Source organism: Amborella trichopoda, chromosome 10 (genome assembly GCF_054954075.1).
Source record: "Amborella trichopoda isolate Santa Cruz 75 chromosome 10, AtrichopodaSantaCruz75HAP2 v2.0, whole genome shotgun sequence".
In the NCBI taxonomy this organism is placed as follows: domain Eukaryota; kingdom Viridiplantae; phylum Streptophyta; class Magnoliopsida; order Amborellales; family Amborellaceae; genus Amborella; species Amborella trichopoda.
Genome location: NC_142345.1, coordinates 28,977,440 through 29,049,528, shown reverse-complemented (window position 1 = coordinate 29,049,528; position 72,089 = coordinate 28,977,440). Strand labels below are relative to the sequence as shown.

At 36.8% G+C, this 72,089-nt stretch overlaps 1 protein-coding gene and 1 long non-coding RNA gene across 3 annotated transcripts; both read right to left on the bottom strand.

Moving 5' to 3' along the window:
* Positions 1-21,595: 21,595 nt before the first annotated feature.
* On the bottom strand, positions 21,596-55,974 carry IBR5 (indole-3-butyric acid response 5). Of its 2 annotated transcripts, XM_020664620.2 has the most exons (5): positions 55,732-55,974; positions 47,249-47,348; positions 34,240-34,297; positions 34,037-34,143; positions 21,596-22,392 (listed from the first exon to the last, which is right to left on the bottom strand). In XM_020664620.2, the coding sequence occupies exons 1-5, from the start codon at positions 55,966-55,968 to the stop codon at positions 22,085-22,087; spliced, it is 810 nt and encodes a 269-aa protein (XP_020520279.1). In that variant the 5' UTR covers positions 55,969-55,974; the 3' UTR covers positions 21,596-22,084. The 2 variants fall into 2 exon arrangements, with proteins under 2 accessions (XP_020520279.1, XP_088705826.1); XM_088849700.1 differs by lacking the exon at positions 34,037-34,143 and having other exon boundaries at positions 22,304-22,392.
* Positions 51,321-53,144, bottom strand: LOC148780125 (uncharacterized). The gene is made up of 2 exons (XR_016042766.1): positions 52,292-53,144; positions 51,321-51,838 (listed from the first exon to the last, which is right to left on the bottom strand). It is a non-coding gene; the product is annotated as an uncharacterized LOC148780125 (long non-coding RNA).
* Positions 55,975-72,089: the final 16,115 nt, after the last annotated feature.

Here is a 72,089-nt window from a genome sequence, read left to right as displayed (position 1 = left end):
TTTCCTTCCAAATTTATTGTTATTTTTGGACTTTTGCATGGTCCACCAAAGGTGGTCGGATAGAGTAGATAGTTTCCGGCCAGTACATGAAGGGTAGCCGAGTTCCATGCCTTTGTAAAGGTACCGCAGTCGTCAGATGTTCCATCGGCCTTCATTCCAAACTATGTAACATCGATGTCGGCGCTACCGAGTGTGAAGAGGAGGGAGAGAATGATCAGCAAGACGTACTTCATCTCCACTAGAGGGGAGAGGAAGATCAAAATAGTGGAGAGGAAAATCAACAGGTTTTTAGTGGGATGAAGGAGATAAAAGGGTGTTAAAGGAGGAACAGAAAACCAGTGGCTATGTAGAAAATGTTGAGGTGAGGTATGATATTTATAAGATTGTGGATGTATAATTCATAAGCTAATCAATAAACTATTTGTTAGTAAATTAAAATTTATTGAAATAGCATACAAGAGATTTAGAAAATGATGCAGTTTCTAGAGGGCCTAGGCTTTACGCGCCCAAGCCTCACTTTGAATCATCGTCTAAAAAGTATTTTGGTCGTTGAAAACCTCCATGATGATTTTAAAATCCATTTCTAATACCAATTATGAAATTTGAATTTAAAAAAAATCTAAATAATATATTATTATATATATTATTTTTAAGGCTTGAAATCCTAATTTTTTTTACATCCACCATGGTCTAAGCCGAGATGATCAATTTGAAGTTTTCCGACTCCAAACTACAATTTTCTATGCGTTTTAAGGTGAGGCTTTACTTATTTAAATTATTTTCCTTAAAAAAAAATAAAGCCTTAAGTCACTAACCCATAACTAAGAAAGAGTAAAAAATCAAGTTATTTAATACCGTTTTTAAAATATAGTTGGAATCCGAATTGTTTATAAACGAATTTTCAAAACATATTTAAACAATTTATTTAAGAAACAAAACGTTTTTAAAAGTAAATAAAATTAATTAATGAGGTTAAAATAGAATCCGAAAATTAAGGGGCCTAGGCAGTTAGTGCTTGGCCGTTGGAGCCTCCCCTTGAACGTGTAAGGGAAGGTTGTGATGTTTTTTCTCTCTCATGCATGCAAGCCGTTTTTTCGTACTCTATTTCTTTATCCTTTTACTTCTATTCTTTTTTATGAAAAAAAAAAGAAACTTTCTTTTTTTACTTCTGTTCTATTGAGTTTCTTCCACCATTCTTAGAATATCCGTTACCACGTCACCATCTCCCTCTAACGTGCATGAGTCTCTCTACGTGACCATCTCTCTTTTGGATGAGTCTATCTCTTTGAAAAGGCTCCTGGGTGGCAAATGTCAGGGTCGGGTCCGGTCAGGTCAGGTTCGGTTCCAGAATATTAGGGGACACAGACTCGAAATATGGGTCCAGTCTAGTTCCATAATATATTTGGACCTAGATGTAGATGTGGGCCCGAAAATATATTGCTGGATTTGGATCCGACAAAAAAATCAAAATATTTATATATTCAAATGTATTTCATAAATTTGTTAAATATACACATGTATTATTTAAATATTATAATTAAAAATATGTAGTTATATTTATTTAAATATTATTTAAATTCACATATTAAATATCAGTGATTTAAAAAATAGATCGGTGACTGGGATCGGGCACCCAAAAAATTGGTCCGGATCGGTGAATCGGCGGTCCGGATCGCCATTTCACTATGCAAAAAAGCAGTGAAGAAGCCAAAAACGGGTTCGGATTAGTGAATCAATGGTCTGGATCGCCGTTTTACTGTTGAGAATCATTGTTTTATTGTGCGGAACCGCCGGTTCCCTTCTAAACTCAGCCGTTTTCTTAGGCGCTTATGTGCCGACCTAACCTTTCTTAAATTCTTAGAACAACCCACAGGGTCCACTCTTTTTACCCATACCCGTACCCTAGTTGGTTCAACCCGTAGGGTCTGGGTCCATTGCTACCTCTCCTTCATTTCAGTCGCATTAGTATCTCTCCTTGCATTTAGCCGCCCACCCGTGTTTAGTCCTTTCTATCTATATCTGATTAAAGTGATAAAACTGCAAATCAGAAAACAAGATAAAGTGATAAACTTCACTTATGTCTAAGGATATAATATGAACTCTATGACATAAGTGATAAAACCCACCAACTAAACAATAGGGTTATTGGATATAATGATAAGCTTCTCTGTCGCTTAGATGTGTGCATGGAGACCATGCATTTAAGGAACGGCATGAATGGCATCCATCGTCCACCACCTCCGAGTTTATGATACACAGTTCAATCTACACCAAAGGTTTTGAAAATAGATGGTAGGAAAAAAAAAAAATATATTTCTCCATCTTTATAAAAGATAAATGACAACCCTAACCAACCAATTTAAGCATCCAACATATAGTACCAACATCTAAGGACAAAAAAAATAAATTATTTTGTTCTCTCACTATTCTCTTTCGATGCAAAACCATGTTCGTAAAATTGGCTGGGCAAGGTACCGACTCCGGTTACAGCTAGTTTTGCAGTATTACTCAATAGATGTCCGTCTCCAAAAAAAACCGATAGCAAAATTGGCCGGTTCGATGTCGAACCAGCGGTATTTTTTCAAAACTGGCTGGTTTTTAGCTAATCGGACTGGTTTGTCGATATAATGGCGTTTTAGAACAAATAATGCTAATTTATAGATAACAACGTTATTTTGAAATATAGACCGTTATATGTAGCAGGAAAATTGTGAATCAATTTTCACCTTTTTTTATTCGGTTTGTGGTCATTTTGTGGTTTTGTTTTTGTGTTTTAATGGTTTAAATCACTATATAATGAATATAAAACAAGTTTGGGTTTAAACATTGAAAAAAAAAGAGTTTATTGGATTGAAATGGCAGAATTTCTAGGTTTTCAAAAATTTCCATCATTCTTTCAATATTCTCCTCAATACCTAATGGTTCTATGTAATGAGTATAAAACAAGTAATTTGGATTTAAACATTGAAAACGAAAGAGTTTCTTGGATTGAAATGGTGGACTTTTTAGGTTTTTGAAAATTTTCGTCATTCCTTCAATAAGCCCCTCAATACCTAATGGTATAAATATGTTAATTCTTGGAAGAAAATATTACATGACCAAAATATTTTCAAAAACTATTTTAAGATATTTTCATGTACAGACTATAGTATTTGAATATTAATTTATAAAAATTTGTTTCAATTTTTTCTGTAAGATAAATATATGTAAAAAGATATTATACACTTAAATCTAAGTATTTCTATTTTTAAAATTTTTTTTGGAGTTTTTAACACTTTTTTTTTTCAAAAAAATCTACTTGATTGGTTAGTCCGTTTAACCACCCCTGTTAGTTCGGTTCCGGTTCAAACCGCTCTTAGCCCCATCTCCGATTAACCATTCTGGTTCGATTTTGTGAATAATATGCACCACACAATGGTACATATTAGAAGAGAAGAAAATGGATAGTTACCGTTTATGTGGAATAACAAAAAAAATTTTGAGCGTGATTATGATTCACTGAAAACTTTGAGCATAACTCTTCTTAGTGAGGTACACTTAAAAATATATAACAAAAAAAAAAATTAATAATAATAATTGACCAAAATACCCTCAAAACATTCAATTGTATCTTGGTTGATTTAGTTTTTTTGGGAAGGTCCCAATCTTTGACTTATTTTTTAAATAAAAAAATAATCGACGTTGATTTACCAAAAAATTCAAACAAGATACAGTTGAATGTTTTAAAGGTACTTTGGTTTGTTTATTTTTTCAAATTGCTACATTTAGTTTCATGAGGTGTCTCTAAGTGTCATACACGTTGAAATATTAATGTTCAATTCAATACGAGTAAAAGTACCATTAAATTAAATAAACTTAAAACATTTCATATGCTCACAATCATCTATTATCTTTCTTTCTAATCTAAACAGATGGAAGGTACTTGTCCAAATTTGGACCCACACTTCTCTGATTGAAAGGTGCTTATGCAAGTTTGAAGCTCCACTTGCCCATTTTCCTCTTGAATCAAACAGTATGTCTCCCACTGTTCTCTTGAAATCCACAATTCTCTCTCTTGAAATATGGGCAAATGTTATTTTTCTATATTTTCCCCTATCTTTCCATTCAATCAAACTCTAATGCTCTTATTGGTCTCCAAAAAGCCACAATTCTCTCCCATAAAATTGGGCTAATGCATATGGACTCTCAAATTGTTAAGCCGAGAAAGAAGGCTCAAAATCATGGGTCTCAAAATTCAATGATTTATATCCATTAAAGAAAGATTTTTCCTTAAGTATAAATTTTAGTATTTTTATTTATTTTAGGGCTCTGTTGTTAGGAAGCTGAAATCTTTAATTATTTGTTCATTATTCAAAGACTTTTGTTTGCATTTTTACATTGCTTCGAATATCAGTTAGAACGTCACCCCATGAGGTTGTCATTCGAAGATAACCGTTTTTGGTCGTTGCATTCAAACCTTATCATCCTAAAATTCCTAACAATCTCTCTCTCTCTCCCCTAAAATTCCTAACAATCTACTCTCTCTCTCCTAAAATTCCTAACAATCTAGTATCTCTCTCTTTCTCTCTCATATTGCCATTCCAATTAACATTGTATCTCACAGCTTCAAAAAAAAGAAGAAGATAATATCAGAATATTAACAAACTACCTCTCTGATGCATTCCAATTGTCATTCTAATCTAAATGATAATTATCTTTTTTTTGGTAAATAAATGATCATTATCTTCGATTTTATCTTTTATTTTACCACTATAGCTTCTAATGCCAATAATAATTTCGATCACATCCTGGAAAAATTAACATATTGTGATATGTTAAGGCCTCAAGATATTATGGCAAAAAAAAAAGATTATCTAGATAATGACAAGTATTTAATAATTGCAATTTTAAAATGAACATATCTCTTGCCTAAAAATAGCTTTAAAATTTTGAAACTCATCTCACATTAGGCATTCATGCACACCCCATGTCAAACCCTCTCAATGACCAAAAATACATTTACACATCTTTCTAATGACCAAAAATGCATTAATTATAAACAAGCTCTTTATAAAATAAAAGTACAAAAGTGTTCAAATTTGTTGAGTACAATAATAAATTACTATGTTAGCACCCTAACATAACTTATATTTAAACCGATAATGATAATTGTCACTGTGCTTCTAAGTATGATAATTATCATTGTGCTTCTAAGTTCTAACTAACTACGCTTCTAGCTCTCTCTATCTCTCTAAGTTCTACTAAGCTTCTGTCTCTACAATTTCACTTTATTGTCTCTCTCTATCTTTCTCTCTCTCTCTCTAATTTCACCGAGTCAGAAGCTATGGGTAGGGGTGGCACCCAGTATTTTAAAATGAGGGATGCGACCAAATGCGTTGAGGGCCGATGTAGCGATGCGGTCCGGATGAGGGTGTATTGTTAGCGATGCCGTCAACAAATATAAAAATAATTTCTAAAAACTAGGTTAATACATAGAAAAAAAAATGGAGGTGATATATGTGATAGTAAGTATTTAGATTATTTATTAATTACAAAAGTATTTTCTATCAACGATTAGATGACCGTTGGATGTCCCATATGCATTAATGGGTAGCTGATCGTTGACTATCCCACACGAGCTGGGCTCACAAAAAGAGATCGAGCCTCTCGTGCATTAAGGACTAGATGATCGTTGGCTATCCCACACAAGCTGGGCTCACAAAAAGAGATCGAGCCTCTCGCTCGAACGCTTGCTCGAGCGAGGGGTGCCTCTCGCTCCAATATTATCTAGATCATCCATTTTTAATTTTTTCAAATGTTTATACATTTGCCCTATTTGCTCCATTTTTTAGCTTTAAATTTGCATAATTAAATGTAGAAACAGATTTTTAGGGCTTTTGTAGGTCTTTTGGTACCAGGGCATTTGTAGGGGTTTTGGTACCATAACTGCATCTTCCTTAAGTTTTCCTTATGTAAAATGTACCCTTATTTAAATGGACTTTTGACTTAGAGATATTCGAGGGTTTTGGGGAAAATATATAACCAACATTGAAGTTTTAGTTTTTGGACTTTTAATGTGCTTTTATTTTACTGTTTGTTAGATGGTGAAATGTTCATAGATTTCATTGTTTAGTTATCTTTTTAAGGAAATTCACTCTCTACCTCTAGTCCATCTCTCTTTCCCCTCCATTCTAAAATCTAAATATATTAAGGTTTCCTTTGATTTAAAAGGTTTGAATTTACTAAAAATTTCCAAATTACAATTTAATTACTTGTAGATTGAAAAATTCTTATTCATTTTGCGGGGTGTTTGATTATTTTGAAGTGATATGCAATTGAGTAATCTTCAGATTAAACAACATATTTGATGGTGCTACTGATGAAGCTTTAACCCTAGATCATCCTAATGTTTTTACCAAATCCACGTTCAATTTCTTAGCAAACTAGTAATGTGGGAGACCTAGGTTCTAGAGAGAGAGATTTTGGGTTAGGTTGAGGGAGTGATATCTGGGTAACATGTGGGGGTGGTTTTATAGAGAGAGAGAGAGTGTGTAGTAGTAGTGTTACGGTTTGTGAGAGCAGCAAGGGTGAAGGGTGGCTTGAAGAGAGAAATGTAGCAGAGTTCTTCTCTTTCTTCTTCAACCTAAACTTCTAATGGATTGTGTCCGTACACAGGAGTTGTAGCTCGAAAGGTCGTGTCCTGTATCACTTCCTCAAGATCTATACCTTGAGCGGAAACAGTGAAACAAGTTATACTTCCTCGTAAATGTAGGAAAGGGGCTGGGTCGTGGCTGTAGCATCCCCGTACTCAATTATCATATCGATGTTTTCTTCTCCTTTCTCTCTCCTCTGCCATGGATGGCAGAATTCCATCATTGTTCATGTTTTCTTCCCCTGTCTTTCTCCCTTGTCATGGATGGTGAAACCCCATCGCTGTCCAATTTTATTCTTCTTTCTCTCTCCTCTGTTATGGACGACAGAACCCCATCGCCACCTCCAATTAACACCTTCAAAATGTAAACTCAAAGAGATTTGTTGCTCCTATACATAAGCTTCACCTCCGATTAACACCCTCAAATTGTAAACTCAAAGAGATCTGCTTCGCCTATATAGACCTGCATATTGTAGAAATGTGGGCTTGACAATAAATATATATTTTTAAATATTATTTGACCCTAATTTTTAGATAATATATAATCTTTAAGGTGGAGATTATGAATATGAAAAAAAAAAATTGAAACCTAAAAATAATAATTCCATTAAGAAAACATTCGTACAATTGTTTTTAAATGGACCACCTATTTATATCTATTTTTAAAATGATGCTTTATACCTGTGGATTGTATGTTGTAGAAATGCGATCCGGCCCGCATCAAACAATTTTCCTTAACTCACAACCAAGGGGTGGATACCTGGCATTCAATGAGAATAGGATCGTATGAGAGTGTACAGAACGGAGATCATCCGAGGAAGTGTATTGAATATGGAGGGTATCGTTGGATCCACATGAATATCTCTCTCTATTACTTGGATATATAATTTTGAATTACATAATAAGATATTTTCTAACTCAAAATTTCTACTATCTACTTCCCTAAATAAGAGACTAATACATTAAAAAGCAATCATAAGAGGGACATGCATAACGGTTTGTTTTAGGTAAATTATCATAAATATATTTTAATTTTCATCTATTTAGAAAAAAAACCTTTAACTTTCATAAACCTCGCCCACACCCTTTTTTTTCAATTTTAATCTTTTTTTTTACCAAAATAACCTTCACGGTAGTTGTATTATTATAAAACACAATTACGGTACTTAAAATACTATAAAAACTAAAATGTTATACGGTATTTTAAGTACGGTAAAAACTAACTCGTCTTATACGGCATTTTAAGTACCGTAAAAACGAACCCATATAATACGGCATTTTAAACTGTACCATAAAAACTAACCATGTAATACGGCATTTTAAATACAGTAAAAAGTAACCCATATTATACGGTATTTGAAATGTTGTAAACCCTTTTCTACTATTTATATTTATCTCTTTCATTCTGTCTATATTTATCGCTTTCATCTCTCTATTTCGTTTTATGTTTATCTCTTCTAATTAGTTTTATGTTTATCTCTTCTTTCTCTCTCCAAAGAGATTTGTAAAACAACTTCTGCGTACCTTACCATCCCCTATAAAAACTCCCTTCAACCCTCCCCAATGAAAATTAGACGGAGTTAGATTTGCATCGTGTTGGAATTAGAAGTAAGTAGAGAGAAAGAGATTTAATGAGATAAAAGATTTAGAGAGAGAAATAAGAGAAAATATTAAAAAGAATTAGAGAGAGAAAGAAGAGATAAACATAAAAAATAATAATTAGAGAAATGAAAGAGATAAATATCAATATGAGAAAAGGGTTTATGGCATTTTGGGTGTCGTATAACATGAGTTAGTTTTTACGGTACTTAAAATGCCGTATAACATGAGTTAGTTTTTACGGTACTTAAAATGCCTCATAACATGGATTACTTTTTACGGTAATTAACGTACCATAATTGGCTTCACGGTAATACGACTACCATGAAAGTTATTTTGATAAAAAAAACACTCAAAATTGAAAAAAAAAAAAAAAAAAGGTGTGGGCAAGGTTTATGAAAGTTGAGGGCTTTTGTTTCAAATTAGACAGAAATTAAAGTATATTTGTGATAATTTTCCTTTATTTTAAATTCAACCCTAGAATGATTACTAAAGAATAGTCACAAATTTCTATTATATTTTTAATTTTAGAATAATTGGCATAAAAGAGATAGACATGTCCACGTGAATCTCTCTCTTCCTATTTCTATTGGACTAAAATTGATTGTTCAATTTAACTGAATATGGATATGGTGGAAATCCTCTCTCCTAGATCATTACGTGCAGAATCTCTCTGTATCCAAAAGTTCACAGAGGTAACACACTTTATTGAGAAAGGGGCTATGGTCTTGGTGGTAGCACCCCATGTCCTAATCATCACATTTTGGCTTCCATTCCCATTGACACCACCTCACTAACACCTTCAAAAAACTAACTTCGAAATTATTTGAAAAACCGAGTAGGGGCCTATCTTCCCCACTGAATTACCCAAAAAAAAAAACAACACAAACTCTCTCTTTCTCATCTACCGTCCAATCTCTCAAAGATTACTGCTCGTCATCTTTAAGCACTTGAAATTCATAGATTTCTGACAAAAAATAAGTTCCCTAATTATCCCCCATAGCTGTGGCCTTTTCGCTTCAAATTGGTACTGTGATTATCCTCTAATGTTATATGCTCTTTTTACTTCATATTGGCATCAAACTTCGTCAAACAAAGTGGTTTCTTCACCCCAAAAAAAGATCCCATGGCCAGTTTTAGTTGTATCGACTATCTCAACCTCTCTTAGTATTTGTTGATTGGGGTAATCCCCTCTCAGCTTCAAAATCCGAGGCTTACAGCATTGGATCCCTCTTCTAAAAAATTAACCAGGAGGGTCTCCTTTATTCATTTTTCTTTTTGAACATTGAATAAAACTTCGTTGAGAGAATGAAATAGTACAGTTATAGAAAATAAAAGGAAAACAAGTAAATAACGAAAGACAAGAGTAAGAACTATAAATTAAGACAGTGTGGCCTCCTTAGCCAAAGCATTCATTTGTTGGTTCTTTTCTCTATTTACTTGGCTAAAGAAAATTACTTTCCCATGGAGTAAGTGTTAAATCTCACCCATAATAGTAGCCCTCGCCCATGAAGTTTTGTGGGGCCCTTTGCACTTGGCAGAATCTCCTTCAATGATGATTTGAGTGTAGTGTTGTTGTAGCCTAGCTACTCTGTACATAAGGGAGCTACTCTGTACATAAGGGCTCATGATTCAACTTCATTAACCCTACAAGGATGCAACGTTCCTTGGTAGGACCATATAATAGTTCCATCACTGTCCCATAGAAGTTATCCAAAGCTTGCCCATTCTTCATTATTCGTTATGCTCCCATCAAAATTGAATTTGACCCATTCTTTCGGTGGTGGCTGCCACAGGTTTTGTATCCCTAACTCTCTTGAAGACAAGCAAATCTTTGTAATTGCTAAATAAGAACTTCTTCAGTACCTCTTTAAATTCATTTTGTGCTTTGGCCCATTGTATAATGGATGTCATTATTGAGGATTGCAATTGTGGTATATTTCTGCATCTTCCTTCAAAAGTCCTTAAGTTTCCTTCCTTTCGTAGGTGCCAACACACAGCTGAAATAATTCATAGCATCCTACCTCTTGCAGTGAAAGGGCATGCCATAAAACTTTCAACCAGCTGATGCACTGATGATGGCAACACCCAATGCTAAAGTGACTTTCCCATCATCTATTTCCAAGGTCTTTTGAAAAAAGGGCAGTGTAGGAATATATGAGCATATGTTTTGCATTTGCCTTGCATAGGAGGCATATGTTAGTTATGTAATTGTTCAATTGGTAATGTTCTATCATGTCCAAGCAGCGATAGAAAGACTTTAACCTTTGTGGAATCTTGAAGGACCAGATTTTAGCCAAGCCAAGATTAGTGTTGAAATATATGTCTTGACTAATACGAGTATAAAGAGATCTAACGGAGAATTCTATATTTGGGTTATGCTCCCACACAAGCCTATCCTTCTTCCTTGGAAAACAGAAACTAGTCATAAAGCATTCTAAGTGTTCCTCAACTTCTGTGTCTACCCTCTTATATTGAAGTCTTAAAGTCCCACACTACATTTCTTGCTTCCCGCCTAGCTATTTCCTTGACGCCATGCCTTTGTTCATAGTGCTTCTATATAGTTCCGAGAACTGAGTATGGAGGTAATAGTTCCTAATCAATTTAGATGTCCAAATTTTGTTTTAGCACTATTTCCAATGAACATCTGACTTTAGGAGATGAACAAGGTTTTGACAAAGTTAATTTTTTTCCATACTACCAAGGTTGATGCACCATTAGGTAACTTCCTTGGCAACCATTCAGACTCATCCCTTCCATAGTTGTTGAAAATCATTGATTTCCGTAGCTGCTGTGGTCCTTGAGCAATCCTCCACCACCATTTTGTGAGAAGGGCCTCGTCAAAGTGTTTCAACTTCCGTACTCCAAGACCTCCATGGCTGTATATTTTTTGGGTAAGCATACTTAGGATCACGTTACTAAATTCTATTTTTGCTATTCCACCATCCCACTTCAAAGGAAGTTTCTCATTATACATTCTAATTGTTTCATAACGTCAACAGGCATGGTATTGGAGTAGTATATCAGAAGATTCAAGAACATTGTCTTAACCATCGTAATCCCCTTTAGAAACAAAAGAAGAGGTTTCTGGTGCTCCACCCATCCAATTTGCTATGAAAATGATCAACAATTGGGGCCCACGCTACTCTAGGCAATTTTCCATCGATAAGTGGAAAGCCCAAATGTGTAATTGGCAGCGTATCCACACCGCAACCCATCCATTGTGCTCATCCCTAGATTTCTGTCGCCTCACGAGTCTCCAAAAGTTTTGATCTTTTCCACATTAACTTTGGCCCTTGACACTAGGGTGTAATGCTTCAAGAAAAACCATAAATGTTGAACCTACTCCATTGAAACTTCTATAAATTAACCAAGAGGGTCCCCTTTCTTCGTTTTCCTTTTTGAACATTGAATAAAACTTCATTGAGAGAATGGAATAGTATAGTTATAGAATTTAAAAAGAAAAACAAGTAAAGGACGAAAAATAAGAGTAAGAACTATAAATCAAGACAGTGTGGCCTCCTTCGCCAAAGCGTTCGTTTGTTGGTTCCTTTATCTATTTACATGACTAGAGACAACTACTTTCCCATTGAGTAAGTGTTAAATCTCATCCATAATAGTAGCCCTCACCCATGGAGTTTTGTGGGGGCCTTTGCACTTGACAGAATCTCCTTCAGTGATGACTTGAGTGTGGTGTTGTTGTCGCCTAGCTACTCTGTACATAAGGGCTCATAATTTAACTTCATTAGCCACACAAGGGTGCATCGTTCCTTAGTAAGACCATATAACAGTTCCATCACTGTCCCATAGAACTCATCCAAAGCCTGCCCATTCTACATTATTCGTTACGCTCCCATCAAAATTGATTTTGACCCATTCCTCTGGTGGTGGCTGCCATAGGTTTTGTAACCCTAACTCTCTTGAAGAAGAGCAAATCTTTGTAATTGCTAAAGAAGAACTTCTTCGACAACTCTTTAAATTCATGTTGTGCTTCGGCCGATTGTATGATGGATGCCATTGTTGAGGATTGTAATTGTCGTATATTTTGTCATCTTCTTTCAAAAGTCCTTAAGTTTCCTTCCTTCCGTAGGTGCCAATACACAGCTGAGATAATCCATAGCATCCTACCTCTTGCAGCGAAAAGGCATGCCATAAAACTTTCATTTAGCAGATGCGCTATGCACCCAATGCCAAAGTGGCTTTCCTATCTTCCATTTCCAAGGTCTTCTGAAAAAAGGATAGTGTAGGAATATATGAGCATATGTTTTGCATTTGCTTGCAGAGGAGGCATATGTTGGTTAGAATCATTCCCCTCTTCTACAATTGTTAAATTGGTAATGTTCTATCATGTCTAAGAAGCCGTAGAAAGGCTCTAACACTATGTGGAATATTGAAGGACTAGATTCTAGCCAAGCCAAGATTAGTGGTAAAATATCTATCTTGACTAATATGAGTATAAAGAGATCTAATGGAGAATTCTCCATTTGGGTTCAACTCCTACACAAGCCTATCCTTCCTCCTTGGGAAATAGAAACCAGTCATAAAGCATTCTACGTGTTCCTCAACTTCTGTGTCCACCCTCCCATATTGAAGTCTTAAAGTCCCATACTACATTTCTTACTTCTCTCCTTGCTATTTCCTTGATGCCATCCCTTTTTTCATAACGCTTCTATACAGTTTCGAGAACTGAGCATGGAGGCAACAGTTCCTAATCAATTTAAATATCCGGAATTTTGTTTTGGCACCATTGTCAGTGGACATTTGACTGTAGGAGATGAACAAGTTTTTCACAAAGTTAATTCTTTTCCATACCACCGAGGCTGATGCACCATTAGGTAACTTCCTTGGCAGCCATTCAGACTTATCCTTTCCATATTTGCTGAAAATCATTGATTTCTATAGCTATTGTGGTCCTTGAGCAATCCTCCACCACCATTTTGTGAGAAGGGCCTCGTCAAAGTGTTCCAACTTGCGTACTCGAAGACCTTCATGGCTCCATTTTTTTTGGATATGCATACTTTGGACCACCTTACTAAGTTGTATTTTTTCTATTCCACCTTCCCACTCCAAAGGAAGTTTCTCATAAGACATTCCAGTTATTTCGTAAGGCCTACAAGAGCACGGTAAAGGAGTAGTATATCAGAAGGTTCGAGAATATTGTCTTAACCATCGTACTCCGCCCTAACAAAAGGAGAGGTATTTGGTGTTCCACCCATCTAATTTGCTATGAAAGCGATCAACAATTGCGGCCTAATCTACTCTAGGCAATTTTCCATCAACAAGTGGATTGCCCAAATATGTAATTAGCAGCTTATCCACACTGCAACCCATCCATTGTGTTCACCCCTAGATTTCTGTCTCCTCATAATTCTCAAAAATTCTTGGTCTTTTCCACATTAACCTTGGCCCTTGAGACTAGGGTGCAATGCTTCAAGGAAAGCCATAAATGTTGAACCTGCTCCATTGAAATATTTATAAATTAACCAAGTGGGTCCTTTTTCTTTGTTTTCCTTTTTGAACATTGAATAAAACTTCATTGAGAGAATAAAATAGTATAGTTATAGAAAATAAAAGGGAAAACAAGTAAATGACAAAATAAAAGAGTTAGAACTATAAATTAAGTTAGAACTATAAATTAAGATAATGTGATCTCCTTCACCAAAGCGTTTGTTTGTTGGTTCCTTTCTATATTTACTTGGCTAAAGATAACTACTTTCTCATGAAGTAAGTGTTAAATCTCATCCATAATAGTAGCCCTCGCCCATGGAGTATTGTGGTGGCCTTTGCACTTGACAGAATCTCTTTCAATGATGACTAGAGTGTGGTGTTGCTGCAGCCTAGCTGCTATGTACATAAGGACTCATAATTCAACGTCATTAGCCCCACAAGGGTGCAACGTTTCTTGGAAGGTCTAACAGATCTATCACTGTTCCATATAAATCGTCCAAAGCTTTCCCTTTCTCCATTATTCGTTACGCTTCCATCAAAATTGACTTTGACCCATTCCTCCGGTGGTGGCTGCCACAGGTTTTATAACCCTAACTCTCGTGAAGACGAGCAAATCTTTGTATTTGCTAAACAAGAACTTCTTCGGTACCTCTTTAAATTCATGTTGTGCTTCGACCCATTGTATGATGGATGTCATTATTGAGGATTGTAATTGTGGTATATTTCGGCATCTTCCTTCAAAAGTCCTTAAGTTTCCTTCCTTCCGTAGGTGCCAATACACAACTGAGATAATCCATAGCATCCTACCTCTTGCAGTGAAAGGGCAAGCCATAAAACTTTCAACCAGCTGATGCACTGATGATGGAAACACCCAATGCCAAAGTGATTTTCCCATCATCCATTTCCAAGGTCTTCTGAAAAAAGGGCATTGTAAGAATATATGAGCATATGTTTTGCATTTGCCTTACAAAGGAGGCATATTTTAGTGAGAATCATTCCCCTCTTTTGCAATTGTTTAATTGGTATTATTCTATCATGTCCAAGCAGTCGTAGAAAGGCTCTAACCCTGTGTGGAATCTTGAAGAACCAGGTTCTAGCCAAGCCAAGATTAGTGTTGAAATATCTGTCTTGACAAATCTGAGTATAAAGAGATCTAACGAAGAATTTTCCATTTGGGTTTAGCTCTCACACAAGCCTATCCTTCCTCCTTGGGAAATAGAAACAAGTCATAAGGCATTCTAAGTGTTCCTCAACTTCTGTATCCACCCTCCTATATTGAAGTCTTAAAGTTTTACACTACATTTCTTGCTTCCCGATTAGCTATTTCCTTGACGCCTTGCCTTTGTTCACCACGGTTCTTTACAGTTCCGAGAATTCAGCTTGGAAGCAACAGTTCCTAATCAATTTAGCTGCCTAAAATTCTGTTTTGGCACCGCTTCCACTGGTGATATGGCTATAGGAGATGAACAAGTTTATGACAAAGTTAATTCTTTTCCATACCACTAAGGCTGATGCACCATTTGGTAACTTCCTTGACAGCCATTCTGACTCATCCTTTCCATAGCTACTGTGGTCCTTGAGCAATCCTCCACCACCATTTTGTGAGAAATGAATCGTCAAAGTGTTTCAACTTGCGTACTCTAAGACCTCCATGGCTCCATATTTTTTGGGTAAGCATACTTAAGACCACCTTACTAACTTGTATTTTTTATATTCCACCTTCCCACTCCAAAGGAAGTTTCTCATAAGACATTCCAATTGTTTCATAAGGCCTATAGGAGCACGGTATTGGAGTAGTATATCAGAAGGCTTGAGAACATGGTCTTAACCATCGTAATCCCCCGAATCTCCCCTAAAAATAAAAGGAAAGGTATCTGGTGTTCCACCCATCCAATTTTCTATGAAACCGATCAACAATTGCGGCCCAGGCTACTCTAGGCAATTAAACATCAACAATTGGAATGCCCAAATATGTAATTGGCAGCTTATCCACATTGCAACCCATCCATTATGTTCACCCCTAGATTTCTGTCTTCTCACAATTCTCAAAATATTTTGGTCTTTTCCATATTAACTTTGGCCCTTGAGACTATGGTGTAATGCTTCAAGAAAAGCCATAGATGTTGAACCAGCTCCATGGAAACTTTTATAATTAACCAAGAGAGTACCCTTTCTTCGTTTTCCTTTTTGAACATTGAATAAAACTTCATTGAGAGGATAGAATAGTACAATTATAGAAAATAAAAGAAAAAACAAGTAAAGGACGAGTGGCATGAGTAAGAACTATAAATTACGATAATGTGGCCTCCTTCGTTGAAGCGTTCGTTTGTTGGCTCCTTTCTTAATTTACTTAGCTAAAGACCACTACTTTCCCCTGGAGTTAGTGTTAAATCTCATCCATAATAGTAGCCCTCGCCTATAGAGTTTTGTGGAGGCCTTTGCACTTGGCAGAATCTCTTTCAATGATGCTTTGAGGGTGGTGTTGTGGTAGCCTAGCTACTCTGTACATAAGGGCTTATAATTCAACTTCATTAACCCCACAAGAGTATAGCATACCTTGGTAGGACCATACAATAGTTCCATCACTGTTCCAGATAAGTCATCCAAAGCCTACCCATTCTCCATTATTCGTTACGCTCCTATCAAAATTGACTTTGACCCATTCCTCTGGTGATGGCTGCCACAGGTTTTGTAACACTAACTCTCTTGAAGATAAGCAAATCTTTGTAATTGCTAAAGAACTTCTTCGACACCTCTTTAAATTCATGTTGTGCTTCGGCCCGTTGTAAGGTGGATGTCATTGTTGAGGATTGTAATTGTCGTATATTTCGTCATCTTCCTTCAAAAGTCCTTAAGTTTCCTTCCTTCTGTAGGTGCCAACACACAGCTGAGATAATCCATACCATCCTACCTCTTGCAGTGAAAGGGCATGCCATAAAACTTCCAACCAACAGTTGCACTGATGATGGCAACACCTAATGCCAAAGTGGCTTTCCTATCTTCCATTTCCATGGTCTTCTAAAAAAAGGGGAGTGTAGGAATATATGAGCATATGTTTTGCATTTGCCTTGCATAGGAGGCATATGTTAGTGAAAATCATTCCCCTCTTCTGCAATTGTTCAATTGGTAATGTTCTATCATGTCCAAGCAGCTATAGAAAGGCTCTAACCCTGTGCGAAATCTTGAAGGACTAGATTCTAACCAAGCCACAATTAGTGTTGAAATATTTGCCTCGATTAATCTGAGTATAAAGAGATCTAACAAAGAATTCCCCATTTGGGTTCTGCTCTCACACAAGCCTATCCTTCCTCCTTGGGAAATAGAAACCAGTCATAAAGCATTCTAAGTGTTCCTCAACTTCTGTGTCCACCCTCCTATATTGAAATCTTAAAGTCCCGCACTACATTTCTTGCTTCGTGCCTAGCTATTTCCTTGATGCCATACCTTTGTTCACAACGCTTCTAGACAGTTTCAGAAATTACTCTTGGAGGCAACAGTTGCTAATCAATTTATATGTCCAAAATTTTGGTTTGGAACCATTTCCAAAGGAGATTTGACTGTAGGAGATGAACACATTTATGAAAAAGTTATATCTTTTCCATACCACCATGACTGATGCACCCATTAGGTAACTTCCTTGGCAGCCATTCGGACTCATCCTTAGTTGCTGAAAACATTGATTTCCATAGCTACGATGGTTCTTGAGCAATCCTCCACCACCATTTTATGAGAAGGGCCTCGTCAATTTGTTTCAACTTGCATACTCCAAGACCTCCATGATTCCATATTTTTTGCGTAAGCATACTTAGGACCACCTTACTAAGTTGTATTTTTTCTATTCCACCTTCCCACTCCAAAGGAAGTTTCTCATAAGACATTCGAATTGTTTCATAAGGCCTACAGGAGCACAGTATAGGAGTAGTATATCAGAAGGTTCGAAAACATTGCCTTAAGCATCCTAATCCCCCTTAGAAACAAAAGGAGAGGTATTTGGTGTTCCACCCATCCAATTTGCTATGAAACCGATCATTAAATGGGGTCCTTGCTACTCTAGGAAATTTTCCATCAATAAGTGGAATGCCCAAATATGTAATTGGTAGCTTATCCATATCGCAACCCATCCATTGTGCTCATCCTTAGACTTCTGTCTCCTCACAATTCTAAAAACGTTTTGGTCTTTTCCACATTAACTTTGGCCCTTGAGACTAGGGTGTAATGCTTCAAGAAAAGCCATAAATATTGAACCTGCTTCATTGAAACTTCTATATATCAACCAAGAGGGTCCCCTTTCTTCGTTTTCCTTTTTGAACATTGAATAAAACTTCATTAAGAGAATAAAATAGTACAGTTATAGAAAATAAAATGAAAAACAAGTAAATGACGAAAGACTAGTAAGAACAATAAAAAAAGATACTGTGGCCTCCTTCGCCAAAGCAATCGTTTGTTGGTTCTTTTCTCTATTTAATTGGCTAAAGAGAACTACTTTCCCATGGAGTAAGTGTTAAATCTCATCCATAATAGTAGCCCTCGCCCATGGAGTTTTCTGGGGATATTTGCACTTGGTAGAATCTCCTTCAATGATGACTTGAGTGTGGTGTTGTTGTAGCCGAGCTACTCTGTACATAAGGGCTCATAATTCAACTTCAATAGCCCCACAAGGGTGCAGCGTTCCTTGGTAAGACCATATAATAGTTCCATCATTGTCCCATATAAGTCATCCAAAGCCTACCCATTCTCCATTATTCGTTACGCTTCCATCAAAATTGACTTTGACCCATTCCTCTGGTGGTCGCTGCCACAGGTTTTATAACCCTAACTCTCTTGAAGATGAGCAATCTTTGTATTTGCTAAAGAAGTACTTCTTCGGTACCTCTTTAAATTCATGTTGTGCATTGTCCCATTGGATGATGGATGTCATTATTGAGGATTGTCATTGTGATATATTTTGGCATCTTCCTTTAAAAGTCCTTAAGTTTCCTTCCTTCCATAGTTGCTAACACACTGCTGAGATAATCCGTACCATCCTACCTCTTGCAGTGAAAGGGCATGCCATAAAACTTTCAACTAGCTGATGTACTGATAATGGCAACACCCCATGCCAAAGTGACTTTCCCATCATCCATTTCCATGGTCTTCTAAAAAAAGGGCAGTGTAGAAATATATGAGCATGTGTTTTGCATTTGCCTTGCAGATGAGGCATATATTAGTGAGAATCATTCCCCTCATCTGCAATTGTTCAATTGGTAATGCTCTATCATTTCCAAGCAACCATAAAAAGGCTCTAACCCTGTGTGGAATCTTGAAGGACCAGATTCTAGCCAAGCCACGATTAGTGTTAAAATATCTGTCTCGACTAATCTGAGTATAAATAAATCTAACAGATAATTCTCCATTTGGGTTCTGTTCCCACACAAGCCTATCCTTCCTCCTTGAAAAATAGAAACAAGTCATAAAGCTTTCTAAGTGTTCCTCAACTTCTGTGTCCACCCTCATCTATTGATGTCTTAAAGTCTCACACTACATTTCTTGCATCCCACCTAGCTATTTCCTTAACGCCATGCCTTTGTTCACAATGCTTCTATACAGTTCCGGGAACTGAGCTTAGAGGCAACAATTACTAATCAATTTAGATGTCCAAAATATTGTTTTGGCACCATTTTCAATGGAGATCTGATTGTAGGAGATGAACAAGTAATGACAGTGTTAATTCCTTTCCATACCACCAAGGCTGATGCACCATTAGTTAACTTCCTTGGCAGCCATTCGGATTCATCCTTTCCATACTTGCTGAAAATTATTGATTTTCATAGCTACTGTGGTCCTTGAGTAATCTTCCACCACCGTTTTGTGAGAAGGGCCTCGTCAACGTGTTTCAACTTACGTACTCTAAAACCTCCATGGCTCCATATTTTTTGGGGAAGTATACTTGGGACCACCTTCCTAAGTTGTATTTTTTCTATTCTACCTTCCCACTCCAATGCAAGTTTCTCATAAGACATTCCAATTGTTTCATAAGGCCTGCATGAGCATGGCATAGGAATGGTACATCAAAAAGTTCGAGAACATTGTCTTAACCATCATAATCCCCCCTAATCCCCGCTAAAAACAAAAGGATAGGTATCTAGTGTTCCACCCATCCAATTTGTTATGAAACCGATCAACAATTGCGATCAGGCTACTCTAGGCAATTTTCCATCAATAAGTGAAATGCCCAAATATGTAATTGGCAGTTTATCCACACCGCAACCCATCCATTGTGCTCACCCCTAAATTTCTGTCTCCTCACAATTCTCCAAAAGTTTTGGTCTTTTCCACATTAACTTTGGCCCTTAAGACTAGGGTATAATGCTTCACGAAAGGTCATAAATGTTGAACTTACTCCATTGAAACTTCTATAAATAACATACCATCAATACTGTAAGTGTGAGATGATGGGGCAATTTTGAGAACAGGGCAGCGTCGCTGTCTAGCCTACATTAGTAGCACTCTCAATCATTAGACTGAACGACTCAACTACTAGGGTGTAGAGGAGAGGGGAAGAGCGTCTCCTTTTCTCAATTATCTATGACTTGAAGTCACAATCCTTATTGATAAATTTGTTGAGGAGAAAGAACCTCTCAACCCTGAACCAAAATAACAACACAGGTCAAGCCCAAAATCTTCACCTTTTCTTTTAGATTTTCCGAGCGCAAGAAAAGCTCAGCCTCTAATTTGTCTTGTAGAAAAGAAATCGAGGCTTTTGAAAAAAGTAAGTGGCGAGAGGATCACAAAGGAGAGAAGAAGAATCAGGGGTATTACTGACATTCTTCATATAAATTCCTTTCCTCATAAATTCCTTTTTAGTAGTAGAACTTCTACCATTGATACGATTCGCAACGAGCCGGTCCTGGGCAAGTCCTAGCCCTAGCTTGGCCCTGATCCTTATAGGGGAGTCCTACTCTAGGCTTAGCCCTGGCCCTGTCAGGGCCAAAGAAAAAAAATAAAGCAAAAAAGATGGCCTAAACATGGTTGGCCCTGGCTCAGCCCTATTGTAGCCCAGCCGCTCATCGGCCAAATTGAGAAATAGAGTGAGAGGAGAGGGAAGATTGTCCGGAGTGATGTGTGACAGGTGATGGTGATTAATATGAAAGAGGAAGAGTAGGGAGAGAAAGGAGCCGAACAGGATAATTGTTTTTTACTAATAATACTTTTTAAGGATAAAAATGCAAAAAAGAGAGGAGCGAGGAGACAAGTGAGTCTAATGGTAGTTTTTAAAAAATTTTAGTGATAGTTTTTATTTATTTATTTATTTATTTTTGAATAATTCAGTAGGAAAAATACCCCCTACCTACTTGTTTTTCAAATACTTTTGTTTTTCAAATAGTTTAAAAATACTTTTGTTTTTCAAATAGTTTAAGAGATAGTGTTTTCAAAGTGTTAGCATGGTAGTGTCAATGGGAATGAAAACCATCATATGGTGTGATTAGAATGTGGGGTTGCTACCACCACAATCCCCACCCCTTTCCCGAAGGATTAGAACCCATGACCTATTGAAGATGCAGGGTCTGCTCTACCACCTGGCCAATGGTAATAAGTTAACAACCAAGCCATCGATCTAGAAGCACGTCTCCTATAGTAGAGTCCGAACCATATTCTGTTTGAGAACTATTTGCTACGTGAATAGACTAGGACATACTCACACATGACATCTTTAGCATCTAAAGATTGCAGAGGGACCATCAGGTTCCCAATGATAGCCCATGCGAAGTCGAAATTTTTTTAACAGTCAATATTACCATCAGGTTCCCCTTGAAAGTCCATGAGAAATCAAATAAATTATAACCAATATCACATGGACAGTTTCATTTTAATGTCCATACGAGATGATGTGTTTAATTTTAGATTTTCTATGAAGTACAAGCAAGTATCAGGGGTTACTTGGGAACAGTTCAAATCTCATCAAATATTCATTTATCCAGTATACAACTAACAAAGTTTCTCATACATCACCTCATATATGAAACATTACTACTGACCATAATTCTCCACAAAAAATATCTACATCTGTTGAGCACAAAGTTACAACATGGTAAAGAACAAAATAATTCAATGTATATCGGTACTATATTTTCTTAAACTTCAAGAGAGCTATTATGATAGTGAAAGCAACAGCTCTACAAATAAACCCGACATCACCATTCAACCGACAAAGACATGTCTTCATATCAATTGACGACAAAAACCAATCACAAGACTGGAAGGATTGCAAAAGCTTGAATAATTCCTTTTTCTTCTCTATCTTCCCATGCTAATTCTTTCTTTTGCCCTTTCTTCCATAGCTCGAAATGTTGGAGATCTTCTTGGAATAACCGAAAAGGCATTTAAAGTTCCCTACCACTTTAGATATCTCATCTTAACAGTGGCCCATTAAGAGCTATCCATGGGAGCATTGGCACCATTTGGAGGGGTAACACCAAATGGGTTGTGTGGTACCTTCTCATCTTTCCCAGCTGCAAAAGTGAACGACTGTGGAGGCATGTTTAAACTGCCACTATCAAAGATTGAAGTTGAGGACGGTACATTGAATTTCGGGAACAAAACTTGGTCAGCACTCGGTGCTTGAAATCCAAACCCAAACGAACTTGCAATTTCAGGTGATGGGAAAACAGTGATTGGATTGCTCTCGTTTGATCCAAAGACCTTTCGTTCATAATCCTGCAACTGCTCATAGACAGCTATCGGAGGCCATTGTCAAAGAAACGTTAGAACTTTATACAATAATGTATGTGTGAGTGTATCAAGAAAGTGTTAGTAATTAACTCATATGCATTGTCATGAGATGATAAGGAATATAAAATGAGGCATTTCCTTGATGAGAGAGAAAAAAGATTTCAACTTTAACAGTGCGTCAGTGCATACATAGCTTGAAGTTCTATTAACTACATGGCAGTACTTGGTTTTCTAAACAAGTTTTCAAACATTCAATTCTAAAACTTTAGAAATATGTGAACAAATATAGTTCTAAATTGAAAGTAATGAGAGATTATTTGTAAGATAACAAGGGACTGTTCTGCAAGTTCTGCAGCTTCTGCTTTAGCAGTAAAAAGGTCACCAAAATCCACAAAATATCCAATTGAAAGTGCCTCTGAAATATATGTGATTTGGGGGATCCAAATCCAACTTTTCATTATGAGAGCTCCATTGTGGAATATCAGTTGGCTTTCAGCCTGTCACCTTCAGCATTTAAAATTCCATCAGAAACACTCCTTAATGCCCCAACGGTCTCAAAACACGAAATAGATTACTACAATTTCTCATACACATGGAAATGCATTTCACAGAACCTGACACATTTGAAAGTGTGTATCATAGAAAAATACCCCATTGCGAAGAGCATTTATTTAAGCTATACATACCTGAAAATACATACTCTACAAAATGTTCCAAAAACGTTCCTCCAGGATTCACCTGAAGTTTACATTGCACAAACTCTATTGAACACCGAACTATGCATTCATAAAATTTTCCCAAATACAAACCCATCCCCCCTTTCTCTATTGGTAGCAACCCTGCCCTTCTCCTAAAAGTATAGTTCATCATTTGAATACACTAGACTGAATGTATGTCAAATAGAGGAGCATTGGCGTTCAGGAACATTTTATTTGCATCTAAGTTAGGCTGTCTCAGGTAAAAAATGTTTACCTAAAAACCCATAGATGTTCAATATATACTCTAATTGGGCCGGACTAGTATATTAGTCCACAACAGGCTCAGGAAACCCCTCTAAATTAACCTCAATGAACATCAGTGTCACCAGCCTCTGAGAGCAGAAAGCACATAAAGAAAGACCATCTCCCAAAACTATCATAAAATTGGTAGTGTGAGTTGTTGGGCTCACCCAGTTAAAGCCCTCTCGCACGAATGCGGATGCACGTAGCGGATCCAAGATTTGGGAAACAAATTTATGCCAAAACTGATGTACGTGTATGTATGAATGAAAAATCATGCAATAAAGCAAATAAAGAAATAAATCTTACTGGCATCGGATTTATATGGTTCACCTTTTCAACCTACGTCCACAGAAGAAAGGAGATCAAATCCACTATAAACTCACTGGTTACAATGGTCATCCAAGAAAACAGGTTTTTTTTTAGGCTCTCTGGTTTCTTCTTGAGACTTCACTCTCTATGTTTTCTTCTCTGAGGTTCGTATCTCTCAGAGACTTCTTTTTTTTACAGAGGCTTTCACTCTTTCTAAAAGAAAAAGTTCTCTCTCTTGTTCTTCTCTCTAGGAGAATGATGACTTTCTTTCTCTTCTTTTTCTTTATAAAAGAAGGCTCCCTGTATTTTCCTAATACTCCAAGAAGAGTCAACAACAAAAGGGTTTTCCACATTTTCCCCTTTTTGTAAATGGGTCAAGGGATAACAATATATTTAGAAGTGTATCCCATAACTTCCTAAAAAAGGGTCCATCTCTATCACTTTTTAAAAAGATATAAGAGGAATATTTCCCCATACCAAAAAAACCACACGTAAGAGCCTATTTGTGTAGGATGGTGACTTGGTTAACAAGTCACCCTTTTTCCACTTTTCCCACCTAGCCCATTTAAACTAGGACAAATTCCATTGGTACCCTCCCACCACGGGACGGGACACCCAACAATGAGTTGACTAGTTGAATGATAACATTGAGTCCCAATGCTTGGAGTCTAAATGACCAAGTAACATAAAGGTTATGGGAGAAACTCAATCACATAAGATATAAACCAAGATATTTTGAAGTTGGCCCCCATTGCAAATGTTATTCAATCATAGGAAGGGTGAAAGCTCATTGAGAGAAGTAATAAGAGGTCCTTGATAGTTGGCTGACAAAATGTCATCTTTTCAGGAGAAAGAATGAACAGTGGACAGGATGAAAGTAAGGACATAGAAGAGTTCAAAGACAAATTTCAAGAACAACGGCAAACTTTCTATAAGAAGTCCAAACATAATTCCTTTAGTCATGAGCCAAGACTTTGTGCTCTCAGACCTCAGTGTATCCTCCATCCAAAATGAAAGACTTCTTGGGGGATTCATCAAAGATGGAGCAACAAGAAGGGTAATGAGTCAAAAAAGCCACTGTAGAAAGGATCTTAGTAAAAAGGCACGATTATGAGAAAAAGGTTAGATGACCATTAAAAATCAGTATCATCAAACTCGCTAAGGCCAACTTGGATAGTCAGATTCAGGTGATTCACCCGGAACTGGCACATTGTCAGTTTCAGAAGGCCCTAACTAGGGGAGCCAATGGGTCGGGCTGGGTCGGGTCTGAGTTGGGCTAGACCTGGACCTAGACAAAAATATACTATGGGATCCAAACCTAGACCCAGACCTGGTCATGGATTGTTTATGGGGGACCCAGACCCGACCTGAAAATCAATTTTTACATTAAAAAAGAAAAAGGAAATGTATATTTAATTCAAAAAACAAAGAGGGACTGCCTGGACCCAGACCTAGACCCAAATCTGAATTGGGTCCAGGCTATTGAACTTGGACCAGATCTGGGATCAAGTCCACGTGTCCCAATTGCCAACCCTAGCCCCAACTCTCTGGGAACCCTACTATAGATAGAACTGAATGGGTCACTATCCAGACTAGGTGGTTTTCTGCTGGACCCGGACCCAGACCCAAACCTGAATTGGGTCCAGGCTATTGGACTTGGACCAGATCCGGGGTCGGGTCCATGGGTCCCAATTGCCAACCCTAGCCCCAACTCTCTGGGAACCCTACTATAGATACAACCGCATGGGTCACTATCCAGACTAGGTGGTTTTCTGCTGGACTCACGCGAGTCCTCGAGTCGGGACTGAGTCCAACAAGACTTGCCGAGCCCAACACACACAAAAAAGCACAAAAAAAAAGCAAAAAAAAAAAGGAAATACAATGGGTGGAAATCTGACCCCCTTTTCTTGTAAACTTGAGCTCCTTCGGCCTTTGATAATTTGCGCTTGAGGCTACTTCGGCTCCTCTATCTGATCAAACATTGGATTCAACTAAAACAAAATTCCTCAAAATCTAGAAAATCCAAGATTTGCAATTCTGGTTGAGGATTTTGGCCAAAAATTTTGAGATCTTCCAATCAAGTAGAACCAAGTTGAATACTAAATAGTCAAATTGTCTCCCTTGCACCTTTGTGGGATCAATTTAGGGGTTTCGATTTGGCCATTTAAGGATCCATTTACAGAGATCGGAGAGCTGGTTTCCGGCTGGATACATCTTCAGGGGGTTCTGCTTTAAGACATTGAGTAAACGAGATTCAATTTTATTTTTCAATCTGAAGTCATATGAACGATTCTTTTTTGGGACAAATATCACTAGATCTTGTTATTTTTGCACTATATTAAAAAAATCAGCGAACAAAATTTACATTTTTTATTTTGATGTATATGGGAATATTTTACATGTCTGCCTGTGGGTATCAATTGTTAGATTGTTACTTCTTTATTTTTTTTATTTTTTCAACTCGTTGATGCCAATTAGATGTTTTTGGTACGTTTTCTATGCTCCAGCATGCTTGCTTTGTTTACAAAGCTTACATGTCCTCTCAAAAGAATCTCTAAATGAACAATTTTTCACAATTCAATGTATACAAAAATATTTTATGCATGTGGGTGGGTATCACTTCTTGGGTATTTTGTTTAGCTTAATGCTGTCAATGAGATGCTTTTGGTTGGCTTTTCATCCATCTAGCATGCTTAGACTACACCCAAATTAACATTTCCTCTAAAAAAATTCAGTAAATAAACATTCTTTCAGACAATGAAGTATACAAATGTTTTTTACATGCATCCATATGGGATCACTTCTTTTTAACTTGATGATGCCAATAAGATGTTTTTGTTTTATTTTTAAGCCTCTAGCGTGCTTAGTTTCCAAACTAACATTTTCTCTCAAATAAACCAGTTAATAAAATTATTTTCACACTTGCGTGTATTTGAAATATATTTCTAGATGTCTTCTTAGACTAAATCGATCATGATTCCGGTAATATGTTACACACGTTCTCAATGAGAAAATTTTGAGACCCAATTTGTTTATAAAAGGAGGTCTAGTCTAGATGATATGCACAAACAGCAGCACAGCAAGGGAAGGGATAATGATATGGGTTCCTTAGGAGCTGGACCGAGTCATGTAGTACCTTCAAAACTCGGTCATATAGTACCTGACACAGGGAGATGCTTACTGACATTATTCAGGTCTTCCAGCATGTTTGAGAGGAGATGACCTCATACTAGTTCTCAGCCTTCGCAAACTTCACAGCCTGTGCCCTGTCTATGGAGCCTACCCATTTCTATCCAAGCTCCTCAGAGCTCAAGACTCCAATAAGTCCACATGGGCAAAAACAATTAAGTGCATCTCGAAAACAATTGGTAAGTGGTTTCATGATGCCACCATCTCATTCAATGTGGCAAAGAGTGTGGCAAATAGTGAATATTATGAACCCATAATAACCACTAGAGCAAATGCTGGCCCAAATTCAAGCCACTGACTACAAATGAGCTTGAGGGGACTTCGCTAGGATGAGGAGGTGGCCCAAATTGATCTATTCTCAAAGGACTATTAAGGTGATGTAGCAAAGGACAAGGGTGAAAATAATATCAAATGGCTAGAAGAACTTGAACTGAAGGACCCTGATCAAATTTCCGGTATCTTGTTCATGAGGCATGGTCTTCTGCACAAGCATAGATGCCTACAACAAAGTCAATAGTGGGAGGCTCCTATTTAAGTTGCTTGATAATGTGCTGGAGGCTTTTGAGGAGGAGCATGTAGCTCAAGTCATAACCACTAGTGCAGAAAACTGTGTGGATGCAGGGTAGACGCATATGAGAAGGAGAAAGCATTTGGTCTCAAACCCATGCACTGCTAACTATATTGACCTCATGTTGAGAGAAATCGGTGAACTGGATCGAGTAATGGACTATGCTGAGAAATGGAAGACAATAACCAATCACATGATGTTCTTTACACCGCATAATGCATCTATGTGATGCACCTTTATAACCTTACTTCGTTTAGGGGCATTATTATGTAAGCTTGATCTATATATGGATGAACAAGGAGAATTTAGGACAAGCCACACGCAAGAAGTCACTCACGGACAACTTGATCCAAAATAAAAAAGTCTCACAATCAGAGTCAAGGTAGCTTTCAAAGCTTCATATGCTTGGAGACTCAAAGCATCATGCTAGCCCATTGTATTTTACTATGTGATTGTACTCTCACTTGAGTAAATTGTCTTCTCCTTACTTCAGTAAAGTAGTGGGAAATACGTAGAGGTGACACCCCCAACTTGCAAAGAATTGCAATCAAGACCCTAAGCCAAATATGTTCCTCCACAAAGCGTGAGCAAAACTGAATTACATTCCCATGGATCCATACCACAAGGAGGAATAGGTTGGCATGAGAAGAGCTCCATAAATTGGTGTACATGCACTATAATTTAAACCAAACAAGAGGCAATTGAGGAGGGAAGTGTGGTGTTATGACCCCATAATTTCAACTACATATTTGTAAAGGATCCTGCAGAGGAATGGCTTTATAGATGCGATTGGTCCAATAAATAAGGAGGAGAGGAGGGAACTGTCAAAGAGATTCAATAGGTGGACCAAAAACATGAAAATGGGCAAGAAGATGATGCCCCTAGCAACAATGAAGACGTTGATTATGGCTACACCAGGGGCCAATGTGGCAGAAGTGGAAGGTGAGTACAACAAAGGCGGTGGCGGTCAGAATGAGAGTTGGACAAACCTTGGAGGCTTTGGATTAGGGGCTAGCTAACAGATACATACATTTGAGGGCCACTACGAAGACAGAGTATCAGCATGATACTCCATGACATTCATATTGGTTGTAGACTGCACTTAGGATCGGCGTATCTCTTTATTTTTGTGGGTCTTTATGTCTCTAGCAGACTATCTGTGTGAATCTACTAGTATATTTTGTGTATTTGGTTGAATGTTGAACTTCTTTAATATGAAGATGGAACTTGGATATTCATCGATGCAGCAACGGTGCAGCGTGCTCAGCCCCCAGATTTTCAATCTTTTTCTTGTATCTGATGTTTCTAGTGTTCCCTCACCAAGGGTTGAAAAATGAATGTATATCCTTCTCTGATTATCAATAAAATGAGTAGGGACCCATCATCCCCACTAATATGTTTCTGGGCTTTCTTTGATATTTTTTCATTTTTGGCATCGAATTCTAATGCGTCATTCAATGATTCTATGATTTACACTGCAAACAAAAAGAACTTGGATATTGATTTGAGTCATCATAATTTGCAATATCATTCAATGACACACTAGAATTCAATGCCAAAAATGACAAAATATCAAAGCAAGCCCAGAAACATATTCAAATTAATATTTACGCTATTTCTTTTTCTTTTTAAATTTTTTTTTTAATGTTCTCCTATTTTTCCAATATTTTCATAACTGTTTTTACTTTTTCTATGTGGTGGGGGCAAGACTTGCCAGGTCAACTTAGAACATGCCAAGTTCATCCAAACCTAACTTTGCACGGTTCATGGAGTGAGTTCAGGTTTTAAAATACTGACAAAAATCAATATATTTTTGCCTGTGATCATAAAACTTGAAGTTTGAAAAATAATGCAGATTGAGCAAATACATGCATACTTGAATAGATGGTTCGATACCCTTTACTAGAGGCATCCAATAACATGAATAGATGATGGAAGAGTATATCATGCATCAAATGTCCCTCTGCTAAAATATAAAACATATGGTATATAATAAATATTTTAAAAAATTCTATTGTGTAATCTCTAATTTTACCTTTCTTTCCAGATTCATGATCACCGTGGTTGAGATAACAAAAAATAAAGATAACAAGAAAAGAAGACAAAAAGAAAAATTTGGATGAAAGAGGGATCGAAAAGAGAGCACCAGCCTATTAAGAAATCACAAAAAGACTAAAAATGGCAACTAAAAAGTTGACCCTCCAATTGTTCTAGCACAACTTAACGACAGGAATATGTATTGATACACATGCTGAGTGCACTTGCACACACATCCCCAGCAAGAAAAACCAATGATTTTAAGACCAGATCAGACCGGCCTGTTCGGATAGGAACTGCCGGACCGGTGGCCATTCTTGTCTTGGTCGATCCAAACGACCAAGACAAGAATGGCAATCGAACAGGGCTCGAACAAGTGGACCGTCCACCGGTTCGAGACCAAATTTGCCCGTCCAATATGGCCCCATAAGGTCTAAAATACCTTCGGATTTTTCAATTTTTAACTCAAAATATGTCAACTTTTAGGGGGCCTTTCCCCTTTCGAGTTTGATAAGGGGCATTTTGGTAAAAACATTTAGGGTTTCAATGTTTTAGACACAATGAAAAGACTGCCAAATTTTTCTCATTCTAACTTGAAGAAAGCACTAAGATTTGGGTAACCTTCAGGCGAATTTTCCGAACATATTCTAGCCACTCAATCCGTAGTTTTCTACCCCCAAGTCCAATACATTTGTTTTTGCGTTTATTTGTTTTGGATTGGAAAAAGTTGGAAAAATTGTAAATATGTTTTATTTTTTAAGGATTTTACAAATTACAAACAATGAAGTTTGTTTTCCAAAAAATTGCATTGGGTCGTTTCTTCCATTCATTCTGAAGCGGTTTTTGGCTTTAATAGTAAAATGTTTTAGGTATATGCTTAATTTGTGGATTTGGAACATTTTTTAGTCTACTAATGCTTTTTCTTGTTTTTCAATTATTTGTCAAAATTTTATTTTGGACTGTATACTTAAATGCTTCACTTAAAATAGGGAGTATTCATATATAGAGAGATTTTTCCCTAATTACAATTCTGTGCATTTCCTATCTTTTTAAATTTATACTAAAAATTGATCATTGGTTGTTTAATGGGAAATACTAAACCATGAAATTGTTCCCTAGTTTAGAATGTGGTTTTTTTTTTTTCCGTATTCTGATATTGATATGAATAGTGAAATGAGTAATCTAATTCTTTTCGTCAATTACTCAAATTTTCCAATTTTGATAGCTCATATTCATTTGTCATTTTTCTCAATCTTTTGTTTTTTTCCTTATATTTTTATCTTTAAATTATTGGACAATAACCAAAGAACCAGTCTGATTCAATTGGTTTGACCGTATCAGTGCCATCACCGTTCCAGCCTCTAGTCCAATCTTAACAATATTGTGATAAACGAGCCTTACAAGTTTTGTTACTAGAGCATTTCTTTTCTATTATCTTATTGGTTGCATCTAGAGCATTACTTTACTAACAAGGATTTCCACAGTGGTTGACCAATCGAACTAAGCATGAGAATTTCGTAGTGCAGACACATAAGGCAAAGATCTCAAAATGGCCTCAATGCTTTACATGAGTCCAGGCTACGTGGTCGTGACATAACCATTGCACCAAAACTCATTGAGTCTTAACTTAAATTCAAACAAGTCACTGAAAACCTCGAGCACTAGGTGCCAGTACAAGGAGGAAACTGGGTCCAAGTGAAAAACCATGAGAACAAATTGAATCCCATCAATTCCAAGATTTTATTTTCTTTTTTGTTTCTTTTTTGAAGACTCGACCCAGTCTAACTGGAACTAGCCGAGTCTGAGGTGCTAACTTGGACCTAGGCCTTCCCTAGTTCCCAGGCTCAATCCAAAAATTAACCCTCATGATCACTGAAGAATACAACATGTCTAAGGCTTGGGAGAACAATTTTTCCAAGACTTGAAGGTAGAGGGACTTGTCCTCGTTCAAGAGAAGGTTGGAACAACAAGGTCCAACAAATTTATGGTAGCAAGAAGAGAGTTATTTTCCAAGATTATAGAACATAATTGAAGATTTAGGTGACTAGGTTTAATTGTGGCAAGAATACATTAAAATGAGATGTGGAGCATCATGAGATGAAAAGTAAAAACTAGAAGAGCAAAGGTTCAAAGACAAAAATTGGAAAGAACGATGCCAATAACCAAACTTGAGCTTACCTATATCCAGGGAAAGTCACAAAGTTTTGAAAACGTATGCGAAGAATCTGAAGCCAAGTCTCGCAAATAAAATGTCTAAAATGGATAGTGCAGTTTGATCCCTAGGGTGGGTTTGAGTAAAACCTAATTCTTATTGGAAAATGATTTTGAACGTTAAGACTGATTTTGGAGCTTTTGTCGGTCCCTCGCACAATCAAAAGTGGTGGATTTAGGTGAGGGCCCAATGAAGAGTATGGTCTTGTAGGACCATCTAGTCTTTGCCTAATTATCTCATTAAAAATATTTAACACTCCTGCAAGAGTAAAATGTACATTTGCTCCTACCTAAAAACTAATCAAGTCCTAGAATTGAACAAAGACTGCCCAACTTTTGGATGGTCAGATGGTTAGATCATAGTTACCCAGAATGGTAGCAACAAGAGCTCCATGACCGGGAGTGTCTAGTGAGGCAGGCTCGAAGTTCTGTGGCAGGGGGGGGAACAAGGTCCATACATGGTCATGTAAAGGAACCGAGATCCCTCACTTTCAGGGAGTGTGTTCCATACAGGAGCGTGTTTCTTATTCGCATAGGTTTCTTAATAAACAGGATCGTGTTCCACTGTGCATAGGATTGAGATTCCTAAAGTTCACTTTTCCATGTATTGTAATTTGAGAGCGAATTCCAATGAACAATATGTTTAGCTTCATCCAAATTCACAAAACCAACTACCAAAGTAGACAAGAATCATGTTAATGAAATTCTCTTTAAATCCAATATAGTCTACATGAGTCCTAGGGCACGAAGAGAGCTTTGTGTCCTTGACCTCGGCAAGGATTGCTAGGGGTTCAATGACATAGAAACGAGAAGGACCTCACATTTTCCAAGTATACATGTTATTCCATCACCCGTAAGGCAAGCCCACCAAGGGCTTGAATTTGTTGCCTAATACTCAAACGATAGAAGTCCTACAGGAAGTGGACATGACCAATGAACTAGCCCCAATGAAGTGAAGCGTATTGATCATGTCGTCATTCCTTAATATAACCGTAGCGCGACTAACTTTTGTGTCTCCTTCCCCTCTTTTCTCCTTGCTCACACTTGTTGCCTTTCTTTGAAATTAAACACAAGACACAAATCACAAGGTGTGAATAGTGTGTACTACACAATACATAGGAAATCACAACATTTAGAAAGGATTGCTAGGGGCTCAATGACATACAAACGAGAAGTCACATTTTCCAAGCATACATGTTATTCCATCACCAGAAAGGCAAGCCCACGAGGGGCTCGAATTGGTTGATCAATACTCAAATGATAGAAGTCCTACATGAAGTGGACATGACCCAATGAACTAGGCCCAATGAAGTGAAGCGCATTGATCACGTCCTCATTCCTCAATATTCTCCAGCACGACCCTTCCACTCCTTCCTTCTTTCTCCTTGCTCACAATTGTTGCCATTCTTTGAAATGAGATACAAGACACAAATCACAAGGTGTGAATAGTTGTGTACTACACAATACGTAGGAAATCACAACATTCAGAAAGTTTTTTGGTATTGAAAAATTGGAGATCCACACTCCATTGTAATTGGGACAAAACATATGCTGGTGAAACTTCTGAAAGTAGAGGATAATCGGTTCCAAGTTGGTGGAATCGTGGTTCCGCTGGATTATAGAATGATTTTTGGCATAGGCATCTGGATCACATTTACATGGAATCAAGCTCCCTAATTTCCCGAAATGAGATCCCAAATATCACGGAATCGCCTGGAATTGAGGTCTGTGTCTCGGAGCGAGGGATTGAGCTTTCAAAGCGGAGTGAATCCTTTTCCTTAGAAGATCCCTGTAACTATGGGTCAGATGAATGCGTTTACGAACTTAAGATCCCCTTTTCCTTTTCTGAAAGCGTTCATATGGCGATTCTTTTGTGGATTTGATCAAGAAAATCCTCCTGAGCCTTTTGCCTGAGGGAGGAAGTGAAACATTCTGCTCCCACAGGAACAAACTATATGTGCTCATTATAATAATTATTTTTATTCAATTATCCAAAATAAGAACCACTAATATGTGTTTTTTGGCCCATTCCAAGGCCCACCCAAGTAAAACAGTTTCAGAAGTATCCATCTAATTCAGTGTCCTTAGAAGTTAAGGAAGAGAGTAGACAAAGGGCCACACCACTATAGCCCTAATCAAGCCAATTACGAGAATCACAAATCACACATACCTCAGGGCAATACTAGATGTTACTATCAAAAGTGCACAAGTCCTAACTTAGTGTCATCCATAAACTAGAAGGAAATTCCCATCATAATTCTATAAGTTGTAACATGAAAGCAGAGATTTGGACAGACGGTAATTCCATGAGATTGAATAGTGACATGAAATTACCTGGACTAAGGTTCACTGATGGCCTGCGATCCTTAACCCATTGGTAACTCTGAGCGAGTCTCCATCTTTTGCATTTCATGAGGTATGCAATTACAATAGCTGGGGATCTGTTCCAATGGTGATGCGAGTTATTCAATCATTGAATAGGATATAAGATACAACATGCCTGTCAATTATAAGATCATATAACAAAAATAATCAACCTGTTTTGCCCTGACATGCAATGAACAAGAACACGTTCCCTTTCCTTCTCAACCTGTTCTGCATGGGAAAAAAAGAAGAATCAAAATCACCATATTTGTGAGCACAAATATTCTGTATCCATCAACTTAAGTACACATTTCCAATAAAATCTTTAATAAAATCTACCAAAAGGTCATCCAGAAAGATACAACACCAACTTAGACATAAAATCTTTAATAAAATCTACCGAAAGGTCATCCAGAATGATACAACACCAACTTAGACAAACCAACTTCAGTTGCCAAAGGTTGTCACAAAACCCAACAGTACATACCAATTTGTGCAGCAAAACTAGACTTCTGATGATATAGCATCACAAAATTGCATGAAATTTCATAAACAACAACCAACATTACAGGTCAAAATTGTCACAGAAATCACTTTAAGCTATAACTCTGAGTCATAGCAATCATGGAGGCAATGCTCAAATACTCAGCATCAATTGTGATAAACACACAAAAGAGACCATTGTAATGAATACCAACAGTCCACACCACAAACTGCAATAATTTTGTATATTACAAAGGCTCTATGACAGTAGGGTGACAAATATAAATTGAATTGGAGTGCATGATGCACCAACAAACATACATGCATGGACATGCATAGGTACATACATTCATAGAAATATATATGATAACAACAAATGTAGATACTGCATAACAATTATATATATGTGTGCGTGTGTGTGTATGCATGCATATACAAAAAATTACAACAATTGGGAACCACAGAAAATTCTGAATTTAAAGCCTACGACAAGAACAGTTTTTCATTTTCCTACCAATGCGAATCATGCTCACAGAACCAGGCCAAAAGTAGTGCCCCCACCGAAGTTTCCATAGGCAAGCTCAAAACAAATGCAACAACCAAAATTGGCCCTCATGGATCTCAAGTGGAGTTACACTTTTTCCATTGATGTTCTTTGAATTGATCCTTTTCTATATTCTTGTCTGCATACAAGTGAACTCATACAGCAGTCAATGGCAGAAGCATTACTCCCAAATCTAAAACATTAAACATTATGTCCACTCCATGTTTAGCATCATTATCCGAGCCTTATTCCAACTAATTGGGTTCGGCTACACAAAACTTGTTTGGACATTCCGCTCTATCAAAGGACATACCTTGAGCCAGACCGTAAGTTACCATATCTCTTCTCACTACTTCCATCCATCCATGTCCTTTTGGGCCTTCCCCTTCCCCTTTTAGAGCCTTCCACTTGAACCGAATTGCCCTCCTAACAAGTGTTGCTATAGGTCGAGCTACACATAGCCAGACCACCTAAGTCTACTTCCCCTCATCTTATCACCTATTAGAACCACCCCTAAGTTCCCTTGGATGTATTCGTTTCAAATTCTATCCTTTTTTGTCTTGTTACTCATTCATCTCAACATCCTCATCTCAATTATACTCATTCTATGAATATTTTGTTCCTTGACCACCCATCATTGTCCCATAAAGCATGACCTGTCTCACAGCTGTCCTATAGAACTTCCCCTTCAGTTTTACTGGTATGCGATGATCGCATAGGATTCCGGAAGCACATCTCCACTTTGTCCACCCAGTTCTAATTAACAATGCTGAAGAATTGACCACCTCACCATTAACTAAACACGGCTCAGTTATACATCCCTCGATCAGTTAGCACCCAAGACACTTGAGAAGCATCACTTAAGAATTGGTGTTTACTGGTTTTCTCAAAAAACAATTGAACTTACCACTAGTTTGTCAAATTCAGGACCCAAACCATACGAGAGGGATATTCGACCTACGTATCATTACTCCGTATCCATGCCCATCCAATATATTTTTGGCAAATTGTATTTTCGTCTGATATCCTGAGCAAACCAAGGTCCATACTGATCCTCTATGCATGTTCACACTGATTCTCTTTGAATGATATCACTAGTAGGACCGGAATGCGTCAACAACAACCAATCTCCCACCAATTCTGCTTCACCATGGAACTCGATAAGGATAAGAGCACAAGATATAACCAAATCTCTAATCCACTCACACACCACCATGTCCCCACCCTTGAAGATGGGGCCATTATGCTCACCTTGAACAAATAATATGGAACGACTAAATAGTCCACAAGGATCTCCATCTTGTTAGTTGATCTCTGTTCGAAGGATTCTTCACCTTAGGCTACGAACTCAGTTGGGACAGGGCTGAACTATACTTGTTGGAAACGCCTGTGATTCCGATTCATTTCAGGAATCGAAATTGCAGAATCGCATGTGCTAGATGATTTCTAATCTTGGAATTGCCATCGGAACAATGAAATCCATTGGATGCGTGATTCCCAATAATCGGAATTGCGATCCAATAAAATAGGAACAGTGATTCTTATTTGTAGCAATCGGTATCCCATCATATTTGAATTGAATCTCCTTCATGAATCGCACATGTGCCGCCCATGGTTCAATGACTTCCGGAACCGTAATCCGACAAAATAGGAATTGTGATTTCTACATTACTAGAATCATTGTCCCCATCGATTGGGAATTAACACTCCCACAATTCAAGAATCGTGCACCCATCACCTCCGGTATAGGAGAGAAGTATTTTGTGAGAAAAGATTTAAAGTTTGAAATAAATCATTGGGGGAATAGACATACATGATACCATAGCTTGACCCAAATTAGCTATGTAAAACCTAGCAAATACCATGGATGATACCATAGCTTGGTATTATATTAAAAGACCAAGATGTTGCATTTTCCTCAAAATCCAAAGGCCGCAAGTGGCCATGAATTTCATACACCGTTAACCCATTTCTTTTTTTGTTTTTTTTGTTGTTTTTTTTTTTTTTCTTTTAGGGGTTTCAGTCCATACCCCACCAAATATACAATGAGACATCGAATGATAAACATTTTACTTCGTATCGTAGGCGACTTAGTATCGTAGTCGATAGATGATCATTTATAGGTATTTTACTGATCAACCACCAAATATGCCCCACATAATCCTTTATTTGGCATAGTAAATGATCAATAATAAGCATTGGTTATTGGGAGCATCGTTTATGAACATCTTACCATGAGGTGGGGCTTCCACCCAAATGTCTTATCTTGAGGTCAGACTGCCACCCACTTTGTGATTTATAAATTGATGAATCAGTTAGGTAACTTGGTAAAGATTATTGTACGTGGACTCATCTCAAGAGTTTTTTAAGGCGTTTTGGTTCTCACAACATCACAGTCTCAAAACCCAAAGCATAGGTACTTCACCTTGCACAAAATTGTAACATGATACGAAAGAGTTCCTAGAACTCCTCTACTGACATTGAATAGGTTCCTGAAGCTCCTCCCGCAACACATAATTTGTAAGCATATTTCATTCAATAAATGCGTTGAATCTTGATTATGTGTCATTAGAACTTGATTTGATGTTGATCGAAACATTGTTTGGTATATCTAAGAACTATGCTTTTTGTTCATGTGGAACTCGCTTCCAAACAACATGGATTCACAATTCCTAAAAACTTGGAATCAACGTCTCGCACATATTATATCGCGTTGCTATGCAACTATGAATCACAAATTCGATGATATGGAATCTAGATTCCAACCTTCCAAGAATCGAGATTCACATAATAATTTGGAACACATTCCACAAAACTAGGAAACGTGATTTCTAGCTTCCAAATTCGTGTTTCATCCTAGGAATTGCGGTGTCCCAACTCCAAACCGGAATTGCTACCTTGGTATGCGATCGGGTAACTATCTGCTGGACATAGGTACAATGACAGTTACAGCATGGACATGGCTAGACTCTTCCTTTCAAAGAATCACAAAGAGAGGAGTCTTCAGAACATGTACAAATGGAAGTTAACTCGACTAGATTCTTCTCAAAATGTGTTGGATTCTTCTTCCAAAAGAATTATATAACACAATATTATATTCTATAATCTCATTTATTTTAATATTAAGCTTTTCCTTATTCAAATGCTAAATATAGAGAAAGGATACACATCTCAAACCTCTAGTTCACAAACCTTGTTATTTCCTACTAGTACCACAATCAAATACTAGTGCGCTCCTCACGATGATTTTGCTGAATTCTTGAATTCTCCATCAATTCTAGTATGAATTATGTGCATCCGATACTTGCAACTTTTATTTAGCAATGCATCCATCTTGCAATCACTAGCAGTTTGATTTCTCAAGCAAGCATGCTCCTCATCTTGCTGGGCGTGCATGCACGCACATACACACACACACATACACACACAAACAGCAGCACGTGCATGCACATAGTCTAGACAATGCTGATATTGTATAAAATAAAAAAAAGCATATATGGACAATTTTGTTAGCTTTATTTATCAATGCTTCAAAACAAAACTCATTTTTTAAAATTTTCTGCTTGTCTTCTAATATAGTGTAGAGACCCATAGTCAACGTACACCTTTTGTTTTAATCTTTTTCTCTACCTTTATGGTCATGTGAGGATATGTTGATGTACATTTGGCCTAACACATAACATGTGGAAGATCTTTTACATGATATTAAGCTCTTACTCATCGCGCACATGTCTTCATGAGCTCCTTGTTTCTATCGCACATTTAACCTTTTTGGTTTTTCTTACCTAAAGGTAATTGAAAAATCAGAGATGTTTTTTCACTTAGAACTTGGTTAACTCTAAATTCGCATAGACAATAGAAATACAAAAGAGAAAACACCATGCAATGATAAATTAGACATCTAATCAAAACAAAAAATTGCATAAGCTTATCGTATTATTAAAAACACCATGCAATGCCCAATATATTTTCTCTTGGAATGTACTGTAGTAGTCACCAAGTTTCTCCCAACTTGTTCTTTTGGCTTTTGAATTTGGCCTCCCAACTTGTCTTTATTTTTTTTTCTTTAATGTTCGCCTCAGATTAGTTTATATGGATAGAAATGCTTGGGGAGGCCTAATAAAAAAGGAAAGTGAAAACTAATGAAGGCTTATAATAATAGAAGCATGTTATTCTAATGTCTTGTCATGTTCGAGGCATGTGATTCCAAGTCATGAGTTAGAAGTATGCAAAAGGCTCAACAAATTCATGTGCTCTACATTTACAAAGTTCTAACTACATTTTATTCGATATTTCTTTTGCCCTGTATTTTGCTAGCCCAACCAAAATCATCTTATATTGTCACCCATGTTTGGTTGTAAAGAAAACATTATGGGTGCAAATTGCAAAAAATTGGTCTACTTAAATGAATTCCTTGTTACGTTACAATATTCAAACTTCATTTCGATAAGGTGCTTCTTTTGAAAAAATTACTAAATGAGTGAAGCATTTTATTAAAATGACCAAGATTTATATTGTAAATCTTAGTCAAATGCATTTTTTAATGTTTAGATTGGAGATCCTATCTTTCTAGGTCCTTTCCAATTATTGGAGATCCTATCTTTCTAGTTCCTTTGTAATTGGAAATTCTATCTTTCTTACACCTTTATAATGGGAAGGTAACTACCCTAATCTTCCATTGTATCGCCCAAATCTTAGCATGCAACCTATCCTAAGTCGTAACAATGTTTAACATTCTCAATCACTCTAAAAACAATATTTCACAGAAATTTTTGCAGGGGAAATGATCCAAGTCCCAATTCCATGGGGATTCAGACCAGTTCCCCACTGGTTTCTGTCCAAAATGGGAAAATTGTGCGATCCAGTCCAATTTCGAATCACTGGTAAAAAACAAAAGTTATAACATGAACCTCCCGGATCCTCCACTGAAGCAGTTACTCACCTCACTGACCAAAGCTGTTCAATATATGGCTTAGAATCAATATATTGCTACTATTATTGACAGATCATATGAAGGATTATACTGCATACTTCCTCTAGTAAGAGACTTTCTTAGAGCATTTTTTTATTTAAAAAATTTCTGGATCCACCTTAAATGAGTATTTTTAAAAGATAATTGAAAGTTGACAATTTAAAAACTTAGGAATGAATGTCCAAAAATTGGATGAATCTCCATGGAGTATTAGGAAATTGTTTTTATTCATGTAGATATTGAATGCATATTTTGAGGTTGGCCCTTGGGTTAATTGTGGGATTGAAGAAAATTACATCCCCTGATATGGGCTTCATTAATAATATTAGATAGAGTGTTTTTACCTGAGGGAGCATTGGGAGCATAAAACATGGGAGAAGCATTTGGCCTTAGGGAGGTATAAAGCTAAGTTACCATGCCGAACCCATGCCAGAGCAATTATTGAATAACGCGTATGCACGAACCAAAGTTGTGCTTTATACATTTACCCAAAAAACATTGTGCTTTATACATAAAAGATGCCCACACAAAACACAAAAAATTATGTATATAAGCACTATTCACAAAAGATACACACACACACACACACCAACTATTTTTTAAGGCTTAAAGAGTTTGATAACCTGTGGCCATGTCTAACACCCACATCGTACTCGTACCAATGAAAAAGTGTTAATCATATGGAAATCCTATCCCATCAAAAAATCCTCTTTAATTCAAGCATAACCTACCCCACCAAGTCCACCTCTTTTTTGGCCAATGGCTGCCTATCTCTTTGTAGACAAATGCTTGCCCACCTCCTAGATAGCTTATACTAGCAGCACACCTCCTTGTTGACCAGTGGAACTTGTTCCAGGTATCATTATTTTTTGAAGGGTCTATATATGAACCCCAAATTCTAGAAAGAGCAGGTTATTTTTCCTCATTGATTTACATTTTCTTCATCTTCTTAATTACTGTACTTTAGATGATATTTCCTCTACTATGGGGTTTTTCTCTCTCTAGGGCAAACATCCATTGAACCTTTTCCTCACCATTAAAGTATGATCTATTTTCTCCATAGACAGCAAATAAGTTTAGCGTTTGTGTCTCTAGCCTGCTCTTTGGTTGTGCAAACTAAAGAGAGTTACAGTGCTTCACTGGGCCAGTTGAGTCCTAGAGGCGTCCTCCCCAGGGCCCCCTATTGCATCTTGGAAATCAAAGTACGGGGTGTTGAATACCTGGAAGATAATTAGAGCATCTCATGCCTCAGGTTCCATACTAAGCACATCTTTTATTTGTTCAGGTTTGTTAAGTCTTTGATGATTGCTTCATTCATGACTCGTAGTATTTCATCAAGCCGAATTCCCAGTGTGGTTAACTGAGATCTCACTGTGATTAACCGTTATTGTCGTTGTTAACTGGGTTCTCACTGCGATTAACCATTATATTCAATGGTAACTAATTTCTCGCCGCATTATCCATCATCATCTCTCTCCTCTTCATCTTACCTACTTAAAACCTTAATATTCTCTCTGCCAACTTTCTTCTATCTCCTAATGTTCTTCTTTAAAACCCTAGTTCTCTCCTCTTTTAGGGTTTCATATTCTTATGCAAACATATTCTCCATCACAAAACTACTTTCTATAATTTCTCCCTCTAGCGCATCAAGTGCCAGTTTTCTTACTCGAGGGCATCACTTGTCTAACCACACACCTAGCTGTTCAGCAGCAAGTGCCCAATTTTCTCCATCTAGGATCACATGTACCACTTTTCTCCCTCTTGGGTATCATGTACCTAGCAATCCAGCAACGTTTTCTCTTGCTTCCCAATTTCCATTTCACCTTCTAGCCAACATAATATCTTTTTTCAACCCATGTTTTATGGTTGGTACAAAGTTGACATCATCCCAGTTCATGACATTGAACCAGTTGTTCAAGGTCAATAACTTATAGGACATTTAGATGGTTCTTCAAAACCTTCTTTTATACTCCTTACCAAATATGAGATTTGATGAGACTCAGAAAACAAAGGAAGTCTCCCTCACAAACCCCGCATATGAACAATGGGTTGCCACAGACGAGCAACTCATTGAATGGACCAGTGCAAGTCTCTCAGAAGAAATCCTCTTCAAAGTTAACAGGAATGCCCAAAGCCACAAAATTAGGCTTTACATGAATCCTTCTTACAGGAGGCTGAGGCACGTGTGATGCACTTAAAGCTTGCACTTCAACAACACAAGCAAGCGATAATACACAGAATTATAGGGTTTGTGATCAGCTTGCCATGATCCGATAATGTGCAGTAATAAAGAGAGAATTCTTTGTCCTTGTTGGCTCAAGGGATGAATACAAGAGCTTCATCACCTCAGTGTTACTGCCAAGCCTCCATTGCGTAGACGCTTATTATATATTACCATGTAATAATTGTCAAGTCAATAGCATATGCAAAGTCAGGTTTTACACACACCACTCCCCCCCTTCTTTCACGAAAGAATATCTCTCAAATGGGAAAAAAAAAGGTATGCTATGATATGACATGAACTTAGGAATCACTAGTCCCTACAATGAATCGGAAGAGACCGGGGGATTCGGTATAGCTAAGGGTGTTAATAATATGTGCTTAATAAAATGTATTATAATCGTAAATCCTTTGTAATCGGGCAGGTTTATAAGCCCACATTTTGTATAGGGTCTACTAACCTTTTTTGTACCGAGAGACCCGCCTAGAGGGCTCTCTCGGACAACCACAATCTGTACCCCAACTTCTCTAATGCAATTCAAAGATTAACATCTCAAAAAAAAATAAAAAAATAAAAAAAATAAAGTGTATAATAGTCATTTCATATTATTTTTACCATGTGATAATTGTCAAGTCAATGCATATGCATAAATACAAATAAATATATATATATATATATATATATATATATATATATATATATATATATATATATTATTGTATCATGTAATTATTGTCGAGTCAATGGCATATGCAAAGTCGGGTTTTACACACACCACTCTGCCCCTTCTTTCATAAAAGAATCTCTCTCCCTCTCTCTTTCATGCCATGCTTTTCTAACAGAATCAGTCATGTGAAGTCCTAAAGAGTAAGGAATTTGAGAGAGAGGACGTAACTTAAAGGAAGATGGGAGGCATCTTTTGGAGTTTAATTTCAATTTTTTTTTTCATTGCTTGTATTAAAAGAAGTTGGATCCCCCATCAAGTGGAGGTTCTGGTGTATAGCATTTTCTTATGAAAGAAACAAGGAGAGAACTTCTCTTCTCCATTGATGTGCAATTGCGAACCTAAATATTCCGCCATTATTGAGCATTCTGCAATTGTTCGAGGATCGAAAAGATGATGGATTTACAAGAATTGACAATTTCAAAAAGAAAGATGATGGAATTAATTTCTTTCCTTCCTTTCCCATCATTTTTTTTGGGACCGAAACCAACAAAATCAACTAAATAAACAAACACATGCGCATGAAAGTGTATATCAACTTATTTAGAACATTAATAGTATACAGCTGTGCATTACAAACAAAGGAGAGTGGGGAAATAATGAACCCATGAGTTTTGAATTGGATAGAGATACTGATAGATTTGCATTATAAGAATAACCAGAGAACGTATGTGAAGATTATTGAATGATAAGACGTGACATAGAGAGGGAAATATAAGGGAGCTAGATTTTAGGAAATAGAGACTGTGATTAAAATTAAGATGGGGGAAGTGTTTTAAAAAGCGGACCGCCCAACGCCTAGGCGGTCTAGAAGACCTAGGCGCCTCGCTTAGGCCTAGACGGCGAAATTAGGTAGGCTGTCGTTGGGCACCCGCCTAAGCACCATGAAACCTGCCTAGGCGGGTGCCCAGCCCTGAGCAGCTGCTCAAGGGCTGAAATGCCCCTCGTTGAGGACATTTTTTGGTCTTTTATTTAATACTAAAGGGTAAAATCATGGGTTTTAGGTTCATTTGAAACCTAAACCCATTAGAGTCTATTTTAGAGAGAAAAACCCCAAAAAACTAGTTTTTAGTGATTTCTATAGGATCAAAGGGTTTCTCAAAGTTACGAGAAATTGATCTAAGCATCACCCATTGATATTAAAATTAGTGGCCTATCAAACTATGAAATTATGGAGTATGGAGGAATGTGTGCTATGTGGACTTGTGTACTATACATTTGATGTGCCCTTAATCCCTAACTCTTATGTGTTATACAGTTATCAATGTTCGCAAAAATCGAACCGGAATGGTTAACCGGACATGGGCCTGGAAGCGTTTAACCAACCTAACCGATAAACCGGCTGATTCAACCGCTCTAATCGGGCAAGTCTTGAGCAATCAAAAAGTGTTGAAAAAAAAAAAATGATATAAAAAAAAAATTCTACCAACATATAAAAAGCATATAAAGAATGATTAAAACAAAACACATTCAAATGAAGTCGAAGATTAATGAAAAAAATGGATTTTAACTAATCAATTTGTGCCTATGGGTATTTTTAAAATTTTTTGAAAAAGAAGGGAAAATATAAAAGTGAGTATTAACGACCAAAACAATTTTTAATATTTACCATAATGTAAAGAATATTAAAAAATGCATTACAAATCAAATTCTTCATTTTTAAAAATTTATTTTCATTTTTTTTACTGTTTTTTTTTAAATACGTGGCTGATCACCAAAACCGCCCAAAACCGGAACTCGTTGGTTCTAATCTAACAGGGCGGTAAGCGGTTAGCGGTTAGATCACCGGGTTTGCGAACACTGACAGTTATACTTATACTATTAAACTATAGAGATATTCTTCTTTCTACTGGGCCGCCCCGGTTCTGGGCGGCCTAGACCTCCCCGGTCACCTAGGCGCCGCCTAGCATTTTTTTGAAACACTTGATTAGGGGGGGGGGAGAGAGAGAGAGAGTTATTCGGATTTGCCATATTATTAAATCCAAATAAAATTGGCAGCAACTGAAAGATACAATAACAGATAAGACAATTAGAAGGTACTATAGATGTTGTGAAGAAGGGTATCATCATTTGTTGGAACAACAACAAACTCCAACGGGGAAAAATGAGTAATTAAGAGGTGGAGTGTTCAATTTTCTTTTTTTTTTGGTACTGAGTGAAGTGTTCAAATTTTATTGAGCTGAAACCTCCGCATGATAAAATTGACAAGATAGCATTGTTTTAAATCTCCTCTAGAAGCTCTGTTTGAGAAGCTCTGTTTTGGAGAGGCCCCTCCTTATGACCAACTCATGATATATGGCTCCAAGTGGTTCCCTAACATAACTAGCTAGCAAGATTTGAATGCCACAATGCAATTGCGTACAATGATCAGTCACCCGCCTGTCATGCCCCAAAATGTTCCTATGCTTTGTCCCTATGATGCCTTGTACAATATTGCACAATAGCCCTTTTTTTTAATCACTTGGGTCCAGAATATTCTAAATAACTCTGGTGGGTTCATGAATGGTCTAGAGGGTTTCTAGATATATCCTAAGGGAAGGGTTGTGTAGAACACTCTAGAATTTTGTATAATCTATAAGGTTTCTAGCCATTGGATGTGTGACATGTGGATGAATCTTAACCGTTGCTCGTAAGGCCTAGTGCCTATATAAAGTGGAGGGCCCCTCATTTGTTACATACCCTAGAAGAGTGAAGACCTCAGAACTTGTAAGCTCGAGTCTTGAGTTCTAGTGAAATACAAAGTTCTTACTCTTCAAATTGTGTGCATCTCTCTCTCGTGTGCTAATGCATATCGTGCTTGTGTTCGTTGTGCTAGTGGGTGTGGGTGGTGCACACTAGTGGCTATCACTTCGTGCTTGGTTGGTGGTTGGTGCACACTTGTACTCGTGATTGAGAAAGTTGACTCGTCCTCGACAGACTGAGGTGCGAGTGCCACACGGTCGAAGTGTGGGGTTCACTAGGGCCATGACACGCTGCTACAAAATTAATACAATAGTTTTTTTCTTTTTATCATTATAAGGTAACACATATAGAAGAAGCTGATATCCCCAATTATGTCAAGGTGTTTCCGTGCAGTCCTAGTTTCTTTGATCTGATCAACCTCAGTAAATCATCTCTTTGGCTTATAATAAGAGGTATGACTATTCCTCCCTAAAGGGAGATGTTCAGTAAGTTGTTGGTGAGGAAGGCACATGTATATGAACATTGAAATATCCCAAAATGGAAAAGCACCAATCTAAACACCAAGATTTCAGTCTCAAAATCCAAGTCCTGGTTAACCATGTGTAAAGTCTCTTTTCCCCCTTTATTTTACGGCTCTTTGAGCACTAATCCATATCCTTCATTCAATGGGAAATAGCTGAAATTCAAGGAACCTACTCTAGTACAGCCCCTACATCTACAAAGGATAGAGTTTGCTTCCAACCATAATCAATCTAAGAGATCCTTTCTTTCTTATAAATGTTCCAATGTTCCCCAAGTTCTCCATGTCACACATTCTCTTGATGCTACTGAACTCAAGAAGAGTCCATCCTTCAATTCCATTCAAGAAAACCACCCCCTTCACTTTTACCTCCTCCCATAATGAGCAAGCAAAGGTAAGTGTAAAGCCCCAGTAGTAGGGTTAGTTAAGGGATCAACATCACTAGCCCTTTCCATAGGCACTCATTGTTGACCTCGATTCCACATAATTATTTTCAATCACATAAAACTTGGACATGTGAAAGGTCAATGGGCAATGCAGTTACAAAGCTTTCCATGTAGTCCCAATTCATTGTTAGCATGCATGCAACATTCTGCTGTTCAAGAAGAAACAAGAAAAGAAAAAAACATTCTCCATTTCTCTATGCAGAGCCTCACAAGCACCCACCGGTATTTAGCTTATTACAGAAGAGGAAGTGCCACATAAAGGTTGTTTCATGAATTTAGAAACCAAGTGCCATAGCCTAGTGGTTTGAAGCTCTTAGTCCCATCCCAAATGGTGGAGGTACGAACGTCCAAAATGACAATCAAAAGATATATTCCAAGAAATAGGCTCCTTCACAGTTCATATACAGAATACATTATGTGAAAGGTCGTTTCAAAACCAAAAGCTCATATTGCCAGAAATGTTATCACAAGTCTACCATTATGAAGTACATCAAATTCCCCCAAAAGTAGAAAATTATCTGAAATATGGTAAGCAGTAAAATCAGAAGAAAAATTGGCCTGAAGCCAGTAAAAAGGCCAATGGGAGTTACCTATCAGTTCGATTGCATCATCAAATGCTAAAGTCTTATCTTCTTTGAGGCAGTAATAGGTAAAAGAGTTCTTATAGAGATTCTGACAAGCAGGCACAGTCTGCATCACGTGACAAAAGAATGTTCAGATAAGCAGAAATCAGGTCACTTTGCCTTCCCAAGACTCAGAAGAAAATGGATGTACCCAACAAAATATAACTTAGAGGCAAATCTGATCACCTAGAATTTTTCATACTATAAATCGACAAGAAATTAAAACATGGTTACAATATTAGAACAAATAATGTTCTCCTAAAAAGATATTTCATTTATCACTGCCACCCAACTGCATAACGCATATGACAAAAACACTACTAAACTTTTCTAGGACAACCAGTAACAAGTTGCGCTTTCAGATAAGCAGAATGGGGTACAAATAATCAGAAAGACCAAAAGAAAAATGAGAAGGAAAAGGCACAATCAGAACTCAGCACCAAGATAAACGAATTGCCAAACTATGTAAGCAAACATCAAATCAACAAGTTCAGACAGTGGAACAAATTAACCACATTGCTAAAACATTTCCAGTTCTGAGGCCCTCTGTTTATTGCCTAACAGAAGTACAGATATTCTTGTCGGTGTTGAACTATTACGCATATTTATCGCAATTTTCATTACACTATACAAATAACTTACTCGTCTCAGATTAAGGATAGCAAGATACTTAAATGTGGAATCCATGATTTCCAACACAAATATGCATAGGTAAGATATGGACACTATCTTGCGCTTTTGGACATATCACAAAGAATTTTAACCGTCAATTTTTTTAATATTTTACTGGAGAAAAGGGCAAACAAATAACTAGTAAGAAATGACAACTGCAGGAATTGAGAAGCATTTTCATCAATACAAGCGGCAGCCTCACATACGATTTGTTGACATCTTCTCACTATACCAACCTCCATTGGTCAAATTCGCATTCAAAATAGCGTCCCAAAAAATTCGAAATCAAAATCTAAGAGAACATTGGAATCAAATATTCAGGGAATAGAATTCCAATGCCCTAAATCTCTTGAATGCTCCACCTCTTCAATAGTAATGAGATCCTCAAAGGCCATGATTTGGATCAGTCCGCCTGTTGCCTTCTTTCCATATTCTTCACCCTCTTCCAAAATCTCTTTATCATCATATTGATCCTTATCATAGATCGGATCTCCTAGAAGATCTTGTTGTTCAACTGCGTATATATCGAAAATTGGTGGTGAATCCCAATCTACAATTTGCTGACTTTCCATGAAATCTGTGTCCAAAAAAAAAAAAAAATCATCCTCCAAATCGAAACCCTACAGTGATGTTCCTCACCTCTAGGGCTATCCTCATCACCTGACTCCACACTCGAAACGCGAAAGTGAAAAGGCTTGTACTCGAGATCCTCTTAGGCTTAAAGATCACCGTCTTGCCCATTATTGAGGCTCACGAACTGTTGCTCCAGCTGTTGTACTTTCCTTTCAAGTTCCTCAATTTTGTCATCTATAACATCATGGAGTAGATCTATGAAAATCCCCCTACTATGGCCCCTTCTCAATGCCATAGGTTCGTCAAAATCACAAACCCTAGGCAAATAATCAACAAAAATTGCTGAAATCAACAAAATCTAAGTTGTTTTGACAATACTTTAGCCAAAATCAACAAACCCTAGACCCCACTATAACTTCTTCTCTTTGTTGTTGAACTAGGGCACCAAAAAAAGTGGTGCTACATTAACTCCGTACATGTTACAGTAACTCCGTACATGTTACAGTAACTTCCGTGTAGATCGTGGGTTCTGATACCACTTCATGTAGGAGAACTTGAAGAAACAGAGAAAAATCAGCAAGAAGCACCTTGACACAAGCAATTGTGGAGAAGCCCTAAGGTTTTCTCCCGCCTAGGGCTCAAGCCTTAGGCTTCTTTTACAAGACAAAGACTTTCTTTTCTTAAAGACGAATACACAAATGCCTCTCCAACCCATTCATGCCCTTATTAATAATAGAAAATTATTGTATTGGACAATATTTGTCCATACAATTAACTCTTGACCAAAAGGTCCTAACTTAAGTATAACTTGAAACTACACTCCCTAACTTTAATTAAAATATTTGAAGAGTCTCCCTAACTGATCCAACAATAGAATAAAAAAAAAAAACTACAAAAACCCCATAATTCTTAAAAATTAAAAATCCTAAAAATAAATCCCAAAACTAAAATCAAAGTATATATCCTTTAAAAGTCAATAGAAATTAAAAATAAGTCTAATTTTTCCGTCCATCATTATCTCACTATAGTTGTTCACGCATTAGTGGTAGTAATTGGTAAGGCTCAGAAAACCCCATAGAATCTTGAGGTTGCTCAGAAGCAACCAAGAAATAATAATTTTGATATTTATTAAGAGACTCTCCTAGAATTTTCGAATTTTCTAGGACAAAACAAATAAAGAGGCTTCTGCAAACAATGGCCATGATGGATGCCACTGGTTCTTCAGAACTGTTGGCATGGTTGTATGGCCCTTCTTCTAGAGTGTAAGATGCAAAGCAAGATCAGACATCAACTTGATTGAGTGCAAAAAACCGGTCTACAAGGCATAAGCAACTACTTTCATCAGCATCCCACTCATCAAATCCAGGAAACTCCAGCGTAGTTATTCTAGGAAGCATTGGTTGCATATGATTGCCAACTACCCGTCAAGGTACCAAACAACAGATTGAAGGAACATGTTGATGAGATAGGAACTAGCAATCTAGCACTGTTTTTTTGTTGTTTCACTAAGTTTATTTCGTCTTACACAAGGTTTACCATGTCATCACAGCATCAAACTTATAATCCACTGCCATGACCATAGAGTGGATGCCTAATAATGTATACGATTGTCCAGCAACTCTGCACTTCAGCTGAGTTCATATTCGAATTCAATATCTTTGCTTGGCTGCCAAGGTGGTCTCCATGCACAAGGTCTAAGTTCTCAGGATGGTAGTATATTACTAGACATTATGCCCCTAACAAAATAAGAAAATATAAAAAGAAATGAAACATCCTATGAATTTTTTTTCCTAAGAAAACACGAAGGAATCAGGACAAAGGAGAAGGATCCATGAACAACACCTATCTAAGCAGACATCAGTCTATTATCACGGGCTGGGATCGCAAGTACCATAAGGTATTGAGTTGTCATCAATGATAAACTTAATATAAGAATGCAAGAGGGAGTCACTTCAATAAAAAATTAACAAATTGAGGGAACTCACCACTTATATTGCATATAACCTCAAACTCTCATCCAATATCTTTGCAGCAAAAATGTATCAAGCAACAATCAATTGTAAACCATGCTTACTCTAATGATCAATTTGGAGCTTCCTTGATTCGATGGAGGCAACGTCTATTAACTAAATATTACATGAAAAAACATTGTTGTGCATTCAATAAAGTTCTAGTTAACTCCAATTTTAATCTCACATCATTCCATCTAGAGGAGTAAGTCATACACTATGTCAATTCAAAAAGACTAGAAGTACCCATCACGGCTAGATTTGTGGAAGCCCTATGCATACGTGTCAAACCTAAACTAGAAATGTTAATGGCAGGTTTAGCAAGGACATACTTCGATGTCATAAACAGAACACTCCCAGTTGTTTATTAGTGTACTAAGGAGGAAATCAGCCACGACATGCAGATGGCCAGGCCCACAACCCTATAGAGCACTTGTTTGGCCTGCTTATTAGAGGAGCAGCTCTAAGTCTTGATAAAACCTCTGAGGCCAAAGGCCCAAATGGTTAGAATGGTTCAAAAAACATAAAAATCCTTCACTCTGCAATACCTCATCCATAATGATTGACACCTGTTGCAATGAAGCAATGATCGATTGTAATGAGAAATATATCCCTAGACATGCAGTAAAACCTAGAGGTTAATCCTTCTCAATGGCAACCTTGTGGAAACCATGGCAGATGGTGAAGAAGAACAGATAACAAGCAAACAATACAGGCTAATGAGATGGAGAAAAACCCTGGGATCTCCCTAAAGGCCTCGACAAGAATTTCACAACGCAAAATTGGGCAGGTAAAAGGTAATCTCAATATTGTTATTTTCATAAGTTCGAGTAGCAGTCACAAAATTCTGGACCTCAAACTCACTAAACAAGTTGCTAAACAAGTCAGCAGTTACATTTCCCCATGTAATCATTATTTTGATAAGTACATGTACAGTCAACATTTTTTTTTTGAAAATGTTAACATTTTATTAAAGGGGAGCATTACATGGTTACGGGATTCTAAAGTCCCCCACGCGGGGTGACTTGGTAAAAAATGCCTAAGTCTATCATGTACAAAATGGGGCTTATAAAATCCGCCCAATTACATCGATTTACATGAAGCTTTTAAAAAATACAGCAGGGTTGGAAGTTGCTGAGAGACAAGATGTTTAAGCTATATTCCAGGGGTCCTGAGCAAAAAGGAGATGGATGCGGCTTCAGTTTGTCCTTGGCTTCCTTGGCTTCTAGCTCCCTCTTTCGCCAACAGATCAGCGAAGACGTTGGACGTCCTCCATATATGCTTCCAGGAGACATCCATAGCCCTGAAATGTGATCAATTTCGTCAAAAATAGAGGTTAAGTGCCATGGTGGGAAACACATCCTACTTGCCCAGGAGAGGACATTTTGTGAGTCTCCTTCCACTATCAGGTGTGAGCCCCAAGAGTGATTGAAACTTTTCAAGCCTATTAAGAGGGCCACGGCTTCTGCGTGTTGGGAGTCTTTGAGACCAAGATGTTCAGAAAAAGTTTAAGAGGATGTTGCTTTGATGGTCTCTAAAGACCCCCTGTGCCCCTGCCTGGCCAGGATTCCCCAGGGAACAACCATCAAAATTCAGCGTTGATGATGCCTTCTGGAGGTGGTTGCCAGTCATAGGGTCTTGGTGCCAGTCGCGGTTGGTGATGAAGGATATTTTGCCATTGGCTGAGGAAGAAGCTCTCTGGTATGCCCAAAACATCCTAGTGGTTAAGGGCCCAGAAAGTGACAAAAGAGATTACCTTGTGTAGGTGTAGATGTGTGGAGTTTTGCACTTTGAAAGATTCTAGTATTTCTTTCCACCCAGACTGTCCAGATTGTTGCGGCGATAGTAGCCTTCCATAATATTCTTCCAGCCTTTGGCCAACAAGAATGTAAGTCGTAAGAGATTAAGGCCTTGACCATAAGAAGGGTGACCCATTTGATGCCAAAGAGCTGCAACACCTGGCCCCAAAGTTCGTGGGTAAAGTCGCATAGAATAAATAAATGGGGATTAGATTCCTCATTGCAGAGGCACAGAGCACATCTATTGGGGATCAGGATCCCTCTCTTTTGAAGATGATCCACTGTGAGAGCTCTTTTGAAGATGATCCACATCTACAATCACAACATTGTGGACCTTCAGTTAGCTCAACAAGTCAAAAGTTACATTTGCTCCTATGATCACTTTGAAGTCATGTGGCTAATCAGGCAATCCGGATCAGGTATCGGCTAGACCATTCTGGATCCAGCCATAAAACGGGATTTGTCGTTTTTCCTTGTATTAACTCGAGGTGATGACATCACAAATTGTTGAGTCCACCAATTATGATGTCAGTGACCCCGTACAGTGCCATTCTTACATCATAAATTGACACATCACCGATACATCTGCAGCTCCGGCGTCATAAACTATAACACGTCCACATTGCTTTTACGGTACATCTGCATCTTTTTAAATTCGTCATAAACCAACACGCCATAAGTGGTCCCCACTTTTGTTTTAAAATGTTGACTTGAGGGAAATTATTTCTCAAACCTCAAGCCACATGGGACAACTTTGATGTGCTCCACAATAATTTTATAGCATGTTACCCAAGCTTATGGGTTCGATGTGCCCACCCCCTCCCTTCACATTAAAGCCCTGCCCCCGAAATATAATGCCCCCCACATGGTATCTCTCTCCCCCCTAATAACCCCCCCCCCCCCCCCAACTCTCTCTCTCTCCCGCCTTGGTATCTATCTTATTATAATTAATAATTATACTAATTATATTGATAATCAAATTTCATATTTTATTTGTAAATTTATTTATATTATAAACTATAATGTATTTATATACTAATTATATTGATAATCAAATTTTATATTTCATTTGTAAATTTATTTATATTATGAACCATATAATGTATTTTTTTGTTATAGTTGTAAATTAGATCTTTTAAATTAGATGATATTACAAGACAAATTTTAAATTTATTCTTATTTTTATAGTAAAATGATTATAAAATATAAACCAATAATTCCAATTTCAATGTATAATATTATAGTTAGTTAGGTTGTGATAATTTTGGACGAGTAAAGAGAATTAATAAAGACAATTTCTTGATGTGATACTAATTTCACTTTATATGAGAAATTATTATTTTTAATCTTATAATATCAAAGTGTTTCCTAATATTCTTTAATTATTTTTATACAATACTATAATATTATATTATAACTAATAATTATACAGACATCCAGATAGGAAAACAACATCTTAGTGTATTCACTTATTTTTACAAAGTAATGAAAGTACATAATGCATCACTCTTAATTTCTTTTAGAATATAAAAGAACACTATTTTTAGAGATTTATAGCGATTTTTTGAAAAAAACTTTGGGACAGAACTTGCCGATTCAGCCAATTCTCCGATCCGATATAGGTGAGACCGATTTGAATCACTGATCCATTTTTTAAACATTGGGAAATACTATACTCTAAAAGGTTTAGATATGTGTCCAAATAAGGTTATAAGTAGACATGAATGGAATATGGAGAGGGTGATCTATAACAAAATGCAAGGAGTAGTTGCACACAATTTAAAAATTAGACAAGTTGACGTAGGACTCACCTGAGCCAAATAACATCAAACTCGGTTCATTTCTTATTCTTCAAATGTTTTTCCCCCCCCATTTGCATTAGGTCAGCTGTGGTATTCAAACACTTGGCATGAATTTGCAATTATCAGCATCATAACCAAGCAAGCTCATGCCCCAATCCCACTATGTCTTTATCTCTCTATGTTAGTTCTGTAAGATTCAACAGCGTAATGTTCAAGTTTTTGTGGTAGCTCAGGTCCCAACAATGCTTGCACATGCATAACCTTTAGAGGGGTAGCGCAGTCCTAAAGCCTAACCCTTTGAAACTCATTCCCCTATTGGAATTATTTCCAAACTATTTTGAGGAGCTGACCACCAGGGCATTCTCATTTTCTTCCTTACAATTATCCTTAATCAAGAATGAAATAAGCAAAGAGGTAAATATTAGATGTTGGGCTTAGCCATCTAAGCATGAATTCATCAGTTATGAATCATCAGTTATCAACAGTTTCCCTAGTGCACAAACGAGGAATGGCACATGCATGTAGACTATCAAACATTAACCATTTCCTCAAAAAAATAAAAATAAAAAAATAAACAAAGACAATCAAGGATAAGTTTGCCATCCCAGTTATTAAACATGCATAGATGAACTTCATGGAGTGAGAAACTTATGGGAAACAGCTAGTAGATCAACAAGGGTTGGTTTAAGAGATAAGGATAGGGTAGTTTGGACATACAAAATAGGTTTGCAAACTGCTTTGCATTTAATAGAATATACCAAGGGTTGGTTTTGTGGGGGTATAAGCTCTTCTGGAATCATCAAACTTAAGGAGGTGGCTCCTGGAGGAGACCTTACCATCCCAAAATTTATGGTCTGTTATTATTTTCAAGAATAAAACTCTCTTATTTTTATGGGATGAAAACAGGCAATGAGGGTTATCTTGTTGACATGCTATCCAAAGCATAAGTCCCATTTATTTTTTGCGAATTTGTTAACTTATAAGTCCCAGTTATTTATTAACCAAAGCCTGATGAATAGAATATTTTGGAGAAGTAAAAATGGAAGATAAAGAATTTGTGATTTGAAGAAAATATGATATTAACTTTTCTTTATTTATATATATTTGATATGACAAGAACTTAAACCAACAAAATGACCTAGTCATACCATAAAAACACAAATCATAAAGAAGAAAGAGGATATATGTGCAGTAAGCCTGAAGAGGCCTTGTTTAGCCTATCACTGAAATCAAGTCCACAAAGGATACATGAAAACTCAGTGCCAATTTACACAGTACCAGAACAGCAGAAAGAACCAAAATCAGTGATCATGAGAGCAAATTATCAATCCCAATCCTAACACACACTCTTCAATCTTCAATCTCAAAACCCAATAACCCATAAGGAAAACCAAGAACTCAATTCACAAACCCCACTCATCGAATACAAAGAAGAAAGAAAACAAAACTAGTTTGCATGGGGAAATCAAATAAAGAAACCCAATAAACTCATAAGCAAACCATGGAATCCAAAGACAACCCATCAGATAGATATAGATATATATATATATATATATATATATATATATAAAGAGAGAGAGAGAGAGAGAGCATACATTAATAATTCGAGTAATCCCTTGAGTTTTAAGGAGCTCTGCGCGTGAAGCGTTATCGTAGCTGCCCAGAAAGAGGAATTCAGGAAGAATCTCAGTTGGAAAAGCACTGAATTGATGAGAGGGCTTCTCAAGTGTGGCCTGAATACGGTGGCCACAAACCCCACAAACTTCTCCCTCCTCATACTTGTGATAATGCCCACAAATTCCACATGGGTTCTCTCTCTCCCTCTTTCTCATGGTACTGGTGGCGGTGTCAATCAAAAGACAAGAAGAGAAAGGACTCACTGTCGCAGTTTCTCTCTCTAGATACAACAGTGAAATCTCAAACTGATAATGCAGAAAGAATCTCAATATATGCAATACTATGAAATTCTCCACTCTCTCTCTAGGAGGAAAATGGACTCATTTATTCGTAAGAAATGTGGAATAAAAGAAACCCACTAATTGAGAGCTCAACCTCGCATTAACGGTTTTGATCGTTTTGGCAAGGACAGCGAATCCAGAAGACTGGACAACCCAATTTTTGAGCCAGGGAGATGCCTAACTGCATTTATAGGGAAGACAGATAGAGAGAGAGTGAGTGGGGAAGAGAGAAGAATGCAAATGCCCAAATATATTATGCTCCAGAGGAACTACACTGTTTATTTACTCCATGTGGAAAAAGTTTATATAAAGCCGAGGCTCTAAACAATCAAACGAAGCTTATCTAAAAAATTTCATTAGAAGAGGTTGTTTTGATGCCCAAACATCCTCAAATTGATCATCTCCACATTAAGATGCATGGACATGAGAAAAAAATGAATTTTAAGTTTTGAAAATAGTACATCTTGTAACACATTTTTTGACTGTCAATTTTTAAGATTTTCAAGTTTTCATAGATCTACTCGATATACGCTATTTTTTAAGATTTAAGTTCTATAATTAAATATAAAAATATATTTTAAGGCTATCATAAAGATTTTCTGTATTAAAACCACCTTTTTCGATATTATTTGAAGGTGTGCTTTATTTTAATCATTTACAGCCTCAGTTCTATAAAAACCTCACCCTTTCTTAATCACATATGTATGCACTTAAAAAAAAAAAAAAAAAGTAATGTCCTCGAATTGAACTGAGACCGTCTAATTTTTAGAGGTTAAGATCTCAATGTTCAAAACTCTAAATTTAAATTTTGTTTCTTTCAATAATAATTCTCTAGTAATTGTTAAGTGGTTCTCAGAACTTTACATTGAAAAGATAGGTTTCTAACCAACGGAGTAGATGTACATTACGGTCCCGCAGGAAACTCGTAGGATAAGTCCGAATCACAAGAAGGGGAGAGAGAGTGAAAGAGACCCTAGATCTTTTCATCTAACGACACTTGCAGCAAAGAAGGGGCGTGACGAAATCACCTTCGGTATTTGACAACAGTGGTAACACGCACATGAAGAAGATCAAGATCAGGGAAGAAGATAAAAGGAAAAATGTATACATATTTTAGGTGGCCCGGCATTTACATCAGCAGGTAGCATCTCTTTATGATTGATTGGATGTAAGCACCAAAAGTATAAAGCATCACAAGTTTAAACATTGAACTCCTAGCGGCTGTCATGCACCTGCACCCCATGGACCTTCACCCCCTAGTTGGTGTCGTGCACCTTCACCCCCTAGTTGGTGTCATGACAAGAAAGACTAGTGATATGCACCTGCATTGCATGTATAATAAATATTAATCTTTAAAACATAATTTTAATTTTAGAATAAAAATTTCAAAAATCTTACTCGATCATAGAGATGGTCTATAGAAATAGAGATTTTGATTGATTCATCGGCTTCTTTTATACGCTAAATATTTTTTATATTCTCAATTACATTGTTTTCTATCCTACTCTAAAACTATTATTAATTATATAAGTAAATATGTAATTTACATATAAGTAAATATTATTCTAAAAATAAAAAATAAAAAAATAAAAACATATCATATAAACTTCAAAATATGATTATAATTCTATTTATACATGCATTTTAAATTAATTATTTTTTAAAAATAATTTCAAGTATATTATTTGGATGGAAGTAATGAGAAGAAATATGTTGACTTATGGTATGATTGATGGTATGGCTTTTGATTGAGCGAAATGGCATAACATGATTCGTACAGCCAACCAAATTATTGGGATAAAGCATATGATGATGAATTTTAATTATATTATTCACCTTTGTAATTTGTATTTACTTTACTTATTATTTTGTGTTTCCTTTTTTTGTATTTTCAATTAATCATTCACTAATGTAAATGAAACCAGTTTTACTTTTAGTGATAAATATATCATTTACTTACAAATAAGTACTTTATTTTAAAAAAATTAAAAATAAAACCAATAATGTAAAAAATAAAAACAAAGGAATTATTTTATTTATATATATATATATATATATATATATATATATATATATATATGTATATGTATATGAGTAATGATCCTATAAGACCCTCCCATACCCATGTGTACAGGACCCTAAAGGATCACCATCAAATTTGGCACAGATCTCTAAAACGTTATCACATGGGTGTGGGACTTCATGTTTTTAGAGATATGTGCCAAATTTAATGGTGATCCTGAAAAAATGAAAAACAATTCACGAAAACAATAAAGAAGAAACAAACACAAAAGAAAGATACAACCAACTATAACGCAAAGATATATGTTGTTTGACAACATGCCTACGTCCAGGGGAGATGATAGCTTCTTTACTGACAATAGAGAATAATATTACAATAGTTGTCTTCCTCATGCCTCTCTAGAGATCTGCATTTTTCCTTTAACTCTAAAAAAAACCATCACAACAATATATATCGAGTCCGAGATAGATAGTACAAATTACCGAAATACATCATGTACAAATATATATCGAATCCCAGATATGTCGAATCTCATGTACGAATATACGAAATTTTCGTTGGGGGCTACCACCCTCAAAAACCCGCAAGGGCCAAGTCAACGGAGTCTACCTAGCCAGACACTCTTTCGGCCCTTTGAGCTTTTAACGGCTCTCCGGGGTCATCCTTTTGACTCCACCTTAGCAAATCTATTTTCTCAAAATAGAAGACATCAATCATCAACAGATCCTTTGGGGTCCTACATACATGGGTATGGGAGGGTCTCATAGGATCATTATTCTCTCTCTCTCTCTCTCTCTCTCTCTCTCTCTCTCTCTCTCTCTCTCTCTATATATATATATATATATATATATATATATATATATATAAAAGCCATATTTCTCTCAAGAAGTTGCTTTGCATTCTTGGTTACTTACATTTCTTTCTTCTTCTTTTTTGTACGTTTTGATTAATAATTTACATTTTTTTTTGGCTACTAATGTATTATTTACTCATGTAAATATAATCATTAAAGTTTTATTGAAAATGAAAAAAAAAGGAATAGAAATATTCCTTAAAATATTAATTTTTCTTTCAACTAATTGTAATTTCTAAAATCATGTCCCCAAAACTTCAAGATACGATTATATTTATATTTATATTTATAACATTTTGATGTTAAACATAATTTTCATTAAATATAAGAGTTAACAAAAGAAAATTTGTTCGTTCATTATTTATTTTTAGGTATTATGTCACTTATTAAACAAATCTTATAAATAAAATTTTGTTTACATTAATAAATATAATTCCTATAAATGTTACTAAAGATTATTAATTTTGTATAATCCCTTAGCAAATTTATTTTATTCTAAAATTAGAATAATTATTATTTATTATTATCACTTGTATATAGTTATTTTTTATTAGTATAACTCGTTAATATTTGATCATTGTTCTAATTACTTTTTGTTGTTATAATATTCATTATAAGTTACAGTTACAATTACAATAATAATATTGTTAATGATGTATATGGTGTTATAATTTTTAATATTATAATGGTTACATCTAGAAATAATTATTATAATTGAAATCATTAAATCTAAACCTTTTAGTATTACTAATTAATATTACATAGAGGGAGAGAGAGAGAGAGAGAGAATGCATTAGGAGGGAGATGGCCTGCAATGTTTTGTTGGGCATGCGGGGGTGGGGGGGGGTTAGGAGATGTGCCTTCATTAATTTATAAGAGATATAGATGTGAGTGAATCTATTGAGAATGGCAGAATCCGTAGAGAGAGGGCGTATGGAGGGAGAGAGTACTTTAATATAAGAGAGATTATTAATTTATAAGAGATATAGCTGAGAGTGAATCTATTGAGAATGGCAGAATCCGTAAAGAGAGGGTGTATGGAGGGAGAGAGAGTACTTTAATAAGAGAGATAAAAATGAGAATAAATCTAGGAAAAATTATAAATAACTCTTAAGACTAGACTTTCTATACAAATTACCTCCAACCAAATATTTTTTTCTCACTTTTTATCCCAAAATATACTTTCTTAGCAAATACTCCCAATCTCAAATAAAATAAAGTCTAAACTACCCTCCTTTACTTTTACCCATGCCTCCCTTTCCTCTTTCCCACGAAAAGGCGGTCCGGCCTATTCTTAGGCGGTCCGGCAGTGTAATGTCGGTTCCGTAAATAACATTGGTGGTTCCGCAGTACAAGTGGAGGTCCCGCACTGACAAAGTACGGTCCGACAATAGGGCCATGCGATCTGGCACTGCCAAAGAGCGGTCTGGCAATAGGCCCATGCGATCCGGCAACAAGCCCAAAGTGCGATCTGGCAATGTCAAAGAGCGGTCCAGTAGCCCATGTAAGCCCACGTGAATGTCCGGCCAAAATTAAATTTTTATGTACGAAAAAGGGTATTTTTGTCAAAAAAATGTACTTTTTTTATTTGTGGGGTATTTGCTAGAAAAGTACATTTTGGAAAAAAAAAAAGTGAGAAAAAAACCTGGTTGGGGATAACTTGCATAGAAAGTCTTATCATGGGAGTTATTTGTAATTTCCCAAGAATCTATTGAGGATAGAAAAAGAGTAAATATGGATATAACTATTAGAAAGTAATAAATATATGAGATCGTGAAGGTCAAAATTGGAAGGGTGCAGTTGGCATACGGATGCATCCTTAGGTGTAGAGGTAAGGTGGACCTTCAAATTTTATCATGGTATATAATTTTGATGTAAAATGTTATTAGGATTATCTCAAAATCTGGTTTTATATCTAATTAAAAAAATTTAAATTTAAACAATGGTTAAAATCAAGTAGATATATAAACATATGAAAATCTTGAAAATGGACGGTGTAGATAATATGTTGTAAAATGCACTATTTTTTGGACTTAAAATCTTTTTATTTTTCATAGTCATACATCTCGATGTCGAGATGATTAATGAAGGGGTTTTTCAACATTAAAACTACATTTTCCAATGGATTTTTGAGGGGCATCGGTAGTTCTACATTATAAAGAACCATCCTTATACAAACTTTTTCAAAATTGGAATAATAAAAGGTTTAAAGGATAAAAATAGACTACAAAAAGACGATTGACATGAGAATAAGGAGGTCCTGCTCTCGCTTTATATATAATAAAAATAGATAGATAATTACGAACTATTGCTTGGCCAGTTCTCTCTATGTGTGTAGGTACATCACTCCCAAAGGAATTGTGGACAAAGAAATTAAGGTACACATAAAGAAACAAGCAATATCATTTCATAAAAAATGCAGTGAGAATAAAGGCTTAATTGGGTTTGAAAACTCCTGGCCGGTTGAATGACCCTTTTAGATAATCCCTGGTTTGCTTAAGAGGTATGTTGGGTATTTTGCTAGGGCTCACTTGGGGTTAAGGTTTGGTTGAAAATTAACTATGGTTAATAGATTTGGGTTAGGGTTTTTCTCAAGAAACTCCAAACCAAGTAAATGACTTCCCCCTTCAAATGGATGAGGTTAAGGCTATTATTTATAAATAGAGTGTCAATCTAGGGCGGATTAGTAACATTTGGGTGGATTTAAATGTGGATTACCGACTTTCTTTCCCATCATAACCCAAAACGGCATTTCCATTAAGCCCACAAGGATGAAAATACTATAATATGTCTTTAGAAAGCATAGTTCCATCCATATCCATCACTGTGGGGCTTTATTTCTTTGTTTCCAATGGGCAAAGAAATGATCCAGCACCGCCAAATCGTAGATAATCATCTCGTAAAAGTTTCGTGACAAATTTCATAAAATAATTCGAGGTTTGGATAAAAAAATCATCAACATGACCCTCTCTATATACTTTTTCGCTTATTTTATTGAAGTTCTATTGATTTTCTCTATTACGGTGCCATGGAATCGCATAGCTCGATCCTAAGGATGATTCACAGCAGGAATCACCCAAAAACTCTACATATTCAATGAGCTATGGGTCTTTGAATTTGCTAAAACCATGTTTTTCAGCAATTATTTGAAAATTAGACATAAATTTGGTTGATCATGGCTTGTTATATATGAATAGAAAGGTCATCGAGTCACTGCTTCAATGCACCTAATTTTTTAAAAAACTCAGACCGGATTAAGAGAAATCTTGAAAAACCAAGCATAGGTCATGAAACTTTAAGATTGTGTGATGTAATACACACATCAACTTCTCTCATAAAACAAAAAATTCATAATAGTGTACGGAAACGTTGCCTATAATAAACAATAAGTGGATTGGGAGGTGACAAAGAATTAGAGTAGCACACATCATTCTTTGTCACCTTCCAATCCACTTCTTGTTTGTCATTGGAAATGTTTCCATACACCATTATGAATTTTTTGTCAATAAACTTTTTCGTACTCTTACCATATATTGAACAAAGAGATATTGGATATCAAAATTTTAAATTATATTATGGAAAGTTGGATCCCTCGCTAAAAATGAGGCACATTTGACTATCATAGTAGAGGGTCCTTACTTGAACAACTTGAATTTTTTTGAACTCAATTTAGCCAAACTACTAGTTTGGATGCATGAGTAAGTGAAATATACCCTTTTGTGGTAGATAATTTGACCTCAGGCTTTAACCCCAATAACTAGGTAATTGCACTGCCTATTAATAATACCTAGAAGTAGACATTTTTGTTATCCAAGTCACATGCAAAATCGATATCTAAGTAAGTGGCAACTTTCAAATCCATCGTACCAATACCTGTTGGGTGGGTGTGGTCATTAAAGGCCTTATGAGTGCTTGTAAAATGAAATGATACAGTTGAATATGAACTCAGTGGGAGTGTGGTCCCTCGTAGACCATACTAAGCAAATGATGTTTGCTGATATCGGACTGTGCTTGATGGTCTAGACCAGTCGGTTGGGAAAAACCCATGTTACCTGGGCATAGAGTATAAATCGATGAGGGTTCTAACGTGTCATCCCTTGATGAGGTTGGAGTATGAGGATGAGTGTGCCGAGGGACTGTGTGACCCTTGTGTGTGATAATGACCTTCAAAGATGGGGGACCAAAGCCTCATTCATGTACTATCACACGGCATGCATATTGATATATTGTGTCGAAAAAATAAGCTACCTTTCAGGGTGAAGCATATGCATGTGCGCGATATACCCTATGCGCCATAAGAGCTATGGTCGCATCAGGTCTAGGTGACCTTGGCCCGTCTCTAGGGGAGAACCTGAAATTCACAGACTAGGATTGCGACCCCTTGGCTCATTGACCAGATTTTAGTGACCCACTAATGAGTCATTGCATGGACTGTGGGTCATGGAAAACACTATGTTGGTTTGATAAAGCAAGTGTAGTTCGTAGTCCATAATTGAAGGTGGAGTGCCCCAGTGTTTGATTGATTTAATTTCTTGACCAAATGGATCATTTTCCCATCTAATGAATTTAATTATATTTATTTTATGATATATATACTTTTATAATTATTATTTGAATTTTTTCTAGATCTCTGGATATTTTATTTATCAAATTTGGATTTATAAAATCAGAGATATTGATTTTACATAGATTTAAATATTCAAATAAATTTTAAAATTATTTTATTGAGTTTTAGAACTATTTAAAATTGCATGGGGGCCATTGTGTACATAGGCCCACCATGGCCTAGATAGTGGGGCCCATGAGATCCTCTCAGGGGTGGCACGCCCCACCCATTTAGAAGCTTTCTATTTTTGTGATAAGTGATTTTAGCTTGTAGGCCAAGTTGCTATGTGTTTTGGAAATGTATTGGCTTAAGGAAGCTTTGAATGAATTTTTGGAAAGCATGAGAAGGCTTGTGCATTATTTTGGTAAGCTCAATATTATATTTGAAATTATTTTATTTAATTTCTATTGATAGAAAAATAGTTCAGGAATTAAGATAAAGGTTCTAGCACCTTCCATAATATTGATGGACCATCTATGGAATGGATGGCTCAAATCTGTCACCCCACAAGTCACCCAAGATCAATGGTTCATATTCAATCTCACAATAAGAGGCAAGCCAAGGAAAGCCTTAATAAACCATAATCTTGTTCAAAGCCTATAAAATTGAATTGTCTCTACCCAAAATCTCCACAACTTATCTTTCTGTCTCTATCCTAAGAAAGTTTCTCTCTCTCTCAAGAAAACCCAAAGGGGGCACGCCCCACTCTCTCATCTTTGATTTATCTCTCTCCCATATTGTAAAAAAAAGGCTAAGGGTTTAGGCTATGGGGTTCTTCTCTCTCCAATCTCTCAACTCTAGATTTGTGGCTAAGGGTAAAAAGAAAATCCACCTCTCTCAAACTAGGTTGCTAAGGAAATTCACTTAGGGTTTGAGTTTGTGATAAAAGGAGTTCATGTTCTATTGGTGTTGCTTGGCTTAAACTTGCTTTCCCGATTGAGATTGAATGTTGATCATTGATCTCGTGCTATCAGATGGTGTTGACTCAGTGTGGGGTGTAATAAGTCCGGTTGAGGTAAGCTCCGACACTTTCTTTTTTGTTTCTTGCTATATTCAATTATATTGGTTTTATATTGCCAAGTATTACAATGGTGGATATTTTCTTTGTTTTAAAAAAAGTGGTTTAATGGCATCAAGGTTTTTAAGATATTTGATTTGTTAGTTTTATTTTATTTGAAGCAAGAGTTATTGTAATAAAACTACTGGTAAGTGAACTATGCCAAAAGAAAAAGAAAATAAAAGAAAAAATGTGAAAAGAAGAAAAATAAAAAAAAATATTTTTCGACAAGATCACATTAGTCTTTCTTTCAATACCTTCAAATAAGGAAGGATCCACTTTACATAAATGTATATCTACTCACAACACTCACTACTTGTGAAGTGTCGAATTTAGTGTGAGCCACAAACATGAGGATTTGTTCTACTGAATGTAGCTGTTGAGACATATGTTTCTTCTTCCCTTAGATTCTACGACATTGTTTCAAAGGCAATCCATGTACATAGGAAAAGGGGTGCCAATTGGTTTCGTATTTTGTATATTGAAGCACCACAAAACCTTCTCCACATAACTATTGACAAAAAGTTCATGTTCTTCATATTTTGATTCAAGGGCTCCCGACTATTTTATTTTGATATCCATAATATATCGAGCATTAAAAGTTATAATATTTTCCTTATTTGGAAATGCAACAATTAAATCATCATCATTCAATAACAAGATAATAAAGATTCCATCACCATAACTGCAAAAAGTGGCATAATTATCAGCTTCAAGTCTTTAAAAATTTACGCTCAATGCGAAGGAAGCTTACAATAATTTCCTTTGCTTAAAATAAAAAATTTCGTTCATTTCTACAACAAGGCCCTTAGGTGTCATAATTTTTTTCTCTTCTAAATCACTATGTAAGACAATATTTTTCAAATCTAACTATTCTAATTCTTAAATCAAGAATAACAACTACAAAAAAAAATAACTTTGATAGTGGTATTGGCGCAATAGAAAAAATAATCGTTAAAATCAAAGCCTATTTCAGTCTTTCACAACCAATCAAGCTATGTATGTTTTGATAGCTTCTTCATGGCTTTTCTTCTTCTTAAGGACCCACATGTAATGAACGGCCTTGTATCCATAACATATTTTTATGATGTTCAATGTTGTATTTTTTCCCCAATGCCTTCATTTCCTCTTTTATTGATTCTCTCCACTAATTGGCTTCATAACTTCAAATATCTCATGATAAAAAATCAGCCCGCCCTCGTTTGTTCACCAAACATAAGGCATAATAATTGAGCCTCAAATGAGTGCTTTTAACTCTCTCAAATCTTCATAGTCTAACAAAACTTAATTATTTTTATAGTTCTTAAATAATTCTAGGTTGGTCTTGACCATCATTTTGCTAGTTCAGGTAGTTGTATTCAACTATTTGTGTGGATTTAAAATATTTGTTGTTGTTTGTGTGGATTTTTAACATTTGTTGTTGTACTTAAGTGAACTCCTAAGACACCTAGCTTTTACACGAAACTACTCTAAGTATTAAGGGTCATTTAGGTTTGTTAGGTACTTTTGGGACAAGGCCAAGCCCATGTAGTAAGCTCATGTCCCTTCTACATTATCCAAACCCAACTGACTTGCCCTACCCTCTGTATTAGATAAGGGCTTTACATGGGGCTCACACAACAAGCTCAATTCCAAATATAGTCAAAGTCTCCCCTTCTTTACAGATCTTCCTATTACTAGAAGTATACAATTTAAAACCCCACTCATATTTCTCCGTAGATTCACATCTATATTCCAAAAAAAAAAATTTAATCAATGGCTAGTATTCAAGGACCTTGGCCCTTAACATAGTTTTTATTATTTTAAAAAATAAAAGACTTCATAGTAGCAAAACAACAAGTTGAAGGGGATATTTAACGAAATACTCTACCTTTCTCTAAATGGCAACATAAGTAAAACGGAAATATAACCTCTTTATTCAAGCAACACCTCTTCTAGCAGCAAGGGGAAGGGCAAAATTGAAATGTCACTTTATCCCCTTTTCAGTCAAGAAGGGTACAATCAAAGAAAATCATATTACTCATTTCTAGCAGTAATGGAAAGGGCATGGGAAAGATATAGCCCTTCAACCAAAACTGATACTTTTGCAAAAATCTTAACAAAAATATGTTGAAAAGCATCATGCCAATCTGCCTTTATCCCTCCCATAACAAATAGAGGGTAAGGATGATTTATCGTAATCTCCTTGGGATACAAATTTGTTGGGGGTGATTTTGGACACCCAGAATCAAGATGCAAAGTAAGAAATCAATGGATGAGATTAAATCTCAAATATTGAATCGAATGGTTGTCAAGCACATTCAAGCTTAATGGACCAGAGGAACATATGAATGAGTCGGACAATGTCATTTGTGAAAATGCCTCAAACTATCATGAGCTTTCCCTACAAGAATCCCTAAGGCCTTGTAAGCTCTGTTGTCAATCATCCTTGGCTTTAATAATTGAGCATACTCAAGGATTGTTACAAATCTCATTATGAGACTCAGCTACGAGAAACATATACTCCCAATGGCATTGAGTGCCTCTCCAGCCTAGCTAGGAAAAAATTGGATATAAGTTGGCAGAATTTGGGAAACTCCATTAGTTAAAGAGATGTAATTGTCGAATGTACTCTAAGATTGTGACAAATCTCATTTTCAGACCAGACTATGGGGATACATGTACTCCCAAAGCCACTGTGTGTCTCTCTGCTTTATGTAGGAGAAGTTTGGATTTAAGCGACAAGTTTTGAGAGACTTTGTCAATTAAAAGAAGCTTAACAACTTGATACTTTAAAAACCTCATCATATGGTATCATATTGAGGTGAAACTTTGCAAATGGTAACAAAGGCCATTATATGCCCTCAGTCTAGAATTTATTTGACTTGGACATTATTTGATAGGATCTTTTGACTACCACTGGTTAAATAGTTTTAACTAACAAACTCATCCTCTATACTCAGCAAATTGACTTAAATTATTGGGAAAATCACATTGGAGGTTTATTAACCTCTCCTAAGATTTTAATCATATTGGAAGGAAGTCAATCCTATATCATTTCCTATGACAGTATGCTCCTATGAGCATTGTTTGTTAAGGTGTCATTCAACAACCAAGACGCTCTCCGGTTAGTAAAATTGAGATATCTCTCAATCTTGGAAGGATTTTTTTATGAGACCATAGCCATTGGGATCCTAATTTAGAGCTTTGTCATTCTAGTGAGAGCCAGATCTAAGAATTTTTTGCATAAAGCAAACAGAGCCATATCAAATGCTATTCACTGTAACAAATCTTAATTGATAAAATCCCTATATCTCCTAAACTTCTAAGAGTTTTCCCAACAAATTTGATGGAGATGTTTCTCATGATAAACATTATAATATGTTAAAATTTCAAGGTAAAATCTTTTAATGGCTTCAAGTTATGAGTCCCCTCATCCACTGATTTGTCACTCAGATCTGTAATAAAAATGTCTTGACTTTAGGAGGTTATATCTCCCTCAATTCTAATTCAAATAAGGTGAGATTTAGACCATTAGATCCATATCCGAGTCTTCTATTTTTATGCCAAATTTCATGGCTAGAGTACTCACCATCAGAGATTGGCATCTATTAGATTAAGACATGCTCATCAATGAAGACAATTTTGATAGTTGAGAGATCAGTTACTTGGGTTTCTCATAGCTAAGCCAAATCAAAATGTATTGGTTAGGCTTTCAAAGTCAAAATTGTTCAAAATGAGTTGAATGCGATCATATTGAATATAATAAGGGGGCATTCAAACTCAAATTCAATTTGCTCTTATCATTTGTAAGTTGTGAGATAGTGCAGTCAAAGGGCAATCTTTCAAATTGCTCTTATCATTTGGAGCTAAGCTGTGAGATAATGCAGTCAAAGGACAATCTTCTAAATAATCATCAATTCTGTTGGGCTTGATTTCATGGAACCACCTAAATTTTGACTACAAATACTCTCTCTTATACACACTAAAGGGGGGACTCTAATGACAAAAAAATTGAGAGTCCTGAGATTCTTAAAAGTTTAACATTTTTAAAGTGAGAGAGACATGCCATACCCTATCTTTTTCTGCACACCTTGTAGATTGAGAGGGTGACAGCATCAAGAGGGGGACTCTAAGCATCATTTCTTTCTCAGAAGCTTGCGGACCCACATAGAACAAACCTCTAATATCCTCACTCACTTGAAGGTGAGTAAACTCAAAAAGGACCAGCAAAGCAAAGGACTGCATCCCTATGTCCAGGTATACAGGCGTGATATGTCTATGATGCTGCTATGTTTCTTTTATTTTCTGTGTATCCCCTTCTTAATCTAACTTTGTAATCTCTTCAAAGCCTAAATCAAAGGTGCCTGAGTCTGTGTTCAACTTGGGGTAAAATGTAACTGGGATTTAAATTCCTTGGAGCACCTCACAAACCCATTTGTTGTAAACGATCCATGTTTTAACTTGAATTTTTTTCATCCCGAGCGGTTCTCGTATGAGAGAAAGAAATACCCTCTTCTTAAAAACCACTGCCGAGTACCCCCTCTCGTTTATAGAAAGAGGAATAGAAGAGGGCTCGTGTGTATGTTCTGCGCCCCCCTTTCGGGCTCATGAGCTTGTGCGCGTGAGGATGACTCTTATGCCCGCTAGGATAAGGGTTGGACAGTACGGTGTGTACGGTTCAAACCAATAAAAGAACGAGTGCGAGGTACGGCTTACCTCGCTTGATAGGGATCGGGATGCACCCGGGCTTTGAGCCTTCTTAGATAGGTGAGAAAGCCCCCCGCAACTAAACTTCGGTACCCACTTGATTAAATACCATCCCGTTTCGCTCACCCTTTTTAGTATGGTTTTCGAGGAGTTTTTGGGGGGGTTTAAGAGATGATAAGGGAAGAGAAGAAATAGAATAGAGAGAGAAATAGAGTAGAGAAAGGTAGAGGAGAGAGAGAGAGGAGATAGAGAATCACCCAAGAATCGAGTAGCCTTTTGGTGTCACCTCCCCAAGGAGGTATTTACCAGAAGATGAAGAAGGTATTTGGCTCAAGGCCTCGATACCGATTCACAAGATACTATATTGGCCAGATAAGTTTGACCAGAAAGATAAGAAGAAGAGAAGAAAAGAGGAAGAGGAAGAATAGTCAATAAACCTCTCACACCTCCAACTAACCGTACTTCGCACGCCTCTTGATCGATGACTTATGACTCGTAAGAGTTTTGAGGTGCTGAGAGGGGAGATGAGAAAGAGAGAATAGAGGTGACGGTAAGAGAGATAGAAGGAGAATAGACTCGCTCTAACATCTTGGACTGACCTTGCTTCGTACGCCTCTTGATCGAGGACTTATGGATTGCAATTGTTTAGGAGAGAGGGAGAATGAGATGAAGGAGAGAGTGTAAAGAAGTAGAGCAGAGAAAGGAGGAAGAAGAATAGAAAGAAAGAAGAGAGGCAAGAGTATGAGAGAGAGAAGGGAAGAAGACAAGATGAGAAAAAGAGGGAGAAAGAGAGAAAGTGTGTGATGAGAATGTGAAAGAGAGAAGTGTGTAATGAGAGTGTGAGAGAAGAAAGGAAGAGAGTGTATGATACGAGTGTAAGAAGAGAGAGAGAGACATGTGAACAAGAGAGGGAGAGAGAATAGGAAGTGGAAGAGAAAAGAGAGAGGATGAGAGAAAGAAGAAGAGAGGGAGAGGGGTGTGCACCCATGGCTAGACCGTGGGCTTAAAGGGGAGAGAGACGGAGTGAAGTGAGGGAGAAAGAAGAGAGAAAAGAAGGGGAGAAAGAGAGTGGGGCAACGGCTGGCCTGCTGCCCTTTGAGGTGGAGAGAGACGAGAGAGTGAGGGGGTGAGAGAAGCCTTTGGGTGAGAGAGAAATGCAAGAGTAAAGGGGGGAAAGAAGAGAGAATGAAGAGGAAGAAAGGTAATAGGGCAGCGGCTAGCCCACTACCCTTTGGGTGAGTGAGAGATGAGAGAGTAAATGGGGGAAGGGGTTATAGGGCAGCAGCTAAGCCATTGTCTCGGCTTGAGAGAGAGAGAGAGTAGAGTATGGGAGAGAAGAGGAGAGAGTAGAAAGTCGGGGAGCAGCTAGCCCTTTTTTCCTGACTTGAGAGGGAGAGACGTGAGAGACATAAGGGAAAGCAAAAGAAGAAGAAGGGAGAAGAAGAAGAAGAAGAAGGAAGAAGAAGAAGAGAGAAGAAGAAAAAGAAGAAGGAAGAAGAAGAAGAAGAATAAAGAGGAAGAAGAAAGGAGAAGAAGAAGAAGAAAGAAGGAGAAGAAAAAAGAAGAAGAGAGAGGATGGGACTGGTTACCTAAGTGGGTGAGGTGAAGACTCGAACCCACCGTTAGGTATACTTCCCCCGGGTCCTTTGAAGGTGAATGTGCTTAAGACAAGGGCATGTACCCCAGAGTGAGGGCTAGGTGTAAGGTTAGGTTGGAGCCTTGGGTTCAAGAGAGTATAGGTTGTGGTGGACCTAGGTTAAGTGTATGGCTAAGCTAAGTTGGGCTTAATAGGCTAGGGAGTACAGGTGATTTGGGTTAAGTGGGTCAAGTATGGTATATGGTCTATGATTTGGTAAAGAGTAGGTAGTAGGGTGTATGGACTATAAGGAGGTATAATATATGGACTAGGAATGGGTATGTACTACGGGTGGTGTAAGCTATAGTCTAGGTATGGACTATGGTTTAGGTGTGGACTAGGGATTAGGATTGGGAAGGTGTGGACTATGGTCTAGGCTTCGGTAGGGTGGTCCAAGGCTAGTCTTCTTAGGGTAAAAGATTTCTCTCCCCTCTTTCTTGGTGGAAGAAGGCACACACACAAAGAAAGAGCTAGCACAAAGCTTTTTTTAATAAAATTTTACCCTCTTTGCACCTTAGGTTACAAATGAAATGTAAAGAACTTATATAGTAATTGCCCCAAACATGGATGGATGAAGAAAACTAACCAAAATTGCTAGAAAATAGATATTTTTGTAATAAAAAGTGAATTTTTTTTTTGGGCAAAAATGACATTTTTTCCCCTCATAGTTTTCATCGAAATGACTAAATGATCCCCAGAAAGGGGCCTCATGGTTTGCTTGTCATTTGGGGCTCTTCTGGGTACTCTTCGACAAGCTTTCGGGAGATAAAGCATCAGAAAATGATCTTCACTTTGAGGGGATTGTTTTGGCATGCATTATTAAGATTGAGTGAAAGTTTTGAGGGTGTTCTCAAAATCCTGCCAAACCCATATACTTGCGATCTTGAACCTTCGATCTTTCTCGTTTTTTGCCAATTTGGGCCATTTTATTCATCATAAATCGACGGGAAGTTTGTTGCGGCCATTTTTCAATAAAAATATCCTCATTTCGATGCCAAACGATCACTTTCTAATTTGGGGAGGTGGCCGGAAAATGGGATTCTGGCTACCAAAAAATGCCTCTTTTTGTAAGCCTCAATAGAACACATTCCCAGCTTCCATTTAGAGCGAATGAGTACTCAAATTGAAGCT

Coding starts and splice junctions, on each gene's coding strand:
- IBR5 (XM_020664620.2), bottom strand. CDS start 55,968: ATGAGAAAGAGGGAGAGAGAGAACCCATGTGGAATTTGTGGGCATTAT. Junction 34,144..34,239: donor TGCATGTCAGGGCAAAACAG/GTTGATTATTTT, acceptor CCATTGGAACAG/ATCCCCAGCTATTGTAATTG. Junction 22,393..34,036: donor ATCAGTGAACCTTAGTCCAG/GTAATTTCATGT, acceptor GGCCTCCGATAG/CTGTCTATGAGCAGTTGCAG.